Here is a 72,089-nt window from a genome sequence, read left to right on the forward strand (position 1 = left end):
ACCGTTTTCTTAGTCCATGGTTTGGTCATTGTAGCGGTGAAAGAATAAAGTGACATGCACTATCATGTAAGAACCCGAACTATACTAGTTCAAACTTGGGAATAAAGGACAAACAAAGTTCTTGTCTACATATTTAGGTCGCATTAATCTAAAGATAACAAAATGAGTCTGAAATTTGAATTAAATTGAAGTATTTTCTTGGCCTTTCAAATTGAGTATTATTAAAGTAGTAAGGACTATCCACATCCTTGGCTTGCCCCTGATCAATTATTTCCAGAGAAGCATTCAATTCATCAATCAATTACATTGATTTTTGTGGCTGGAACTTCTCCTCAACATCAGTATATTCATTGTGGCGGCAAGAATGAGGTACCGGTGCTCTGGAGCAGTACCAGCTAACTGCTTCTCATGTGAAGGGGTACGGGCGCGGGAGAGGTATTTCTGGTGGGCCAAGGGAGTAAGAAGCGACTGTGGCACTGGTACAGACGCCCGGAATGCCCCATAGTTTGTTTTTGGTTTACAAGAAAATGCACATCCATACCGGCCTGGGGAATATCGGACCGTATTGGATGGAAAACCATGTACGGATGGTTGCGAGCGGTTTGAGGGTTAGCTTTTGTAACGCCCGGTTAGTTATGCTATAGAAATTCCGTGCTAATGATGTCACGTCACCACGATTACTGTTGTTAGCCTCACAATGATTCAATCCCAATCAAATTCAAATTTAAAATAAAGGCAAACATCAAAAGTTTTCAAACAATAAAACTAAAATCTTTGAGAGGTGACTAATAATGCATAAGTAATTATGGTGGAGAAACCACACTTTAATAAAATGATGAAAAAAACAGTGGCTTAAACTATTATTTAAATGCTTTTAAAATAGTAAAAATGTTCTAACTAAATTAATTGGGTACCAAACTTTTGGTGGCAATGGTATATTTAGTAGAACTAATTTAGATGCTAATTATATAATTTACAAAATTAGAGTAAATTGAAAAATAGGATAAAATAGAAAAGGAAAGACAAAACAAATAAAAGCAAAAGGGGGCAACCCCTCACTGGGCCTCGGCCTAGCTAGCCACTGCCTAGCTAGGCCGGCCCCGCCGCCTCCCTTAACCCCCCACTCCCCATCAAACCCTAGCCCAATCGCCCCACTTCCCCCACACCCCCTCGTCAGCCTCCCACCTCTTGGTCCCATCTGGATCGGGGAGGGGATCACCCCCATTGACCTCGTCACCGTCGCCGGATCGCCCGCCGGCATCGCCAGGCCTCCTCCCCGCCGCACGTCTCGGCTCGCCTCCCCTCTCACTCCTCTTCCCCGACCCGATCTGGATCGGGAACAGGCAACGAGCCTGACACCCCCCCTTCACATGCGCCGTCACCGTGCGCCACCACCACCGCCTAAAGACCTCGCCGTCGCCGGACCTTGCGTCGCCTCCTCGTATCCCTCCCGACTCGCGTCCTAAAGCCAGGACGACCCCCTTCTCGGCAACGCTGTGAGCCGCCCCCCATTTCCATCCTCTTTCCACCATGTTCACCGCGACGCCCGCCGTGCCCCTCGTCGCGCGCACGCCCACCACCGCGCCAGCCCCCGCTCCGCGCACGACCCTAGCCGAGCCCGCGCCGTAATCCTCTTGTCCGCCCCGCCTTCGTCCCAAGCTCGCCGCGGTCCCGATGCTCCCCCGCGCCCTCTTTCGGGGGCGCCGGCTGCCCCTGTCCTGCTGCTCGCCGCTGCGCCTCGCCACCGCTCTACTGCTACGTTACTACTGCGCTGCGGGCCCCCGCCGCTTCCCGCTGCTTCGCCAGCACCGAATCTCTTGGTTGGCTCCGCCGCTGCTCATGTTTAACCGCCAGCCTAAACGGCCTAACCCCCCGGCTAATGAACCCCCACTAACCCACTGACACCGGTACCCACATCCCCTAATTAACCATTTTTGGGAATTTTGATAATTTTTGTTAAAGGATGAACATATTTAAAAGCATTAATTTTTTTAAAGCAAGAAGAATCTGAAACACTCTGTATCTTAAAAAATACCCTCGGTGTCTCCCATTAAAAAAAGATTGTTGATGTCCATACCTGGTAGTATAAAGTTGAGAAAGTCATAGGGATATCCTTTGATGGTGCCTCCTTCAACTTAGCACTATCATTGAGTGAAACAGAAATGGTGTAATTGTTTTTAGCAGGATATATAAATGATGGAATTGTTGTATACTATTCGAGAGTTCAGGGGGGAAATATGATAGGCCCCTATCCAATAAACATTCCTCAAGACTCTTGTTCACATGGTCACAACATGTTCTAATATAACCAATTCCAAGACTCCCCATCACGGCTAAATTTCATGTTGATGCACCCTTGTCACATTCTCTCTACTCTTCATCCCTCCCTCTCTCCGCCCTGTCTCACCAACGATGTCGATGGCATCCAGAGTTGAGGAATATCTTAATTGTTAGCAAGTCCAGTTAGCTCCAAATATCTTCTCCCTTAAGAAATATTTATTTGCAATATTTCACTCATTTTTAATTATTGTATCTGATGCTGTATTCATAAGATGTGGTAGGCATGAATATTGAACTATGACAGTAACAATAAACAACGTCAACTAATTAGGGCAACTCCAATGCGCCGACACAAACTGTCTGCGTGTGTCCATTTGGGCCACAAATAAATCACGGCCCAACATGCCGACACAAATGGACGAGCGTTTGTTTTTTGTCCGCTTGCGATCTTTTTCATACCCAAATTTGGGCCGGGTTTGCGTCGGTGCGGACACGAAGCAGACACGCGGGACACCCTCCCTTGTCCTCCCCCTGGCCTGCGAGTAGGTGGCACATTGGCCATTGCCCTTCTCTTCCACTGACAGCCAGCACACCTGGCTACCTCTCCCTCGCTGTTGCTGCCCAGTTCCCATGCCCAGGCCGCCCCTCGCACCCACACACCTCCCCCAGCAGCAAGCCATACCTGACGACTATTCTTGCCGGCGTTGGTGGATAGTTTTCGCCGCCGCTGTAGCACCCCAACGTCCAGGCCACCCCTCGCCTCCGCCGCCAGCAGCAACACTCCAAGCGTGGCTACTATGAGATTTAAATTTTATCTTTCAAATATATTTGTGCTAATCTTAATTTTATTTGATTTGTAAACCATGAGATTTTATTTGGTTGTGAAACTATGAAGTATTTGTATTTGGTTGAACTATGTGAACTTTGGACAATTTTTTTATATATACAAAAATATATAAAAGCTGACTGGATACCAGCCGTGCGGACGAAAATGCGTCAACGCGTTGGGCACACTACCAATCAAAATGTGAATAGGGTGAACAAAGCCAACAACACCGACGCAACGAACAAAAAATGACAAAATCCGTTGTGTTTACGTCGATACCTTGGCGTTGCCCTCATACCAGTGCTCATTTAGAAAAAAATATCAATGCTCATTTAGACAAAAAAAATTGCAATCGGTGCTAGTGCTAGCACCTTCTGGTCGGCGCAGCCATTGAAAAGAACAAATCCACACCAACAAATCCCCACCGAGAAGCTCTCCATTGCATGTACTTTTTATTCTGCATCTCCATTCCTCTAGAGCAGCGGCGCTCTTTTCCTCTTCTATCCATACATCCAGCGAGCCCACGAACCCCATTACTCCATGAGTGCTGCTCTTGTATCTATCTGTGCTCCTGCCACACCACACACGCGCCCGTGTCTTCCACAGCCCACGCCGTGGCGTTCCCCTATCTCTTCTTGTTCGTGGCTTCCAGATCGAGCACGGATGCACGTGGTAAGCTCCTCCCACCCCGCCCCTGATCCCCTCTTTTGGTGTTTGTTTCGAAATTGTCAACACCTCAGATCTTGATAAACAATTGGTGGTAATTAATGACATTGTTCTGCTACAGAAGCATTTGCAATGCCTCACCATGACAGATGGAGTTTTAGATGATCACAACCTTGATCAGGAGAAGTTTCTCTTGACCCCTCGGGTCGCCCCCGTGGGCGACCAGGGGGAAACCCTAGCCGCCGGCGCCCAGACTCCCCCGCATCTCCTCCATCCTCGCCGCCGCCAGTAGCGCCGCCGGGCGAAGCCAGGCCGGCAGGGGCGGCGGCGGGGCTCCCTTCCCCTTCCCCCGAATGGGCTGGCGCGGGACGGCCGTTCCAGAGGAGGCGCCGTACTTTTGCGGGGTGCGGTGGCGCTGCAGATGGATCCTGGCCGTGACGTGCACTGCGCGCCGGTGGTTGGGGTTCGTGCTCGCGGCGTGGTGCGGCCGCTGGATCTGGTGGTCGCGTGCGCCGTCGGTCTTGGGTCCGATCCTTCTGGATCCAGTGCCTGATAGCCGTCGGCCGGCGCAGGATGGTGGTTTTTGTCGCTGACCAGGTCGGGTCTTCCTTGATCCGGCGCCTGGATGGATCTACGCCGGAGGTGTTGAGCCTTATGGTGCTTCCCTCTCTGGAGTTTTCGGGTCTTGGCTGCTGCCAGATCCAAAGCAGATGGAGATTGGTGGTACAGGAAGAGGACCGGAGGAAACTTTGGTCGGCTAGCTCGGCCCGGCATCGGCGACGGCTTTGACGTCGTTACCCATCTTGATGGCGAAGTCGAGGTCCCTCCTATCCACCTCCGTCCCGTTCCTGGACGAAAGTCCAAAATCCGTCTTGGATTGGACGGCGGCGGCGCCCTTTGCGTCGTAACCTCTATGGAGGCGCCGTCTTGGGAGGCTTGGGCATTCGGGGGAGTTGCTATGGGTGAAGGGCTTCGTGTGTCAGTTCCAGCAGCGGCAATGGTGTGAAGGTTGGCAGGAGGAGCGGCGTTCTAACCGCGTCAGATGCGTCTGGTAAGAGATGTCAAGTCATGCCTGGCCGACAGGTGCTACGCTGAGTCATGCCTAGTCGGCAGGTGCTACGCACGACAGATCTTTCAGAGTGTCCACGTCGGGATGGACGAGCGCAGAGCGGTGGAGCTGTCTGGCGTCGTGGTGGCGTCGACGGTAGCTAGACCGTGCAAGGTAGATGCAACAGTACAGCTCTGAAGATGGTTTGGTGGCAGGTGGCTGCGGCGGCCTCATACCCGGCAGGCGTCCTGGTTGGGGAGTGCGCCGGACTGGTAGGTACCCCATACCCGGCAGGCGTCCTGGTTGGGACCTCAGGTCTTAGATGTTTAGGTTTGGTTGCGATGTCTGTTTGGTATTAGGCCCAGACTATCAGCGCCCCTTCATCGACTGGATAGGTGTAGCGACAGTTGTTGCTGAGAAAGTGGCTTTAGTCTTGCTGTTGTATGTCTTTGTAAGGTCTTGTGAGAATAATTAATAAAGTGGCCGTATGCATCACCCAGATGTAGAGGCCGGGGGTCATCCTCCTTTTCTAAAAAAAAGATGACAAATGGTTGGGTGACGAAGTAAGATATTTGCCAAATTATTTTATCAATTTTCTTTTGCACAATACAATTAACTTGAATTTTGTTTTAGTTGGTTGATGCTGTGATTCAGATCATGCGTCATGATCATCCTAAGGACATAAGGGACGGGCAACTGGTTTACATTGAGAGGGTGGCCGGTGTCGCTATGCTCGAAAGAGATGGTAAGGTAGAGAACTACCACGAGGCCGCTTTGGCGGGCAGTCATGGAACAACAAAAGGAGACAACTACCTCAGACATGATCTTGTACCATCTAACCATGACATAAACACATTTATTTTTGTAATCATTATGCATGTTGATGTAATCAACTTTGCTGTCCAGGTTTTTCTACCTACGAACATGGCGAACACCCACTGGTTCCTTGTGGTCGTAAACCCCAGAAGGAGGGAGATTCAGATTCTTGATTCACTTTTCAGCTACGTAGTAACACAAGTGGTTCACGTGGTGAGATTTTAAACGTCTTTCTATATAACACAGCATTTAGCATCATACCTAACCTTGAACCGTGAGCAACTTCTCATACAATGGACTTTGGCAGATACGTAGGGTGGAAGCACATCTGAGAGCATCGCTGCGAATCAATGGACCAGAAAGCCATGCATGGCAAGACATTAACGTGACCCAATGGACAGTAAAGCATGTTCCTGTGCCAAGACAAGATGACAAGTCAGTCAACAATATTAGCTTCTAAATATATTTTTCATTGTTAATACGTGAAATGGTGCTAACATAATTAATTTTTGTAGTTCTTCTTGTGCACTCTACATGCTGAAGAACATGGAATTCTTTACGGGAGAAGATCTTACGCTGCGTTATGACCAAGTACTTAGAGTAACACCTAAAATTATGTCAATTTTGTAAACATATGGAACGATACTAACATGTCCTCCCATAGGGCAGGCATACATTGAAAATTATAGAAGAGAGTTGCCTGTTGTCCTTCTTAATTCGCCCTACAACAAATTGAAGTCCATGAAAAGGCTGAAAACGTACAAGACTAGCCTCTCGGATGCAGCTGCGATTGAAGATCATGAAGATGCAAGCAATTAGTCCAACAGTGGTTGATTCTTAGACCTGGAGTGTACACTTGGTTATGAAGCGGTAGATTAGGGTGTGGTTTGGTTTTAGTCCCTAAGAAGGTTTCCTAGCCATGTTCATAGTCCAGTGCGGATTAATCAAGTTGTAATATTTCACAGTACTGGTTCCAAATACTATTCTTGAAATAAATTTGGTCTGCATGGAAGACGCTGAAACATATATTTGCTTTTTACAACCAGAACTTTTGAAGCTTAGGAAGTTTAACTGAATTCTTAAATTTATATTTAAGTGTCGTCGCAGTCTGGACAAGATTCAGAACAATTGCATCGCTAGTTAAAAGTTTCAAAAAATTTGTAACATCGCTAGTTAGAAGTTTCAGAATTCTTTTAACATTGCTTGTTAGAAGTTTCAAAAAAAAAATGCAGCGAGTGCTGAAATATTTTGGCATCACTAGTTAGAAGTTTCAGAAAAATTTCAGCGAGTGCTGAAATATTTTGCCCGAAATTTAGTGAGGCTGAAATATTTTGGCTGAAAGACAAATATTGCAGTGAGTGCTGAAATGAATGAAGTTCAGTTATTTCATCAAAATCTCACCGAAGTGAAAATCATGGTGTCGTGCCATCTTGAGCAGGACCAGACATGATTCAGTATTATTAACAAAATTTGGTCTCACATATACGAGGAAAAAAGGTATGAGCATGAGCATGCAAGATCGGATGGGCAATAAAATAGCTTCACAAGAGAGTAAAATACTTCACGTGTGAAGACTCAATCTTAGTTAACTTTAGAACCAGTTTTCATCCTAAAAGAGGTCCAGTGAGCTACTTATAAGCAATAATAAAAGCGGTCCAGTTCTTTTGGCTGATTTTCAAAGAAACGGGAACGATATCTTTTTGATGATCGTGATTCTCAGGAGACCTACGTGTTGTTACGCAACTTACCTTGGTTTTTTTAAACCATAACTTACCTTTGCTAAACTCTCCACGCCCCCCTCCCCTAATATTCAACCAGGTGGGTCCCCTCCCTTGATTTCCTCCAACCAAAGAAATCTATACGTAGATATATGCCCGGGTTGTTACGATCCCTATAAATAGGGATCCTTTGAAACCTCGTAGATCATAGTTCGTCTTCTGCGCCGCCCAAAACCAGCAAGATAGAAGGACGGAGCAACCCAGGAATCCAGCAAGACCGAACAACGGAGGCAAACATGAATCCTCTGGTAACTCCCCACGATCTCAGCCGCTGGCTATTTTTCATGCCATGATCTTCCTCCCATGATCTCTTGCTGCGACCCCACTCGTTGTTTGCATATTCATGTAACTCAGCACATTTTTAAACAAATTAAGTTTGGGGCGCTAGGGGAGGGCGCTAGGATTTGTTTCCTACCAGATTGGCAGTTCATTGATTAATTCCAGGCTAAATCTTAGCGTCTGGTCTTGTCGATGCCAATTAGTGCAGCGGGCGCTTGCCTTCTTAATTTCCTTCCGCGCGAGTTATGGAAGGCATCGATGGCCCATGTTTTAATTCCATACTACTGACCATGATTAGCGCCTAGAGTTGAGGAGACCACGGTTGGATAGTTTTTTTTTCCAATCTTTATTTTATTTCAGATAAGTGCCTTGCAATAGAGATTACCTTAGATGACCGTTCAAACATAACCAAGTTGAATCACATGATAGTATTTCCACATACATGGAACGCAGCATGCTTGTACCTCATGCAGTAGCGTAGAGCATAATTTTTATGTTGGTATATATAAGATGTGTTCATCTGTCTGAGTGTTTAAATTATTTACCATACTAAATCTAATCACACTTGCACATCCATTGAACCCAGGATGCTTCTTTGCCGCCATATGAGGAGTTCATAAACGGATTAAACACGTAGCAAAGGATGTACACCCAGTTGATAGGACTGGGTGGACTTCTCAAGACACCTAGCATCAAAATTAGACGTGTACTATGCCTGGCCCTCGCTAATTCATATGGTGCAGAGCAGGATGCCTTTATCATCAATGGGAGACCATGTAGGATCACACTAGAAGATGTAGCGCATATAACAGGCATGCCCTGCCATGGGAAGAAGCGTGTCCCTTCAAATCTTGATGATAATATGGAGTTGTGGAAGAAACTGAAAGACCGTAATGACACCAAAATAACTTTCAAAGGATTGCTAGCCAAGATGAAAGTCGACAGCACACCAAATTTTGTCAGGACATTTGTCTTGTACACCATAAGCAAATATGTAAGCCAAACAAAAGAGGAGTATGTGGATAACAAATATATTGGGATTGTTAGAAACGTTGAGACGATAAATGGCACAAATCTTGGACAGCTAACGCTTGACTATCTTATGTATAGCATGAAGAATTTCGTAGATGGTGAGGCAATTCTGGAGGGGAATCTACCACTTTTGCAGGTAATTCATAGTAGTACAATTATCAGTCACCTAACATACATTAAATAATGTATGGGAATGTTTGTAAACTGCTTTTGTTGTCATGCAGACATGGTACTACGAGAAGTTCAGAGTGCGCCAATTGGACTCTAGCATCTCGTATGAATCAAGGTTAAGGCCGCTGATCCAGAACTGGAGTGAGGAGAAGGAAAAAAAGGTTGACAATATAATCCAGAATAATTACCTGGGAGTTGGTGAGGTAAAATGTCAGCACATTTCCTGGATTATGTAACATATATATTTTCTAAATCATACTAACGACACTAAATTGCAGTATGTTCAGGACCTCATGAGGCCTTTCATTCCAGCACAAGATGGTACGCTGGCCAAACCGAAGACTGGCGCTCAGGAAAATGAGTTACATCAGGCACAAATATATATTGTAACATTCCAACTAGTATGAAGTTATATGATTCTAACTGTTTCAAAGTCTCAGATTAAGGTACTCGTCGGACGTGTATTGACTGATTTGCAAGAAGTTGCCTCCCTCGTGCGGGAGTCCGGTACAGAACAAAACCATAAGATGAGCACCCTTGAAAAGAAAATGGATGAGTGCCTTAGGCGTACCCGTACAAATGGCAAGCTCACGGAGGACCTCATCAAAGAATTGAAGGTAAGCCTAGAATTATGAGATTAGTATATATAATTGGAAATTTACGTGTACAAGTTTTTTTCTAATTTAGTTTACTATCAAAACACCCCAGACTAACATGTATTTTTTAAAGAAAAAACACGATGGAATATTTTCAGGAGTGGAGGACATACATCTATCTGACCTCGGGACACCTTCACACCCAATGGAGGCCTCTGTTGAGAATGCTGAGCAGGCTTCTGACCAGGGGAACAAAAGGATGTCACGGAGGGCGCTGCTTAGCACGGTTGTAAGCAGGGAATAAAAAATGATGACATGGAGCCCCCATGAAGATCCTAGATGAAGATTTTGACGTACGCATGTTAAATTAATTATGAAACTATCATTGTCGTTTCGGAAATAACATTTGATCTTCCACGTACAGGATGAAGCATTCGAAAGAGCTGCTGCAAAAATCCAACAGGATCTCAGTGGTGTTCATAAGCTTTTGAAAGAGGTGGATGATATCCAGGGAGCTCCTAGTTTTGATAAGCAAATGCATTACAAAGCCACCACAAGCCTTGAAGATTTCCAGGTGATGCACATTTTACCTATAATTGAGCAAAAATCTGCTAAAGGCTAACACGCGGTTTATTTCGTCTGACAGAATCCGTTCAACAGACGGAGTAAGCAGCACTCTATGAAGGCTATGGGATCGCGAGATCCTGAAGAGCCCCGTGCCTTCATAGATGATGACAGCCATGATGAATCCTTTCAAAAGCAGCAACAAGTAAGTGTGGTTGAATCGACGCCACCAAATCATGGGGGCGAAGAGAAAAGGGTGGTATTGCAATTTTTTAAGAATGACGAGTATGCTTTGTACGACACTGAGAAGAAAAAAAGGAAAAACAAGGCTCCATCAGAGTGTACAAATGATTTCGAGGACACGAACAGTAAAAAGAGAAAAACCGGCTCTAGCAACTTAAAAAAGAGGTCAGAAGTTCCTGAAACCCAGAGGGACCAGCTAGACGTGGTTCGACAGGATTTTGTGGCGCCACTGATCAACACTACAAATCATGAAAAACAAATGGTCTTAGTTGATGACATTGTCGTGCTATCAAAGCATTTGCAATGCCTCACCCATAAAGATGAATCTGAAGATGACGTATGGTTGGGTGACGTGGTAAGATAGTATTTCACAAATTAGTTTATGAAGTTTCATTTTTCTACAATACAATTAACTTGATTATTGTTGTAGGTGGTTGATGCTACGATCCAGCTCATGCGTCATGATCAACCAATTGACACAAGGAACGGCCAACTGGTTTACATTGAGAGGGTGGCCGGCATCGCTAAGCTCGAAAGAGATGGTAGGATAGAGGAGTGCCACGAGGACGCTTTGGCAGGCATTCCTGGCACAACACAAGGCACCACCTACCTGAAACATGATATGGTATTTTAAGCTGACGTAGAACAGATTTTTTTTTATTACTATGCACGTTGATCTAATTATCTGTACACTCCAGGTTTTCCAACCTACGAATAGTTTAAACACCCACTGGTTCCTTGTGGTCGTAAACCCCAGAAGGAAGGAGATTCAGGTTCTTGATTCACTTTTCCACTGTATGATACCCAGAGAAGTAAATAACATGGTTAGAATTTCAACATATTTAATTATAAGAAAGGATTTAATATCGTATGTAAGTATTAGTCGTAGGCAACTTCTCATCCCATTGGGCTTGCAGGTACGTCGGATGGAATCACATCTGATAGCAGCGATGCGAGTCAATTGGATTGAAACCAATGCATGCGAAGACATTAACGTGACGCAATGGTAAGTACGGAATATTAATGTGCCAAAATCCGGTGAGACGTCAGTCAACAATATTAGCTTTTGTTTTTGTTTTAGATTGTTAATATCTGAAATGCTGATCTAACAACATAAAATGTTGCAGTTCTTGTTGTGCACTGTACATGCTGAAGAACATCGAATTATTTACGGAGTAAAACCGAGGTTGCAATATGACGAAGTACGTCGAGTAACACCTAAAATTCTATCATTTTCTGAAACATATGGAACGATACTAACATATCCTCGCATGGAGGCCTACATCGACAAATTAAGAAGAGAGCTACCTGTTGTGCTTGTCGATTCACCCTATGACAAAATGAAATACATGAGTAGGTTCAAGCAGTACCATGCTAGGCAATCGGATGCAGCTGCGGTTGAAGACGACGAGGATGCAAGCAGTTAGTCCAGCATTGTCGTTCATTCTTACATGTGGAGTGTACACTTGGCCATAAAGCGATAGAGTAGGGTGTGGTTGGGTTTTAGTCCCGAAGAAGGTTTCCTAGCCGTGTTCTTAGTCCATTGCACATGAGTCAAGTTGTAAAACTTCAATAATATTGGTTACTATATTTTGCTTGAAATAAATTTGGTCTCTACGGGATCTCTTAGAAATCTATATTTGCTTTTTACTACCATGTGACAGTAATGGTGCCTGGGGAAACCCTAGAAGAATAATGGATTATGATATGCCTATTTTCATACGAGAGAAAAATTTATTAAAGCATGAGCATAGCCTCATAACAGAAGTCAAAAATACTGCCTGATTCAACACACAATCCCAGCTATGTCTTGTAGGCAGGCCGCAAAGCCAAACAAATAGAGCATAGGATAACAAGAGTAAAAGCATGTAGCATAGGGGGCCTCTGCAGGTGCTACAAACGCTGAATTGAAGCAATCACCTTCAGGAGCACAGTGGTGTGGCCATGGTACATCCATCCTGCCTTAGGGAATCACATAGCATGTTATGTCATAGCCCTGCAAAACAGAGGAAAAATTACAACTTGTACTAACCTTGTCAAGTCTGTGCATGTAACAAATGTTGGACATAACTAAACACGGAAGAATGAAATGCAACATATGGAAGAATCGAATGCTCATTCCTTTTTCTCTGCTTTTTGCGAGGACCATTACTCTCCCTTTAACAAGGCTAAAACATCATAATAAGACTTAACAGCAACCTTGAAAAGGTGGATATCCCATGTGAATCTAATTTTTCATATAAAGCACATGCCAAGTCTGTTGATCCCAGTCCAGCAATTGCACAAGAAGAAGCGAGCATCATAAATATTGAGCAACATAAGCTATGAATTGTTTATAGTACATTCCAAAATTAATAGCTTATCATCTCTATTGATCTCCAAATCTCACCTATCAGCCAAATTGAAAGAATACATGTTGAATGCAACGATTGAACGTTCGTTGATTGAGCAGTCGGGGCTGGACGAATGGGGCTGGCGATCGAGGCCGGCGGCCAGCTTCATCTAGACCCGTAGAACATGATCCATACGCAACCACCTTGCCATCAGACGAGATGCATGGCCAGATCAAAGTTGCAGCCATGGCTGAGAAATGATATGCAGAGGATGCAAACAACCAATTGGGGTGTGGGAAAGAGGTTGCCTATACCCTTGTGGCTATAGGCACCCGGATGGAGGACTGGGAGGTGGGATGGCACCGACTCTTCGCCGGCGGCCGCCGCGGGGAGGGCAGTGGGCCTCCTCTCGTGTTCGTTGAAAAGGTGGTGCGAGATCGCGAGGGAATTGAGGTGGAGGAAGGGAGGGGCCGCGACGTGCGGCTAGATACTGCCGGCGAGGATTAAAACCGTAACGGCGGCGAGGAATAAATCCGAGCGAACGGGATAAATATCGAACCGAAAATAGCCCTAAAATTCGTACCGAGAATACCCTCGAAATATTTGGAAGGGAAAATTAGATCAGTTCGAAATATTTTTTCTCCCAAAAATGACCCTAAGGGTCTGATATAATACATGTGACATCAGCGTCTTACATCGGATCTGGACCGTCGAATTCGCTCCGACGGACGGTCCATATCGTCCGGATGCACTATAAAATGACTCAAACGATTTACACATGATAGAACTACTCTTTTCTTGTTAAGGAATGAATGGAGGATTTTGTCCATCTGGATCAAAATCGTGTATTCATTCAGTGAGACGCTGTTCTGGATTCCAACGCTCTCAGAAAGTTGTCGTGGAATTTCTTCTCGGAAATATGTGTACGTATTCTAATAGCATCATTAGAGGAACTTCAACGGGGCAACCCAAACGGATGCACGTTTTGTCCGTTTTTTCTCCGTTTGGGTCGGCCGGACGGTCGTGCGCGTCCGCATTCTCAAATGGGTCGGCTTGACCGCCCAACAGGAGGCGGACCCAAATGTGTCGGGGTGGAAAAGAAAAAACAGCTCGCAGAAAATAAACATAATTAAACATAAGTGGCCGGTCAACCGCCGACCAAAGTCCACTTAAACCTAATTAAACATTAATTAAAACATAAAAATGTCTGCGCTCGCACGTTGCCGCCCCGCACTCTGCCCTAGACGTTGTCGGCCTTGCCCTTGCCCTTGACGTTGACGTCGCCATCGCCGGTGAGATCGACGAAGAAGGGAGCAGGGCCAGCCCACCCAAACTTCGCCTGGTACGCTGCCAGGGCAGCCTCCTCCGGCGTTTGCTGGGGCGACGGCATTGCGGCTAGCCGCGCGCGCTCCTCCTCTTCTTCAAGCTGGAGCGCCTCCGTGTCGCGTGGCTGCATCTGCTCGTAGTGCATCTGTCACGCGCTGTCGGCCTCCTCCTGGCGGAGCCAGTGCGCCTTCCAGCGCTCAAGGTGGGCCGCCTCCTGCGCCGACGTCACGGCATAGTGGACAGGAGGCGCGTTGACCCACTCTCGGTACTGTCCTGTGCACGTGTAGGCCTCCTCCTACCAAGTGGTTGGAGGCGGGGAGCGCTTCCGCGTCGGCTCCAGGTTGGGCTCCACTGGCGGCGGCGGTGGCGGAGGCGGGACGAAGAGCGGGGTGTGGACGGAGTCCCCCGCTGCCGACAGGGCAAGGGCTTGCTTCAGCCCATCCCGGTGCGCGTCTTCCTCAAACCGGCCCGCCTCCCGCGCGTGCTGCAGGGCCTCCTCGAGGGCGGCTTGGTATTCCGCCTTTGCCTCCATTTCCTCAGGCTCTACCCGCGGTGGCGGCGTTGGAAATGGTGGCGGGACGGCGTCGACGGCTGCACACCGTTACTCCCCGTGTTCGAGAGCAAACCAAGCCTCCCAGTTGGGAGAATCGGCGGTGTACTCGGGCATCCACCGCTGCTCCAGCGTGAGCTGCGCGTGGTGCCTGCGCACCTCCTCATCGTGCGCCCTCTGGCTTCGCGGAACCTTCGGTATCGGGATCCGCTGCGGATCCAGCTGCCAGTGGTGCCGCAGCGTGGCGTCGGGGTCAGGCAGCGGCTGCATGTACTCCGAGTGCCGCCGCGCTTGGTGCACCAGGATGTGCAGGCGCCGGCGAATTGGGCGAAAACGTGTTGGCGCGGGAGGAGGAGGGGAAGGAGGGGCATGGGACGACCAGGCGCCGGGGGTGCCCTTGCCCTTGCCATTGCCACTGCTGCTGCGGAAGAGGCCCATCGTTTGCTAGGCTAGGGTTTGCTGCCGTCGGCGAGGAAGCAAAGGGAGTGGTGGGGGCCAGATGTGGACGGAAGTGAATGAGGCCGGCCCCCACCGCACGTGTGGTAAAAAAAGGACGCTTCCACTGACTGACTAATGGGCCGGTTGTCGGTGGTCGTCATAAATAAGACAACGGGCGGTAGTTGGGTGGCCTACAGATGGCCGCGACGGCCGCCGAGGAGACGCGTGGTGCGTCCGTGGCGACGCATTTCCGGCGTAACTTTGGACCGGAAATGAGTCGACGCGAACACCAGGCGGACGAGATTTGAATCTGGGTCGGCGCGTTGGGCCACCACTTTTATCCGCGCCGACCCAAACAAACGCAGACGAACAAAATAGGCCGCCTCGTTGGAGTTGCTCTCAAGCCCGACCCTGAGGAGGGCGAGCGGGGTGGCCGCCCCGGGCCCCAAGGTGCCAAGGGGCCCCCAATTGATGTTAATAGGTCTAGAGCCTTGGCCCAGAATCCCGATTTATTTCCATACTCAAAATCGTGAAAATGGGAGTCCTACAACGTTTTCCCTGATTTCTGGGCCTCCTTCCTCCGTGCTAGTACTCCCTCTGTTTCTTTTTAGTCCGCATATAAGGTTTGGTCAAAATCAAGCATTGTAAAGTTTGACTAATTTTATATTAAAAAATATAAATATTCACAATATGAAATCAATATTATCAGATGCACCATGTAACGTATTTTCATACTATATAGTTTTAGTATTGTACATGTTCATATTTTTTATATAAATTTGGTCAAATTTTGTGTAGTTTGACTTTGACCAAATCTTATATGCGGAGTAAAAAGAAACAGAGGGAGTACTATTGAGGGTCCTCGTGATTGATTAATACGAGTTATTGCATGCAATTAATTAGATGTAGTTATGAAAAAAATCGCTCTTAATTTCCTTTCTTAAACCACAAGACAAAAATTATACACCCAATTGGTTAGAAAAACAGGAGACAATAATGACTATACTACACGCGTGCACAAATAGAGCAAAGATGGTGATGCTTGATACCCATCTACTGTGCACGTGTGGTGGCGCGTCGAGTCAGAGGAGGGCTGCACTGCCGGAGATATCGAGTCGCTGCCTCCCATGAGACCACACGGATCGTACTCTTTGGGCACAATTACTATCCCATAGTAAGATTCACGTCTAAACCTGGAGCTTCTCAGCGATTTTGGCTTCTGGGCCGTTGGATCTGCGTCTTGATGCGTTTTGGACCATTGGATCTACCCCTGGGATGACCTGAGCCGTTGGATAAAATATGCAACCAGAGCAGCGGACAGTTCCTTTTTCCTCTTACCCCGGAATATTGGTTCTCTCTCCCTGACTCGTGGGGCGCGCGGCTGGTGGGCCACCGTTGTCTGCGACTATGGGTGCACAAAGGTCCGGTGTGGTTGGCCCGCGGTCAAAATTGCATGCCACCGCCTGTAATTACTTGATCCCACAGAGGGCATTAGTGGGATTTCGCGTCCTTACCCCTGTGTGGCGATCTGTGGGTGGGTCATGTCTATGTAAAGGAGAGGAGGGCATCGATTGGGTGATAACCCTAGCCTCGATCCCCACCGCGCCCCTTCCTTTCGCTCTTGCAGCCACCGCCGCGCTCCCGTTCGGTCTCCTCTCCTGTCGACGAGCTGGCCTCCGCCGCTGCTCTCCCCGTCCCTGTCGCGCGGCCACCCCCTCCTCCTCCCTAGACACGGCGATAGTGAGCAGCAGCATAGGAGCAAGGTTGGTGACTGGGCAATACCGTACAAGGGTCGTGTCAAGCACGCCTCCGCGGCCTCTGGTTCGTCTTCTCGGCCTGTAGCCACCTCTGCGCGTGGGACGACACCTGCGTGTCGCCGCGTCACCAACGAGGCAGGGCCAAAGGTGACAGCGGCGCCTCGCCATCACGGGAGGAGCATCAGTCACCGAGACGGCCGTCCATGTCGCCATTGTCGTTGTCCTTCAGGTGCTCTTCCTCCCGCTCTTATACGGTCCCCTCCTAGCCATCTGTTGTGTAGATGTTCTTGATTCATTCGTCGTCTTGCAGCTGGATCGGCGGGTGGTGACACTCACGTCGTGCGCATCACTTGCTGTCAACTTGGCCACCTGACGGAGATGGAAGAGGTTCTTTCTTGCTCCCTTGATTGGCCCTATATACTCGCTTTGTTCCGTCCCGCTGCTTATCTAGGTCTATTTATCGTGATTCGCAGGGATGTGGTTAGGGTTTGTTAACTTTAACTAGGTGCTTTGTAGCTGATTGATGGCCAGTGCTGCTCTTCTGTTTGGGACAGACACTATCTGTAATTGCTGCTCCTGCAGGTTGGGGCCGTTGCTACTGCTTTCGCTATAGCTCTATGCAGGTACTTATCTTTTCCAAATTCTACTATTTGGCATTACATGTTCATGCTTTTACTTCAAGGATATGCCCCCATCAGATGTTGATTTGTAGCAAGAAAAGTAGTCAATGGAGCCTGGGACGATGAGTTTGGAGGATCTGTAGTCAAGCCTTGCTGCCCCTTTGTCTCTTATTTATCTGGTTTCATTTGGGAATAGAATCATCAATGACATGCCTATTAGAATTATTTTTTTGTTTCATAGTTGTGTTGTAGCCCCGTAGCAAATATTTGAGCGATAGGATTGTTGTGCGGACTAGAATGTGAAAGTTGGGTGCTCCCTTAAGCAAATATGTATTGTGTGCAGTGGATTAGGATCAAGATTTTGGTTCTGAAAGAAAGACAGAGACAGCGGATCATGTTCTTGCTTGGCTCCAATACTAAGAGTTGGGAATGTTGATGAGAAATAAAAAACGCGTGTCATTAACCGGTTTTCTCTGCATCATGAATCATATTTGAGTTGGTAACGTATGATATTTTGTCTTTCAGGTTTCTAGGTATCTGCTGCAAGGCTTGGATTGACAGATGTTGGGCTGATCTCAGATGGATAGATGGTAGATCAAGGGCCTTTAATCACTGAAGTAGTATCCATACGTATGATTAGTGATGCAGATAATGAATATGGAAATTTTATGAATGTCAAGTGGAGAGTTAAATGATTTATCAATGATGATTTTACTGGAAAATTATTCTTGGAGAGTTAAATGATTTACAAGAACCTAAATGTCATTTTACACACAGTTTACTTTGTATATAGTTCTTTTAAACAAACACCCAGATTTAATAAATTTGCTTGCTTTAACATGTTACTTCTTTAAATAGGATCTAAGATGTGATTTCAGGAAATGGTTGCTTTCCGGTCCTTTTGTTTTTGTTCTGAAACTATGAAAGCTAGAGAGTGACAATCATATCTTTTTGTGGAGCCCCCCTCATCGCTCCCCCTTCTCCACCATTTCATGTCCATCACTGGTAGGAGCATTGGCTGCCGCTGGCCCAGCGGCTTTTCCTGGAGGCATAGCCATTGACTGGAGGTGAGGTGGTGAGCGCCCAATTTTGTTGTTTTCCATTATTAGTTTCTATGAACCTATTCTTGCCTATGCCTGAATGGTTGCTCCAGTTGTTTGTAGATTACTATCGGTCCAGCAAGTAGTTGCACTGTCTATGAAGATGCAGACCTGCTGGTGCTGGTAGCTTCACTAGCTGATTAAGTATAGTTTCATGTTCACTTTGGGAGTTGAAGTGATTACAGTTTTGGTAATGAATCAAGTGCTACCTTGACAGATTTCACCCCTGATTTTGGCTTAGCTTTGAATGAAGTGGATGCCAGTAAAAACTCAATTCATGCTACAGAGATGTTGCAGATGCAAGTGAAGGGTGAGTTTATAATTTAGTTATGATTATGATTCCATTATCAACAATCTGGTTACTTACTTTTGCTAGATGCTTGATGTTTCTTTTCAATCGGAAACTTGATTTCTTAGTTTGCTTCTTAGTCGGTCAGGCATGGTAATTGGTAATATGTATGTTGTTTGTCTGTGATCTTGGCCGTTGGATCTCGAGCTCTGCAAAAGATGGAATTGTGGGTTCCTGGAGAAACATCAGTTGGATCTGGTTAGAACATCTTTTATGTTCCTTTGCCCTTTGTATAGTATCGAGTACTGAGTAGTTTACTCGATTGAGCAGTTCACTCAATCGAGGATCAAGTTTTAGGTTATCCTTGCATATGTTTTAGTTCCTACAATACACATTGCTTGGTTCAAATAGAGGCGTGCAGTAAAATTTCTATACTAAGTAGCAGAAATGTTCCAAGGGAAGAATAGAAATTACTAATTACTAAGTAAACAATCCATAGGATGTGCATCATGCAATGAATGTAAAGCTCTGTATTTGCCATATTGGGGAACAGGGGAACATAAGCTTAAGTTAGTTTTATTACTTTCATATAGATCTTCTGCATCTCATATTTTCATGCTTAACATGAATTTCCTAGAGATTCAAAAGTTAAATTAAAATGACGGAGATCAGGGTCAGAGGTAGAGTAGAATTATAATAATGAATGTGATCAAGCGGTTTACATCACCACATTGTTGGGACTAATTATCAGTATTCTCTGGCATCTATTGGACCACCTGCTCTCTACCAAAAGAAATGATAAATAAAGGTGGACAATAATAGGTTATATCATGATAGTGATCACGGGGGAGAGAAATACTTTTTCAAGTCATGCATGGATTTTTTATCAGGAAAATTTATTTTCTTCATGCTCATTCTTTTGGGCCTAGAGCCAGTAGAATAATTAGAATATCCTGTTTGTGCCATCTGCATACACTTCAGGTAAAAATAATAATGTGCTTCCTGTTACTTGCTCTGTTTTGGTAATGTACATACATCACATGTGATATATAATTGGTAGTAGATAAACTATATTTGTTATCCAGTGAATGATTTTAGATTCTTTCATGAAAGCATCTTCCCCCTTTTGTGATTTCCATTACATGAAATGAGTTACAATGACTGTCATGATATATTTCTTCTCTGAATATTTATTACCATGGAACTCAACTATCCAGTGTGTATAGTTGTATACCTGATTTGAAGAAAAGAAAAACTCTCGAGTATCCGTTATACCTGAATCATAAATTACTACTGCACACTGATCAGAGTGTGTAGCATCAGATCTACACCTTACAGAAAACAGAAAACTACTCAAGTAGTGATGCTAAAATATTTTGCTTTGAGCTGGAGGCTTGGTTACAGCAGAAATTTCTCATGGAAAATACTTAAATCCATGGAAAATAATAAATCGAGGTCTTTTGTTATTGTTTTGCAGTTTATGAACATGATCTTATTATGCTGCACTTGAGTCATAACTAAACGTCACAGTAGTAGCTCATATGCACTCCTGCTTTGTTGTACGACCAGTTATTGCTTTTTTTTGCTTTGTATTGCCAACATGCTCTTAAATGTTGCTCTAAAATGTTTGGAACCATGCTTTTGCAGACTGCCTTTTTTGGTGAGAGGTCTAATTGTCAAATGCAAAAGGAACATATGCTTCCCTCCTGATGTTCGCATATACTGTTGATGTTGAATTAATTACTGAAGACTGAACTATAGTTTTATGGGGAGAGGTTTAATTTTTTTCTTCAGATTGTTGTTTTATCCAGGAAAGTAATTTTTTCTTCACTTGGGTCAGCATTACTAAACTTTTCCTACGACGAGGAACTTAAGCCATTCTTGATGAAGGAAATCCGAAGACTCCGGCTGATAACATATTTGTTGGCATTGACTTTTGTCATTCTTGCAACTATTTTAGGCTGCTACCTGATTGTCACTAGCCATTTTTGTATAAATGCCTTGCTTTTTGTTAGGAAATATGCAACTTGTATTCCGATGGGGCCATAGGCCAGTATATATACATGTACAGGTGCAGGTAATATACAGAAAACCCCTTATACAATGGGGTAAAGACAAAAGGCTACATGACTATATATATATATATATATATATATATATATATATATATATATATATATATATATATATACATACATATAACTCTAACACCCCCCTTCAAACTCATGGTGGATAAACAACACTAAGTTTGGAGAGATAGAAGCCATGTTGTGCTCTAGTTTGGGCCTTCGTAAAGAAATCCGCCAACTGTAACTCGGAAGCCACATACTGAAGAGCATTAACCCGATCCTGCACACCAGCGCGCACATAAAAAGTATCAACACCAATATGCTTGGTGAGCTCATGCTTCACAGGGTCGCGCGCAATGCTAATAGCACCTATACTGTCAGACAGTAGAAGAGTAGGTGTAGTGACAGAAACACCAAATCCTGAAGCAACCACCGTAACCAAGTCACCTCCGCCGTCCGAAGAGCCATAGCTCACAACTCAGCCTCTGCACTCGAACGGGAAACTGCAGTCTGTTTCTTCGTCTTCTAGTCAATGAGAGAACCACCAAGAAAAACACAGTAAGCAGAAACTGAACGGCGATCAAAGGGATCACTAGCCCATGTAGCATCCGAATAGGCCTGAAGCTGTAATGAACCGGAGCGAGGAAAGAACAGACGGTGAGAGATCGTGCCTCGAAGATATCGGAGAACACGAAGGAGATGACTGTAGTGAACTGAAGTGGGAGCAGAGACAAACTGACTCAGAATATGGACCGGATAAGATATATCTGGTCGAGTGACAGCTAGATAGACAAGACTCCCAACAAGATGACGATAACGCGTCGGATCAGACAAGGGGTCACCATCAGTATCACGGAGGTGAACATTGAGCTCCATGGGAGTCTCAACAGTGCGCTCATCAGTGAGAGCAGCACGAGCAAGAAGATCCTGGATATACTTTTCCTAGGAAATAAAAAAGCCATCAGAGGTAGAAGAGACTTCGATCCCAAGAAAGTAGCGCAGTGGGCCAAGATCAGACATCAGAAACTGCTCACTAAGACGAGCCTTCACAAAGGCAATATACTCAAGGTCGTCGCCAGTGATGATCATGTCATCAACATAGAGAAGAAGAAGAGTCCGACCACGAGCGGAAATGTGGACAAACAACGCTGGATCATGGTCACTCGCTGAAAAACCAGCGGCAGTCACCACAGAGGCAAAACGCTCAAACCAGGCATGAGGGGCTTGCTTAAGGCCATAGAGAGAGCGACGAAGACGACAGACCATGCCATCAGGAACAGAATACCCAGGTGGGGGCTGCATGTATACCTCCTCAGGCAGCTCACCATTAAGAAAGGCATTCTTAACATCAAGCTAAGAAACAGACCAATGGCGAATAGAGGCCACAGCGAGAAGTGTGCGAATACTGGTCATATGGGCCACATGAGAAAATGTCTCGTCGTAATCACGACCATGCTCCGGCTGAAAACCACGAGCCACGAGACGAGCTTTGTAACGCTCAAGAGAACCATCAGAGCGAGTCTTAACCTTGTAGATCCACTTACAAGTGATGGGACGAACACCGGGAGGAAGAGAAACAAGATCCCACGTGCCAATGCGCTCAAGAGCAGCAAGCTCCTCTGCCATCGCAAACTGCCATCCAGGATGAACAACAACATCGCGATAAGACGTAGGCTCAAGTACAGCCGAAAGAGCATATCGACTAGGAGAATAGCGGTCGGGGGGAGGGCGAGGCCGAGCCCGAAGACCATAAGTCGACTGGGATGAGGAGGACGACGCACCAGAAGTAGATGGCATGTCAGTGGATTTATCCAGAACACGTGGACGGCGAGTATAATGAAAAGGAAAGGAGGGAAGAGGTGGAATCACCGGAGGTGGAGACGGGGAATGTAGCGATGATGAAGGTGGAGAAGGGGAAGGTATTGGTGAAGAAGGTGGAGATGGGAAATGTGTCGGTGATGAAGGTGAAGAGTCATACGATGAGGGAGGAGAAGAACTGTAGGAGAGGATGGCGTCGGATCTGCAACAGCGGGACGAGGAATAGGAATACTCGGCACAGAGGGAGGTGTGTCAGGAAAAGTGAGGAAAGAGATATCCTCCACTGAAAAGGTCGAGGAAGATGGACGCGGGTAGAAAGGATGAGACTCATCAAAAGTTACATCCCAAGAAATACGCATCCGACGACCGATAGGATCCCAACAACGGTAGCCCTTATGCTCATCACTATAGCCTAAGAAGACACACTCAACAGACTGAGCGGACAGTTTGGTGCGTTCACGAGGGGCTAGAAGAACATAGCAAACACAACCGAACAAACGAAGCGTCGAATAATCAGGAGAACGATCAAAGAGACGCTCGAAAGGAACGCCACCCTGCAAAGCAGTGGACGGCTGAAGGTTGATGAGATAGGTGGAAGTGGAAACAGCCTTAGCCCAAAAGTGAGGTGGAAGAGAGGCGGCGATCATCAACGCACGAGCCGTCTCAAGAAGGTGACGATGCTTGCGCTCAGCTACGCCATTCTGAGCATGAGCACCAGGACAAGAGAACTGAGCAAGAGTACCTTGCTCGGCAAGAACTCCACGCAACATCTTGGAAATATACTCTCCAGCAGAGTCAGCACGGAACACACGGATAGGCGTAGAGAACTGAGTGTGAACCATGGCAGCAAAATGCTTATAGATAGATAAGACCTCACTACGAGAAGACATAAAATATATTCATGTGTGCCGAGAGAAATCATCGATGAAGATAATATAGTAGCGATGACCTCCCTTCGAGGCAAAGGGAGCTGGACCCCAAAACATCAGAGTGAACAAGGTCGAAAGGACGTTGAGACACGGTCTCGCTATGAGGATAAGGTAACTGGATCTGTTTACCAAGACGGCAACCCTGACAGTCTAAAGACACACCGCCGGAGACGGATCCAAGAAGGCCACGTCGAACTAAAGAGGAGAGACGAGAGCCACACAAATGACCAAGGCGATGATGCCACTGCTAAAAAGAGCTGGTAGACAAGGCAACAGAGGTGGAGAGACTTGCGGCGGTAGCAGCGGAGGGAAGGTGAAGCCAGTCAAGCTCCCAGAGACCCTGAGAGTCACGACGTCGGGGGCCAGCACCAAGGAGAGCACCAGTGTGACGGTCCAGAACAGAACAAGAGTCAAAGTCTAGAATCACCCGACAACCGGAGTCAACAATCTGACCACCAGAAAGGAGCTGCATGGTAAGTCGAGGAACATGAGCAACATCAGGAACATGAAAAGATGAGGTGCTAAGAATGCCTCAACCATTAACTGGGAGGGAGGTACCATCAGCAGTAAGAACATGAATAGGAGACTCAAGAGCACGAATAGAAGACAAGGTGGATGAATCATGAGTCATATGAAAAGATGCTCTAGTATCAAGAATCCATGGAGATGTACCTGACTGTGTTGAAGGTGGTCTCACGATGCCAGAGGAGTCAGTAGCAGAACCAGCAGAACCCGTCGGTGAAGAACCAGAGCATGCAGCGAGCAAGCATCGAAGGCGCGTAATCTCCTGCTCGGTCAGGAGCTCAACTGAAGAGGTCGACGTAGATGCACCCGGCAATGAAGAGCCGGAGGCGGTCAGCAGACCACGAAGTCCCACAATCTCCTGCTCGATGAAGTACAAAGCTGAAGTAGACGACACAGTAGCACTGGGAGAGGAGCGGCCACCAGGCCCACCACCACCTGTGGAAGCCGCCAGAGGAGGCGACATAGCATAACCAACATCATCCGTAGAGGCCGGTGAAGGGGACGAAGGCACATGCAGACAAGCCCCAAGCGCCAAAGGAAGACGCGGGTCAATAGAGTCATATGCATCAACACAGCCGATGGGAGCCGCGAGAGGAGCCGGTGTAGAACGATAATCACCGATGAAAGTCGCAAGAGGAGTCGATGTAGAGCGACAATCACCACGTGCGAGAGACGCCACAGGGGAAGATAGCACAGACGGACGAGCACCAAGCAGCGAGGAAAGGCACATGTATGAGATGGGTCAGTATAGCAAACACCGTCAGGAATCACCGCAGAGCAGGCGGGAGACACCATGTTCTTTTTTTTTACAGATCAACAAGCCGCGGCTAGAAAAGAATCCTGATGTAGCCCGTGGAGCGAATCAGGCGGCAGAATTCGGTAGCTGACGGGAGTGCTCGAAACAGGAAACTCGTGGCAGGAGCAGCACGGCTCCGGACGAGCTATTGACGCAACCAGCAGGGCTGGCGGGCGGCAGCGGATGACTGGATCCAACGCGGGCGGGAAGTGGCGCCTGGATCTGATAGGCAGCAGCAGCGACGAGAAGAAGAAGCGGCCAAAGGGGACGAGGCAATCCCGACTCAGATCACCGGGCAGTCGTGGACGGCTGGCAGCAGACTACCACGTCCTGGGGATATGTGGCGGCAGATGAGGTGGAGCAGCAGCGGATGGAGTGGAGCAGCAGCAGCAGGCCACGTGCCTAGTGTATGCAGCAGCCTAGCACGTTGGAAAGAGGAGCAGCAGCTTCGCAAGAGGCACGTGGGTGGGAAAGACAGCGACGGCCGGCCGGTGAGAGAAGGCAGTGGCGTGCGAGATGAGATTGGATCGGAAAGCACCAGTTGCGCGTGCCAAAAAAACCTAAGGCTCTAATACCATGTTAGGAAATATGCAACTTGTATTCTCATGAGGTCATAGGCCAGTATATATACATGTACAGGTGCAGGTAATATGCAGAAAACCCCTTATACAATGCAGGTAATATATATAACTCTAACACTTTTAATATTTTCTACTGTTTTGCTGCCGCTTAATGCGCTACTCAGATATTGTTTTTTTATATATAAATGACCTGCTCTAATTATTATGAACGGTCTTTCGACCTGCAGACTGTATTCTTTTCTATATAAATGATCTAATCCTTATCTATCAAATTCTATAGAAGGTTATCTAAACTTCATACCATGTACAGGCACTTACACAATTGAGTGGCTGGTGGTACAGATACTGCGGCAAAACTTTTGTCATGTTGCTTAATTATAGTAGAACTGTGCACGTGCTTAGCCACAAGTGCTGTGACCCGGCAACGCGCGCCAAGGCGCGCTGCTTGTCTAGTTACATAGGAGTAGAAGAGAAGGCATGTCTCTACTCTTTCTTTTGAGTCTAATCTCTATTATATAGGTAGTCTACATGGACTATGAAAATTTACAATCATGGTTGATTAAAATTTGTAAATGATCACCAACATGGCCTCTGTGTTGTTTGCAACTGGGCACTAATAATCGATTTATGAGTATTGGTAATGGATAGATATTATTGACGTTATCAAATTTCTGTTTGGTGACTTGCCGGTAATTGTTATGGAGGAATGAACTAATACTAATCCATAAGGTAGGGGCTATACGTAATACAATGCTAACATCTAAATGGACGACATGACTGATCATGGGCATTTAAATCATTTGTTAGTCTTGACAAGGTACCGGATTTTACTATAGTTTTGATTGGGATCAAAGAATTTGCGATAAACTTACTAATAAAGCTACCGGACATATTAGTAAATAAAAGACATAAGTAAAGATATAGTATTTCCTTTAACTATCGAAACATACTTTCTGCAATAATTATTTATCTTTATGTGAAGGGCCTCAAGGTTTAGTCTTGCCCCGGGCCCTGAAAATCTCAGGACGGGCCATGGTTGCTCTTAGGAAACCAAGGCAGTATATACAGTAGCACAAATAATGTGTGATTGATTTGTTCAGGCGAATCAGGTCCGTGAGTGTCTGGCTGCCAAAGTCAAGAACGTTTCTACCTTTGGCGCAGACAGGAGATTCTGCAGTGTAAAGGCAAAGCTAAAAGCTCACTTGTCCTGTGTGTTTCTCTCCACCGCTCGATCCTTCCAACCAAACACGCCATTACATTCCATGGCTCTTTCTTCCTGATGTGTGAGAAATAAGTTTTTTGAGTTATTTGGTGCAGTGCACGACCTGACCTAAATATATTTTTGTTGTCTTCTAGGTCGCACTAAATATGCGACCTAATCAGTTTATGCACGCTGCAAAAATGTCGGTGTATATGCATCTGCATGCTACCATGGTGTGTCTTATTTCTTCCACATATTAACTTTAACCTAGTCATACTTTATAAAATTTGACCAAGTTTATCGAAAGCAAACTAAACTTTCACAATAAAAAATAGGGAAATTAATGATAAAATATATACAGTATGATAAAATATTGAATGATGATTCTCATTAGAAATCCAAGTTGAATTTCTTCCGCATATATACCAAGTTGAATTTAATGAAATAGTAGTAAGCAGTTTGAATAATTAAACTTAGTAGTGATAACGTACCAAAAATACGCTTAAGCAGTTCTCATCCAATCAATTTGAACATTAACAAATACATCCTAATTTAAACTTTATATTAAACAAGAAAACACCAGGGTCCCTCGCCAGAGCCATATGAGAGCGCACCATGTCGACCGCATGGTCCTCCTTCTCGCCGGAGTAGGGGGCCTCCGCATCGTGTGAGGCACGGCCCCGCTTCGCCTGTAGAGCTACCATCTCCTTGTGGGACTCCATCAACATGACGAACTAGTCGAGCTCCACTGTTGAGACTTTGTGATGAACAACCAAAAAATCTAATATGGATGTAACACAAAATGTCCTCTGTGCATTCCTCCGCGGTTCTTTCCGCCTCCGGAAGCTGAGTACACCGCCGAAAACTAGGGAAACCAGCGGAAACCATGAACCTGACCGACGACAGCTAAGTCTTTTTTTTCCCGTGTAGTAGATGTAAAATGCTCATTGAAGCATGGTCTTAGTACATTGGAAATGCACCTTTTTTTACATGGGAAATGCACCGTTATAGTAGAAAGAAATGCTTTTCTTGAGCAGGTTGAGTTAAATTTTTTCTTGTGCGAATCAGGTTAAGTTTAGTTGTTTGTTAAAAGGCGAAGTATCAGATGAAAACGGTAATTCAGTGAAAATCTGGAAACTTACCACCAGAACCACCGGATGATATATGGACGGACTAGATAGAAGGTGGGAAGCCCCGTAGCCAACATATTTACAGAAAACACCTTTGCGCACCCTTCGCCCTTTCCTCTTCCTCTCCCTGTGCTCATTCTTCCCCGATAATGGCAGCTGGTGAATCAGCGAACCATGAGGCGAAGCAGGGGAAGAACTATAATTTCTTATCTGGCTTCGCCGAGGTAGTTCCGGCACCGGGGAAGATGACCTAGGACGCGAGCGCGAAGCGAGGTTGTGCGCGTCCGGCGAGTCAGCGATAATGACTGCCAGGCGAATCCGACGGAAGGTAGAGCTCAGATCCCCTCCTGTTCGTATGTGTGCAGCTGCGCATCCGTTTACAGCCGCCCCTCACAATCGTTTCTTCTCGAGAACCTTACATCTCAGCACTTGCATCGGAACGAGCTTGCCGCCTCGCCGGAGTAAGGAACTACAGCCGCTCGCCGGCCAACCACATCTAATAGTAATTGCAAAAACTGAATGTACGCGCAAGCATGCAGGCATCAATCGGCCGCGCCACACACGTAGGGTCCTAAGCTATGATAACACATCCATGCCCACGAGTTCATCTAATGGGAATTCTAGATCCCGGCTAGCCAGTGTTCAGATGTACTATATTGCATGTGTGTTTCTTGTATAACAAGTCTATCTCCTTCCTTGTATAGTTGAGGTCTAGACTTCCCTTGTATCTATATATATACGTGCATACAAACCCGATGAATATATCGTGCGTTGCACCAATTGTCTACATGGTATCAGCCTAACTTGTCCCTCCCTCGCGCGCCCTAGCCTGCCGCTGTGCCTTCTCTCGCACGCCGCAACCCTAGCCTGCAGCTGCGCCATCTCCCGCCGCCCTAGCTGCCGCCGCGCGACTCCCTCCTGCACCGCCGCCCTAGTCGCTGCCGCACCTCACGTCCCAACCCGCGCCACCTCTCCTGCTTCCGGCTTCACATGCCAGCCGCGTCGCCCCTGTTCCCAAAACCCTCGCAACGCCACACTGCTTCTTCCCCAAAAGAAAACCCTAGCCCACACCCAATCCTCTCCTACACCACAGCCATGTCTCACTCAAGCCTCTCCCATCGCAGCAACCCGCTCGCCTCTTCCTCTGAGGCCGGTTCCCTCCCTAACCCGGCATACATCCGCGACGTCCCGATCTTCGATCGCGTCCCGATCAAGCTCTCTCACACGGAGGCTAACTTCTATGCCTGGAAAACCTACTTTAACCTCCTTTTCCGCGAGTACAATGTCCGCAATCACATCGACGACACCACCGACTTCCTCGCCATGCGTCGCGATGAGGATTGGATGGCGGTTGACGCCACCATCATCCGGTGGCTCTTTCACACCGTGTCCAAGGACATCTTCCACACCGTTGTTCGCGACGATGACGATGCTTACATGGTGTGGACGAAGATCATCGGCCTCTTCACCGACAACAAGCTCCAATGGATCGTCTTTCTGCAGCAGGAGTTTTTTAGTTGTCACCAAAACGACTCCTCCATTGACGCCTGCTGCATGCGCCTCAAGACCCTCTCCGACGAGCTCAACGACGTCGGCTTCAAGGTTGGGGACGAGCTGCTCCTCTCCACCCTCACAGCCGGCCTCACCGAAGATCTCGATAATGCCGCATCCAATCTTACTCTTATGGCTAACCCTACTTATGAGCGGGTGGTGGCCTATATTCGTCTCGAGGAGCGTCGCCTGAAGAATCTGCGGGCTCGTGCAGTTCACACCGCCTTCGCCGCTGGCTTCTCCCATGGCGGGTCTTCATCAACACATCCCGCCGGGGGCCACGGCGCTCCGCTGCCACCGCAGCCCCGTCCGCCCCTGCCTACAGCACCCGCTGGTGCGGGCGGGTACGGCGCCTTCCCGCCCCGGCCTCCAGCGCCCGTCCCACCGCCTCCACAACAACAGCCCAACCAGGGCAATCGCCGCGGCCGTGGTGGGCGCCATTGTCATGGAAACCGCTCCAACAACGGCGGCGGTCAGCCACGCAATGGTGGTCAGCAGCAGCAGCAGCTCCCTTCACCGCCTTGGGGTACCAGCCACAACCCCTAGACTAGGGTGGTTCCTGCTTACACGATGCCGGTTCCCCGCGCTCCACTCCCGGGTCTTCTCGGGCCTCGACCGGCGACGCACTAGGCCTTCTACGCCGCTCCTCAGCTCGGCGCCGCTGCACCACCGCCTCCCCCCTACCCTGCACCGTTCGGCTATGGCACACCGAACCCTAGTGGGGGGTGATGGGGTTCCCTGGCTACCCCACTCCACCGGTCTCATATGACCCGGCCTTGCTCTCGGCGCTGCAGTACACGCCTCAGCCCGGTTCCTACACCGACGGTGGTGACTGGTTCATGGACACTGGTGCATCATCTCATGGAGCCTACCCGGGTAACCTTTCCTCCGCATATCCCGTTCACACTTCTTCCCGTATCATCGTCGGTAACGACGCTGGTCTCCCCATTACACATGTTGGTTATAGTCCTTTTCCTTCTCTGTCTAGCCCATTTTCTCTTAATAATGTGCTAGTGTCTCTTCAACTTATTCAGAATTTAGTCTCTGTTCGTACTCTTCCCATGATAATTCTGTAACTGTCGAATTTGACGAAGTTGGTTTCTCTGTTAAGGACGCCTGTACTCGGATGATTCTTCACCGATGTGACATTCCCGGCGACATGTACCCCGTCCAGCCTTCATCATCTTCATGTGCTGCACCTCTCGCTCTTTCCGCTGGCGTTGATCTTTGGCACGCCCGTCTCGGCCATTCTAGCTCCACCGTACTTCATCAAATAGTCAAGGATTTTTCTTTTTCATGCAATAAAGTGGATGCTCATTCTTGTCAAGCATGCCACATGGGCAAACATGTTAGACTCCCGTTTAGTTCTTCTTCGACAGTTGCATCTTATCCTTTTGAATTTAGTCATAGCGATGTATGGACGTCACCTATCACAAGTAATTCTGGTTTTCTATATTACCTTGTTATTCTTGATGATTACTCTCACTTTGTGTGGACTTTTCCGCTTCATAGGAAATCCGACGTTCCCGCAACTCTCCTCGCGTTTTATTCCTATGTGTCTACACAATTTGGCCGTCCGATACATGCTCTTCAAACTGGCAACGGGAAGGAATTCGACAACATTACAATCCGCACCCTTCTCTCCAACCACGGCACTATTTTCCGGTTAACATGTCCATACACTTCCCAACAAAATGGCCGGGCAGAACCGGTTCTTCGCACTCTTAACGATTGTGTCCGCACTCTTTTATTCCACGCTTACATGCCACCCCGGTTGTGGCCGGATGCCCTTGCCACCGCCACACTTCTTGTTAACCTTCGCCCTTGTCGTGTCCGTTGGAGTTATACACCTCATCATCTCCTCTTCGGTTCCCCTCCCTCCTATGATGGTCTCCGAATTTTTGGTTGCCTCTGTTATCCTAGTGTCGCCGCCACCGCCCCTCATAAACTTGCTCCTCTCTCCGTGCCTTGTGTCTTTCTTGGTTACCTGGCTAATACTAAGAGCATCTCCAATAGATGGTCCAAATGTAAAAATAACTAACTTTTGGACCATCTGGGGCAAAAAACGCTGCTCCAATAGACGGTCCATATGCAAAAAGATTTGGACCGCGGCCTCCTCGTGATGTAAAATGCAACACCTCACGATGCAAATATACATCACGAGATGCATCTAGTCCAAAACCAGCCGCCGTCGGCGAACGCCCAACCGCCACTTCATTTCCGTTCCCGCCCGCCCGTCCGTCGCCGTCCCGCCGCCTCCGCACCCCGCCACCGCCCCGCCGCACGCCGCCCGCATCAAATCCGGCGCCGCCCCGCCCCCCGCCGATGTTTCCATGCCGCCCCGCCGCCCGCCCGCCGCGGATCCGGCCCCGCCGCCCGCTGCTGTTTCCACGCCGCGTCGTCGCCCGCCCGCCCCGCAGCTCTGCCACCGCCCCGCCCGCCACCACCGCCCCGCAGCTCCGCCACCGCCGCCTCGAAGCACCGCCCCGCCCGGCTCCGTCCTCCACCGCCCCGGCCGCATGCCGCTCCCGATGGCGCCGAAGAAGACGCCGAAGGGAAAGTCGGGCTTCTTCCGCGTGAGGCAGAAGCCCTCCGGCAACTGGGGTGTGGAGTTTTCCGACGCCGGAAGGCGTTGGTGGATCGGTACGTACCCCTCCGCCCACGAGGCCGCGCGTGCCTACGACATGGCGGTGTGGCGTACCGAGAGGCCTCGGTCGCACCTCAACTTTCCAGAGATCGAGAGTCGGGCAGAAGCGGAGATGCTTGTGCCGCAGGGCATCAACATGAAGGAGATCATGACGAAGAAGAAGAAGAAGACGAAGAAGAAGCCGTCGGTTGTCGTCAGTGCTGGCGAGACCGATGAGGAGGCGATGGCGAGGTTTTCTCGGGAGCATTCGGAGTATGTCCAGGCCGAGATGGAGTACTACTGGAAGCATGAGGCGGAGCAGAAGAAGAAGGGGCCGAAGAAGGAGGCTGAGTCCGGTCCCTCGACGGTGATCCCCATCGAGTCTTCTTCCGAGGAGGACTGCCTAGACTTTGAGGAGGAGGGGGGGGTGCGATGAAACGACGAAGGAGGAGTTCTTGGAGCAGTTCTGTAGCTCCGATGAGGAGTAGTTTGAATAAGTAGTAGTTGAAGTTGATGTATGAAACTATGTTGAATTTGATGTTTGAACTCTGTTGAATGCACTAGTAGTATGTCGTTTTACATCTTCATTTTGGACCATCTATTGGAGTTGCTATTTTGGACCATCAATTAGGACCATCTGTTGGAGTTGAGCTTTTTTCGAAGCTCCAAAACGCACTTTTTGACGGTCCAAATTTTACATCTCCGATTTTGGGCCGCCAAATTTTGGACCATGTATTGGAGATGCTCTAAAGTCTACTGATGTTATGATCCGGTGTCTCACCGTGTCATCACTTCTCGGCATGTTTACTTCGACGAGCATTGTTTTCCTTTTGCACAGGAACAGTTGATGGCACTACCTACGGGAGATGATGTCGCCTTGCCTGGCTCCTCTTGCCGGCATGCTGCCCTGGCCCCTGTCCCGCCAGCCTTGCCAGCCCCCTCGCTGGGCTCGACAGGCACGGTGGCCTCTGCGCTGGACGCATCGGGCTCGCCGGCTATGCCGGCCTCTTCGGCAGGCTTGCCAGCCACACCGGCCTCTTCGCTGGGCTCGCCGGCCACGCCGGCTTCTTCGTCTGCCACGCCGGGCTCGCCGGCCACGCCGGCTTCTTCGTCTGCCACGCCGGGCTCCCCGGCCACGCCAGCTTCTTCGTCTGCCACGCCGGGCTCCCCGGCCACGCCGGGCTCTCCGGGCACGCCGGCTTCGCAGGCTGCTTCGCCGGGCTTGCCGCCTTCGTCTTCACCAGCACTTTCACCGAGTCAGACGCCCAGCCCGTCATCTTCTGGCGCAACGCCTGGGGCGCCCTCGGTTCTAGCTGCTCTGGCCGCTGTGACACAGCCCGCCGCCCCTCTTACCCGTGCACGCATGGGAGTTCATCGGCCGAGTCTCCGCTACTCGGTCGTGTCTCTGTCGCCTCTTCCGACCTCCGCTAGTATGGCTCTTCGTGATCCACTTTAGTACGCAGCGATGAAGGAGGAATTTGAGGCCTTACAGCACAACGACACTTGGCAGCTCGTTCCCCGTCCTCGGCACGCTAACGTCATTACCAGGAAGTGGGTGTTCAAGCATAAGTTTCACCCCGACGGCACACTCGACCGCTATAAGGCCCGTTCGGTGGTTTGGGGTTTCCGACAACGTGCTGGCATTGACTTCACGGATACATTCGACCCGGTTGTCAAGCCCGGGACGATTCACACTGTCCTTCAGCTCGCAATATCTCATGCTTGGCCGGTGCATCAGATGGACGTCTCCAACGCATTTCTCCATGGTCATCTCGAGGAGCAGGTGTATTGTCAACAGCCGACTGGGTTCGTCGATGACACTCATCCGGAGCATGTTTGTCCGCTTTCCCGCTCCTTGTACGGGCTCAAGAAGGCTCCCCGCGTTTGGTACCAGCGCATCGTAGAGTTCCTTTATTAGCTCGCTTCCGCTCCACACGCTCAGATGCTTCGCTGTTCATATACCGACACGGTGATGCTACCGCCTACCTGTTGCTCTATGTTGATGACATCATCATGACAGCTTGCCCTAGTGCTCTCCTTCGACAGCTTACTAATCGTCTTCGCGCTGAGTTTGCCATTAAGGACTCGGGTCCTCTGCACTACTTCCTCGGCATCGAGGTTGTTCACCGTGCGGATGGCTTCTTTCTCCATCAGCGGAAGTATGCTCAAGAGCTTCTTGATCGCGTTGGGATGCTTAATTGCAAACCCGCATCTACGCCTATCGACACGAAGGCCAAGCTCTCTGCCACTAACGGCTCCCCTGCTCCGGATGCTTCGTTTTATCGGTCTATTATGGGCGCTCTTTAGTATCTCACACTGACACGACCGGAGCTTCAGTATGCTGTCTAGCAGGTCTGCTTACACATGCATGCCCCTCGTGATGCTCACTGGACCACGGTCAAACGTGTTCTCCGTTACATCCGCGGCACCATGTATCTCAGATTGACTCTTCATGCCTCTACTGCTATGGACATCACCGCCTACTCTGATGCTGATTGGGCCGGCTGCCCCGACACGCGACGTTTCACCTCGGGGTACTGTGTTTATTTTGGACCGTCCTTGATCTCTTGGTCGTCTAAACGGCAGCCCACTATTTGTCGCTCCAGCGCTGAGGCGGAGTATCGAGCGGTGGCTAATGTTTTTGTAGAGTGCTCCTGGCTTCGTCAACTTCTTCATGAGCTCTCTTGTCCTGTCGACATGGCCACGATTGTCTACTGTGACAACGTCTCCGCGGTTTACCTCTCCGCCAACCCGGTTCATCATCGTCGCACCAAGCATATTGAGCTGGATATTCATTTTGTTCGGGAACAGGTAGCTCTTGGTCATGTTCGTGTTCTCCACGTCCCTACTTCCCAACAGTTTGCAGACATCATGACCAAGGGGTTGCCTACGGCCCCTTTCGAGGAGTTTCGATCCAGCCTTTGCGTCGGCCGTAGCGACGCTTCGACTGCGGGGGGGGGGGGGGGGGGGGGGTGGTGTTGAGATGTATATTCCATGTGTGTTTCTAATACAACAAGTCTACCTCCTTCCTTGTATAGTTGAGGTCTAGACTCCCCTTGTACCTATATATATATATACGTGCATACTCACCCGATGAATATATCGTGAGTTGCACCAATTGTCTACAGCCAGCCAGCCATACAGTATGAGACTATAATCAAACCAATTAGAAGGGGGCTAGAAGCTGCCATGAATAAATTACGGTCACCACCAAGAATTTGGATGCCCGTCCCCGACGGGGGCGTTCACGGGGGAAGAGGAACCGCCTGAGGGTGCGGTCAACGCACCGGCTGGGCCGGCGGGCGGTGGGCAGGCAGGGTTCCAAAGGAGGCGTTGCTATCGCTAGGTGCATGAGCTACTCAACCATGTCAGGCTCGTGCTCCGTTAAGCATCCATCGCCGCCGCGGCCGCTGCTCCGGCATTCGTCGTGGTCTTCACCAGATTTGCCGGATCCACCAGCAAGACCACGTGCACGACGTTGAATTCATGCTAGCGCAGTCGCTGGCAAGTACCTCAACCCTTCCACACTCTGGTTCCCCGGATTCGCCGGCAGTCAACATCAGGGAAGAACAAGCACATGAGGAGGGAGAGGAAAAGACGAAGGGTGTTGCAGCTGTGGTGTATAGCAAGGTGTTTCGTGTAAATACGTTTAAGTGGCTATCGGGCATCCCACCTCCTATCTAATCCGTCCATGTATCATCCGGTGGCTCTGGTGGTAAGTTTTCAGATTTTCACTGAATTACCGTTTCACCTGAATTAGTATATATATATATATATATATATATATATATATATATATATATATATATATATATATATATATATATATATACATACTAATTGGATGCAACTTTCGAGCATCTACGCTAATCCACGTCATTAAGATTAATATAGCCGTTCGATATTAAATTTAATGGTTAAGATATGCTAGAAGACTATGCCTTATTATAGAAGAAAACAACATGTACGTAGGGATGAAATCCACGCGTAAAAAAACTCACGTAAAGAAAAATCAATTCTCGCCACATACGTGAAACTCATTGAACTTGCACATGCAAAAAAAAAGTCCTAAGCTCCCACGTCCATGAAAGATTAGACATGCACAAAAAAAAAGAGTCCTAAATGCTCACGCCCAGGTTCCAGAAAAAATACGTGCCTACTCCTTGCATAAGAGCATGGCTAATAGAAGAGCCCGTTGCCGCGGAGCGCACTTTCAGTGCACGGCGGCATTGGCGCACTTTATCCTCATCGTGCACTGCATGCATCGTGATGCGAGGAACCAGCGACAGCCTGTAATGTAGGAACAATACGTGGGACATATACTACATGTCGATGGTACTATATACTCAGGTTGTGGTCCAGTATGGTGTGTCCGGCACCCGGTTTGCATTATCACTTGTACCGAGCATGATGGCATCCTATGCGAGAATCGGCTCAGGTATGCTTGCATGTGGTAGATGATATGACCCCATAAGTACCTGGCCAACATTTTACGTGTGTGTTGTTTTAGCCCGGGCCCATGCATTTCGCACCACTTAATATAGCCAGCCCAGGTGTGGCACATAAAAGCAAAAACGTAAACCGAAAGCTCTTGGTGTTTCGGTTGGATCTATTGCATGATCGACAGAAATATGGAGTTCGTCGACATGGAGGGGCAACTAAGGTATCAATTTTGAAGCTATGTTCTTGCAATATGGAATTCTTCTAATTGAGCTTGATTTCCTTTTTTTCCCATCATAGATCAACAGCTAGTTTCTTGAGAACTTGGAAGTGTTTCTTGAGAACTTGACAGTGTGGTGGTGTAAACAAGATGTTGGGTGGTGTTTGTTTAGGGGGCGGGGATATTTTGTGTGCTGGCGCTTGCATGTGATACGGTTTGTGACATGTTGGTACTATATGCAAAATGAGGGCATGGAGTTAAGAAGAATGGCTGGGGCCGATCAAGATGGCGGGCTGGTAAATGTGCATGCGTGCATGCAGCTCATGGCCTGACTTTATCTTATATAGTATATATATTTTGCGAGACATGTGGTGCATGCATACTGTTTCGGGCGAGTATTCGAGTGTGCGGGCGGATTGGGCTGCGTTACTGCTGACTCTGTGTGTGCATCTGTTTTGGCTTATATAGGTCCGAAGACAGGCCGAAGGACGGCCGTGACAACGATGCCATAAATATGCTACCACCAGCCGTTCGAGTGAGGAGACACGTCTTGCATAAACAGTTCCAAACAATCCCCTTTGGTGCAAAAGCTTTGAAACCCTAGATCATGTGCATGTCAAACTCATCGTACACAAGATTGATGGCTGGTTCAGCTCACCAGCAGAGCCACGAAGAGGGGGGGGGGGGGGGGGGGTGGAAGCATCCGAGCTATTGAGAAAGTGGCCGCAAAGTGTTGATTGTGTGCCAGCGGCGGTGGCGGTGGGATCCCTGGAGATTTTGATCTTGAGCGCCGCCGTGAGCGTTTCCGATAGGTGAGAGGTGGGGAGGGGGGAGAAGAACAGTAAATGATTTGAGAGCGCGTGGTGGTGAGATGATAAGGATTGTCTGATCAAATAAAAAAAGGTTACAGTGCTGCATATATAATGAGCGAGCGTCGAGGCAATTTGCGGCACGAGAAGTTAAAAATGACATGATTAGCACTTAAATGCAAATGCATGCTTCAATTAGTCGATTAGCAATGGATGCATGTAATTGGGGTGCATATAAACTGTACGCAGTTGTCCGATTAGTACACCATGGTTAGGTAAATTGACAAACTAATTATCCACTAGTGATTGCATGACAACTAAAAAAACTATTGAACTGGCAAGTTAATTGCTCAGGTGCATTAATTGCTCCTCAAGATAAATGTGTGACAGAGGCCAGCCTAATGTAGCCTAATGTGTCGATCTTGTACCTGTGCATCGAGTTGGTACAAAATGTAACCAGTTCCAGATTCTGACCTAATAAGGAGCTGGCTCGTGGGACATATGCTACGTGAGGTGGATGAATCCAGGACCAAGGTGCTGCATTACGCGATGAATACTGCCAGATGAAAATCAGCTGCAGCTTCCTTATACATTGATCATTAAATACTAGATGATGATCCACATGCAAACCAATGACGCTGATAAGCATACTAGTGGACGCCGTGCACCAAAGGAGCTTTTCGCCGTTGCCGGCTCTATAGTAGTGCCATATCACTCAAAGCCTTCACAAAAGTAGACTCATACAAGAAGTTGTTGGGGAATGTAGTAATTTCAAAAAATTTCCTACGCACACGCAAGATCATGGTGATGCATAGCAACGAGAGGGGAGAGTGTGATCTACGTACCCTTGTAGATCGACAACGGAAGCGTTTGGTTGATGTAGTCGTACGTCTCCACGGCCCGACCGATCAAGCACCGAAACTACGGCACCTCCGAGTTTTAGCACACGTTCAGCTCGATGACGATCCCCGGACTCCGATCCAGCAAAGTGTCGGGGAAGAGTTCCGTCAGCACGACGGCGTGGTGATGATCTTGATGTACTACTGTCGCAGGGCTTCGCCTAAGCACCGCTACAATATTATCGAGGATTATGGTGGCAGGGGGCGCCGCACACGGCTAAGAATATGATCACGTGGATCAACTTGTGTGTTTCTGGGGTGCCCCTGCCTCCGTATATAAAGGTTCAAGAGAGGAGGAGGCCGGCCGGCCCCTATGGCGCGCCAAGGAGGAGTCCTCCTCCTAGTAGGAGTAGGACTCCTACTAGGAGGGGGAAAGAAGTGGGGAGGGAGAAGGAAAGGGGGGCGCCGCCCCCCCCCTCTCCTAGTCCAATTCGGACCAGGGGGGAGGAGGCGCGCGGCCCACCTTTGGCTGCCCCTCTCTCTCTCCACTAAGGCCCGTATGGCCCATTACTTCTCCCGGGGGGGTTCCGGTAACCCTCCGGCTTTCCGGTTTTCTCCGAAATCATCCGGAACACTTCCGGTGCCCGAATATAGCCGTCCAATATATAAATCTTTATGTCTCGACCATTTCGAGACTCCTCGTCATGTCCGTGATCACATCTGGGACTCCGAACAACCTTCGGTATATCAAAACATATAAACTCATAATATAACTGTCATTGAAACCTTAAGCGTGCGGACCCTACGGGTTCGAGAACAATGTAGACATGACCGAGACATGTCTCCGGTCAATAACGAATAGCGGGACCTGGATGCCCATATTGGCTCCTACATATTCTACGAAGATCTTTATCGGTCAGACCGCATAACAACATACGTTGTTCCCTTTGTCATCGGTATGTTACTTGCCCGAGATTCGATCGTCGGTATCCAATACCTAGTTCAATCTCGTGACCGGCAAGTCTCTTTACTCGTTCTGTAATACATCATCTCGCAACTAACTCATTAGTTGCATTGCTTGCAAGGCTTAAGTGATGTGCATTACCGAGAGGGCCCAGAGTTACCTCTCCGACGATCGGAGTGACAAATCCTAATCTCGAAATATGTCAACCCAACATGTACCTTTGGAGACACCTCTAGAGTACCTTTATAATCATCCAGTTACGTTGTGACGTTTGGTAGCACACAAAGTGTTCCTCCGGCACACGGGAGTTACATAATCTCATAGTCATAGGAACATGTATAAGTCATGAAGAAAGCAATAGCAACATACTAAACGATCGGATGCTAAGCTAATGGAATGGGTCATGTCAATCAGATCATTCAACTAATGATGTGATCCCGTTAATCAAATGACAACTCTTTGTCAATGGTTAGGAAACATAACCATCTTTGATTAACGAGCTAGTCAAGTAGAGGCATACTAGTGACACTCTGTTTGTCTATGTATTCACACATGTATTATGTTTCCGGTTAATACAATTCTAGCATGAATAATAAACTTCTATCATGATATAAGAAAATAAATAATAACTTTATTATTGCCTCTTGGGCATATTTCCTTCAGTCTCCCACTTGCACAAGAGTCAATAATCTAGATTACACAGTAATGATTCTAACACCCATGGAGCTTTGGTGCTGATCATGTTTTGCTCGTGGAAGAGGCTTAGTCAACGGGTCTGCTACATTCAGCTCCGTATGTATCTTGCAAATCTCTATGTCTCCCACCTGGACTAGATCCCGGATGGAATCGAAGCGTCTCTTAATGTGCTTGGTTCTCTTGTGAAATCTGGATTCCTTTGCCAAGGCAATTGCACCAGTGTTATCACAAAAGATTTTCATTGGACCCGATGCACTAGGTATGACACCTAGATCGGATATGAACTCCTTCATCCAGACTCCTTCGTTTGCTGCTTCCGAAGCAGCTATGTACTCTGCTTCACATGTAGATCCCGCCACGACGCTTTGTTTTGAAATGCACCAACTGACAGCTCCATCATTTAATGTAAACACGTATCCGGTTTGCGATTTAGAATCGTCCGGATCAGTGTCAAAGCTTGCATCAACGTAACCGTTTACAATGAGCTCTTTGTCACCTCCATATACGAGAAACATATCCTTAGTCCTTTTCAGGTATTTCAGGATGTTCTTGACCGCTGTCCAGTGATCCACTCCTGGATTACTTTGGTACCTCCCTGCTAAACTTATAGCAAGGCACACATCAAGTCTGGTACACAGCATTGCATACATGATAGAGCCTATGGCTGAAGCATAGGGAACATCTTTCATTTTCTCTCTATCTTCTGCAGTGGTCGGGCATTGAGTCTGACTCAACTTCACACCTTGTAACACAGGCAAGAACCCTTTCTTTGCTTGATCCATTTTGAACTTCTTCAAAATCTTGTCAAGGTATGTGCTTTGTGAAAGTCCAATTAAGCGTCTTGATCTATCTCTATAGATCTTTATGCCTAATATGTAAGCAGCTTCACCGAGGTCTTTCATTGAAAAACTCTTATTTAAGTATCCCTTTATGCTATCCAAAAATTCTATATCATTTCCAATCAGTAATATGTCATCTACATATAATATCAGAAATGCTACAGAGCTCCCACTCACTTTCTTGTAAATACAGGCTTCTCCGAAATTCTGTATAAAACCAAATGCTTTGATTACACTATCAAAGCGTTTATTCCAACTCCGAGAGGCTTGCACCAGTCCATAAATGGATCGCTGGAGCTTGCACACTTTGTTAGCTCCCTTTGGATCGACAAAACCTTCCGGTTGCATCATATACAACTCTTCTTCCAGAAATCCATTCAGGAATGCAGTTTTGACATCCATCTGCCAAATTTCATAATCATAAAATGCGGCAATTGCTAACATGATTCGGACAGACTTAAGCATCGCTACGGGTGAGAAGGTCTCATCGTAGTCAACCCCTTGAACTTGTCGAAAACCTTTTGCGATAAGTCGAGCTTTGTAGACAGTAATATTACCGTCAGCGTCAGTCTTCTTCTTGAAAATCCATTTATTGTCAATTGCTTGCCGATCATCGAGCAAGTCAACAAAAGTACATACTTTGTTCTCATACATGGATCCCATCTCAGATTTCATGGCTTCAAGCCATTTTGCGGAATCTGGGCTCACCATCGCTTCTTCATAGTTCGTAGGTTCATCATGATCTAGCAGCATGATTTCCAGAACAGGATTACCGTACCATTCTGGCGCGGATCTTACTCTGGTTGATCTACGAGGTTCAGTAGTATCTTGTCCTGAAGTTTCATGATCATTATCATTAGCTTCCTCACTAATTGGTGTAGGTGTCGCAGAAACAGTTTTCTGTGATGTACTACTTTCCAATAAGGGAGCAGGTACAGTTACCTCATCAAGTTCTACTTTCCTCCCACTCACATCTTTCGAGAGAAACTCCTTCTCCAGAAAGTTTCCGAATTTAGCAACAAAAGTCTTGCCTTCGGATCTGTGATAGAAGGTGTATCCAATAGTTTCCTTTGGATATCCTATGAAGACACATTTCTCCGATTTGGGTTTGAGCTTATCAGGTTGAAGCTTTTTCACATAAGCATCGCAGCCCCAAACTTTCAGAAACGACAACTTTGGTTTCTTGCCAAACCATAGTTCATAAGGTGTCGTCTCAACGGATTTCGATGGTGCCCTATTTAACGTGAATGCGGCCGTCTCTAAAGCATAACCCCAAAACGATAGCGGTAAATCAGTAAGAGACATCATAAATCACACCATATCTAGTAAAGTACGATTACGACGTTCGGACACACCATTACGCTGTGGTGTTCTGGGTGGCGTGAGTTGCGAAACTATTCCGCATTGCTTCAAATGTACACCAAACTCGTAACTCAAATATTCTCCTCCACGATCAGATCGTAGAAACTTTATTTTCTTGTTACAATGATTTTCAACTTCACTCTGAAATTCTTTGAAATTTTCAAATGTTTCAGACTTATGTTTCATTAAGTAGATATACCCATATCTGCTTAAGTCATCTGTGAAGGTGAGAAAATAACGATATCCGCCACGAGTCTCAATATTCATTGGACCACATACATCTGTATGTATGATTTCCAACAAATCTGTTGCTCTCTCCATTGTACCGGAGAACGGTGTTTTAGTCATCTTGCCCATGAGGCACGGTTCGCAAGTACCAAGTGATTCATAATCAAGTGGCTCCAAAAGTCCATCAGTATGGAGTTTCTTCATGCGCTTTACACCGATATGTCCTAAACGGCAGTGCCACAAATAAGTTGCACTATCATTATCAACTCTGCATCTTTTGGCTTCAACATTATGAATATGTGTATCACTACTATCGAGATTCAATAAGAATAGACCACTCTTCAAGGGTGCATGACCATAAAAGATATTACTCATATAAATAGAACTACCATTATTCTCTGATTTAAATGAATAACCGTCTCGCATTAAAGAAGATCCAGATATAATGTTCATGCTCAACGCTGGCACCAAATAACAATTATTTAGGTCTAATACTAATCCCGAAGGTAGATGTAGAGGTAGCGTGCCGACCGCGATCACATCGACTTTGGAACCGTTTCCCACGCGCATCGTCACCTCGTCCTTAGCCAATCTTCGCTTAATCCGTAGTCCCTGTTTCGAGTTGCAAATATTAGCAACAGAACCAGTATCAAATACCCAGGTGTTACTGTGAGCATTAGTAAGGTACACATCAATAACATGTATATCACATATACCTTTGTTCCCCTTGCCATCCTTCTTATCCACCAAATACTTGGGGCAGTTCCGCTTCCAGTGACCAGTCTGCTTGCAGTAGAAGCACTCAGTTTCAGGCTTAGGTCCAGACTTGGGTTTCTTCTCTTGAGCAGCAACTTGCTTGCCGTTTTTCTTGAAGTTCCCCTTCTTCTTCCCTTTGCCCTTTTTCTTGAAACTAGTGGTCTTGTTGACCATCAACACTTTATGCTCCTTTTTGATTTCTACCTCCGCAGCTTCTAGCATTGCGAAGAGTTCGGGAATAGTCTTGTTCATCCCTTGCATATTATAGTTCATCACGAAGCTCTTGTAGCTTGGTGGCAGTGATTGGATAATTCTGTCAATGATGCAATCATCTGGAAGATTAACTCCCATCTGAATGAAGTGATTATTATACCCAGACATTTTGAGTATATGCTCACTGACAGAACTGTTCTCCTCTATCTTGCAGCTATAGAACTTATTGGAGATTTCATATCTCTCAATTCGGGCATTTGCTTGAAATAATAACTTCAACTCCTGGAACATCTCATATGCTCCATGACGTTCAAAACGTCGTTGAAGTCCCGATTCTAAGCCGTAAAGCATGCCACACTGAACTATCGAGTAGTCATCAGCTTTGCTCTGCCAGACGTTCATAACATCTCGTGTTGCTCCAGCAGCAGGCCTGGCACCCAGTGGTGCTTACAGGACGTAATTCTTCTGTGCAGCAATGAGGATAATCCTCAAGTTACGGACCCAGTCCGTGTAATTGCTACCATCATCTTTCAACTTTGCTTTCTCAAGGAACGCATTAAAATTCAACGGAACAACAACACGGGCCATCTATCTACAATCAAACATACATAAGCAAGATACTATCAGGTACTAAGTTCATGATAAATTTAAGTTCAATTAATCAAATTACTTAAAGAACTCCCACTTAGATAGACATCCCTCTAATCCTCTAAGTGATCATGTGATCCAAATCAACTAAACCATGTCCGATCATCACGTGAGATGGAGTAGTTTCATTGGTGAACATCACTATGTTGATAATATCTACTATATGATTCACGCTCGACCTTTCGGTCTCCGTGTTCCGAGGCCATATCTGTATATGCTTGGCTCGTCAAGTATAACCTGAGTATTCCGCGTGTGCAACTGTTTTGCACCCGTTGTATTTGAACGTAGAGCCTATCACACCCGATCATCACGTGGTGTCTCAGCACGAAGAACTTTCGCAACGGTGCATACTCAGGGAGAACACTTCTTGAAAATTTTAGTGAGAGATCATCTTATAATGCTACCGTCAATCAAAGCAAGATAAGATGCATAAAAGATAAACATCACATGCAATCAATATAAGTGATATGATATGGCCATCATCATCTTGTGCCTGTGATCTCCATCTCCGAAGCACCGTCATGATCACCATCGTCACCGGCACGACACCTTGATCTCCATCGTAGCATCGTTGTCGTCTCGCCAATCTTATGCTTCCACGACTATCGCTACCGTTTAGTGATAAAGTAAAGTATTACTGCGCGATTGCATTGCTGTCAGGACCCCGATTCCAAGTCACATCGATCTAGCCGGTAACACCTCATATCACTTTGCGGCCTCACGCACGGTATTCCCACGGGTGTCACCTTACCATGGCCCGGGACCGTTTGCACCTTTTGGCTCACGTATATGATAGTGTCGCTAGCATCCATATGACAGAGAACCCGGGCCGACATGGCTAGTCGTGAACTCAAAGCGGCACTAACCCATGGGGACAGGCATACATGAATCAACTTCGAACGTGTCGGTCAGCAGCGTGTGAATCCGGGCTGTAGCACTGGGCTAACAGGACTCCGGGAACCCGGGCTATAGCAGGCTAGGCAGGACTCCGGATGTCACCGCGTGACATTTCCCCGAAGGGACAGACACAGGAACAAAGTGAAACACATGCCGGCCAGTCAAGTGTCCTGAGCAGTAGTGCTAGGCTAGCAGGACTCCGGTGAACCGGGCTGTAGCGGACTACTATGGCTCAAGGAGGCACTAGACTACATTTCCCCATAAGAGAGGCTGCCAAGGATAAACAACTAGATTGTCGGATCCCACACATAGCAAGCATTTCAATCATACACACAATATGCTTGATATGTGTAAATACAACATGGCATCACCACATAACTCTACGACTCCAGTATTTATTCATTAGGCTCCGAGGAGCGAGATATTACAAACATGGGTCTCATGACCCAACATTCAGAGCATACAAATCAAAGCACATGCGGAAGCTTAACATGTCTGAGAACAGACATCTACAAATGAAAGAGGCTAAGAAGCCTGACTATCTACCAGATCCTGCCGAGGGCACAAGATCGTAGCTGAGGTATCAAGCTAAACATCGAAGTCCACGCGGAACTACTAGCAAGACTGAAATCTCTCTCTGCAAAACATAAATTAAGGAAACGTGAGTACAAAGGTACTCAGCAAGACTTACATCAGTCCTAAACTACATATGCATCGGTATCAACAAGGGGGGGGGGTGGAGTTTAACTGCAGCAAGCCAGCTTTGACTCAGTGGCTAACCTGAACTACGACTGCAAGCAACTCTTTTGAGGTGGCGCACACGAGTCCACATATTCACCAATCAATACACCACTATGGATCCACTCCCGTCTAACTACGAGAAGGCCATCCATAGCACTCACACTTATCTTGCGAGTTTTAGAGTATCCACTTTCACTTGTCTATGAACTGTTATAGGCAACCCAGAAGTCCATTACCGCGGACATGGCTATTCGAATAGATGATGTTAACCCTGCAGGGGTGTACTTCTTCACACACGCTCTCACCACTTACCGCCGTTTACACGACATGTACTCGGCAACCTTCAAGCAGAAGCCCAACGAGGGTGTCGGCCACGGCCTACCTAAACACTCAAGTCTCCAGTCCAGGTTTATCGCCTATCCAGGTTCCATCCGCAGGGAGTCCGGCCGAGGTTTCCACATACGGCCCCGAACGATGTGAACAGGGTTCCCGAGACACCAAATGAGCGCCCGGTACACCATGCCACGGTGTATCTACCGCATCACAGCCCACCCCTAGGGTCAGCGCTACGCACGGCCGCCAACACATATCCTATAAACACCAGAAACTAGTTGCTACTCCTGGACAGAGGACAAGGGTGATCAAGAAGCCGAGAGGGTCCATTGGTTTCGGGCCCAATGCGTGGTAGTAACTGTTTCATGGATCACAAACACAGAACTCAGTTCCTAAGGACGGTTTCAATGAGACAACCCACCATGTACTCCTACATGGCCTCTCACCGCTACCTTTACCAAATCTTGTTCACACACTTAACTCACACACAGTAGGACATGTTTACACACCTCCGATCCATCCCCGATGAATCAGACCTGACTCAACTCTAAGCAGTAGCAGGCATGACAAACAAGCATGAATGAGTCGGCACATCAGGGCTCAAACAACTCCTACTTATGCTAGTGGGTTTCATCTATTTACTGTGGCAATGACAGGTCATGCAGAGGATAAGGGGTTCAACTACCGCAACAAGTAACAGATGAATCGTTGTTGTCCTAATGCAGTAAAAGAGAGCAAGAGCGAGAGAGTGGGCTTGTATCGGAATGAACAAGGGGGTTGTGCTTGCCTGGCACTTCTGAAGATAGTATAGTTCTTCATCGATATCATCGATCTCATCGTTGAAACCACGTCTATCGAGAGGGGAAAAATACCGGCAACAGAGAAAGAATCACAATCAATGCAATGCACAATATGATGCATGATCATGTCATGGCAATATGCCGTTTTTTTGAGCTAATGCATCTAGTTATGATTTAAATGAAGTTGGTTTGAATACAAGATTCAAATTCCAACTCCATATATGTTTATTTAAATGCCCTGTATTTGTTTTGTCCAAAACAGAGGACAAACATTGTTCAAACATGCATGAAAAGGGTACAGATGGATTCCTTGAATTTTTCTGATAATTTTACATATATAATTTATTTTATTTGGAGTTACGGTTGAATTTCTATGATTTTTAGAAGTTTAGACAATTTTCTGGAATTTTCTGAATAAAATTAAGTCCAGAAAAAGAGTTATTGCATCAGCATGACATCACCCTGATGTCAGCAGGTCAATTGGGCGCCTCTTGGTCAAACCTGACCAGTGGGGTCCACTGGTCAGTGACACAATGCTGGCATGAGTCACTGACGTGTGGGGCCGGTCAAAGGCCACGTCAGCAAGGTCAAAGCTGACGCGTGGGTCCCGCGGGGTTATGACTAATCTAAGCAGAAATAAAGCTGGGGTTAATTAGGGCATGGGGCCCATTTGTCAGTGAGCAAGGGGGGTTAATTAGGGCGTGATTAGCCCCTAATGACGGCGCCACGTCGGCCACCGACGTTTAACCGCCGGCGACGACAGGCCGCGGTGGTGCCCGCTTCGGGTTTGCTCTATGGGCCACCGTTCTATACGCGGAAGGGCGCGTTTGAAAGAGGGGAGAGAGACACATCCGTGGGTGGCCGTGGTTCGAGCGGGGATGGACGGAGTCAACGACGGCGACCAAAACGGCGGCGACCGGAGCACGGTGGGTTGCGGGTTTGGGGTTGCGGTGCACGAGAGGGGGAGATGTTGGTGGCTACGGTCTTGTGGGGTCATTCTGAGAACGGTAGTGTACTCAGGTGGAAGCTCCAGTGGCTATAGCCACGACGGCCACATGGCGCGGCGGCGGCGAGCTTCGGCTCCGGTGAGAACGAGGGGTACAAGGTGCAATCGAGGCGGGGAAGAGAGGGGTTCGAAGCGGTAGCTCACAACGGTTGTAGGGGGCGTCGAAATGGACTCGGGGAAGCACAGACGGCGTCATGGCATTGCCGGCGATCTCGGTGGCCTGAGGTAGAAGACAACGATGTCGAAGGCGTTGCGGTGCTTCCCAGCTCACGTGACTCGGTGGGTTATACAAGGACGGCGTGGCGGAGCTCCCGAGCACGTTGGATGGGCGAGGGAGGGCCAGTGGCCGTGGCAACAGCGAGCGGCGGCGACGGCATCCTCAGCCATGGGGGGGATCAGAGAAGCGAGGGGAAGGGAGGTCCAGAGAGCGAGGGATAAGTGAGAGGGGGTTGGGGAGGAGGCGTGGCACTCGTGGGGCATCCAGGCCCTCGACGGCGAGCAGGAGCTGGCGCGGCGCGTGCCAGCGCGCTGCGGCCACGCGCTCATCCTCCTGGCAAAGGAGGAAGGCGACAGGGGAGGTGGAGGTGGGCTGGGCTGGCTTTGCCCGGCTGGGCTGCTACAGTGCCAGGCCGGCCAGGTAAGGCCCAGTGAGGTTTCTGTCTTTCTATTCTCTTACTGTTTTCTATTTTTTTTGAAGTTTGTTTTGATTTTGGTTTTTAAACAAACCAATTTTTATGCTTCTGAAAATTATTATGTGGACTTAGGAAACTAGTTCAGAGCCACATGCAAATTTTCAAAATTATTGGGCTTATATCTATTTTATAGTAAATATAAACCCAATTCAAATAGCTAGTGATTTAATTCAAAGGCCCAAGAATAATTATTTCTGTAATTCCAAAAATATTGGTTTGAGTTATAGCTCTTGCCAATATTTTCAGAGGTTGGCAGGAACATTTTGTTGGGCTCATTTGAAATATTTTAATGTTGATCATTTTTAAAATATTTCTGAGGCTTGAGAATTCCCTCAATTCAATTTCCTTGAATTTAAGATGATGCATGGATGCAGATGCAATGACAAGCAAAGGCCAAAGCTAGGGCTGTGACAACTCACCCCCACTAACAAGGATCTCGTCCCGAGATTCAGGACGTGAGGTAAGAAGACAGAGGGGACACAAAGCTAACACGATCTTCACGATCCAGATGTCTTTCTCGAGGATGTTGATTCATTGCATCACCTTGATCTCGATGTCTTGCTTTGAGAACTACAACTAACATGACAATGAGAGGAAAGGGAAAACTCTAGAAGGATTGATCTTATCGAAGATCGAACAACTCAGGATCAACTCGCGGAGCGAGACGCTGAAACAACTCTCGAGATGAGACACGAAGCATACATCGAGAGGAATGGAGTGAAACACATGACAAAGGTTCACTAGGTAGGCAACAATTCCACACCTAAAAGGGTGGTGGTCGGTTGCCAACATAGCGAGGAATTGAGTTGCCATGCCACCAAAACGAGACATCTTGGAGGAGGGTGACCCGTAGAATCATCCCTTAAGTGGCAAAAAGAATTACTTTTGATCCAGAGATCAATAAAATTATCTATACCAGCCTAGGGAAAACTCGAGCAATCATTTGGCGGAGTAAGTAGGGATGGCATACCGAGACTAGAATGGATGATGTGGACTACCTTGTTGAAGACAACGCAATGGATGATTTTTGCTTATCACCGGAGATGGAAGGAACCCATGGTAAGTCCACTTTTGAAGATGATCCTGAACAACAACTACTGACGTGCAAGCTGGGAACAAAATGCAAATGTTGGGAATGATTCTGGTAACTGGGGAAGAGCTCAACAGTCGAGAGTGAGTTCACTGTTTGAAAAGGTTATAACATAACCGAGGAAACTGGAAGCAAATCCCAGTTAACGCCAATGGTAAAACCTGGTGCTTGCGCGTGCTCTCAAGAACTTGAGCATCTCCATATTCATCAAGGTTTTACCAATATCCGTGTCAAGGATCCTGGTAACACAACATACCACCATGATGAATGGTGATGGATAATGCAGATGCAAAGGAAGATAACACTTTCTCAGATTTCACCTTAGTGAGGCCAAGGGAACAAAATCTAGATGATCGACCGAGAGACATATAGCACTCTACTTCTAATGTTCTCCTTGATGTGCTAGGATAACCCATTTATTGATACGGTTTGGTATCTAGGACATCAAGTAAGAGGTCGGACTTCGGGAGCACAAGAATCCATAAGTATTAACTACGGAGGTAAATCCTACGAATTCCTCATGGGGAGGTGGCCAACTTTCTTCAATCGAGATACTACAATAATAGGTCTTCCGGCTGGATGTGTTGGCCACGACATCCACTTTACCGGTTATCGAGGGACCAATATTATAGTTCTTGGAAAATGCTCCAACCATCATATCTGCCTGAGATTCAGACCTGGTTGGTGTCAGGATATTCCAGACTCATCGAGTCTAGAAAGGAAAATGAAAGTTTGCAACACAAATCGACGAGACGACGTTGCGAGATTCTCGGGGAATGAACTGCGATAGCAAGCTCCAAAACATGAGCTGGTTCTGCTACAACATGTGAACATGTTGTCCCAGACAAGTATGACCACATAGTAGTATTATAATAAAACACTACCGAGTTCTGGTGGGGAACCATCATTGAGGATGTCGAAATCTTGTGCATGACCTAGGATAGCACAACAACTCCTTTTCCTTGAACAATTCAGTCAGTGGCTTGGTGTGCTAGGAACACATATGGAGTGGAGGTAATTAATCTACCAAACCATAGAATACTTCGCACATATGCATGACTGATTTGTGATGATTCCAAGGAAACAAAACAAACCTTTCTCAAATTCATGGCAGCAACTTACACCTAGTGCACGTGAACTTAGAGAAAGTCACTTCTTTCATCCAAACATATACTTCATGAATGGGGCGTGAAGAAAATGCTTACACAAGTTTCCAACACTAGCTGGATGTTCAACATAATCATGGAGGAGACAAAATGCCGCTGATGGGCTCAACAGCAACTCATCGGAATTTCCATATCACTGGACTTCCACCACTGTGTGAACAATGTGATAGTATTGGTCAGACCAAAGATATAATGGTGTATGCTCGAGGGACAACCGCAAGTAAGACAACATTACGAACATCGTTGGTTCTGATTTGATTTGATGATAGCCCACACTCAAATCAAGGTTTGGACAAGATAATAGATTCAACAGTTGATCACGGGGATCAGTCGATGAAGATATCATCTTTCTTCAACACACACACACACAGTAAAAACATATCCCTTAACATGAACTAAGTCAGACAAGCTTTTATCTTCCAACTCTCCAAGTTGTTGTTTTAGCTTAACCAATTGGTCCAGGGTTATCCAACATAGGTTCTTGGGGAAAAGTGGTTTATCGGAAAACCAACTTGATCATGAACTCAACATAATGGTCATGTGACAACCTGGTAACACTTCTGGGAAGATATCCGGAAAATCACGAACCACCGATATGTTACTAAGCTCGAGAACAATCTTGCTTTTCAGAGCAAGACGATATGATTAAGAGAGTGAGGGACTGACCGAATCCTAACTCATTGATCGAAGAGTGCACCAGAGAAAATGGACTAGGTAGCACGATCAATCTTAGGATGATGATTCAATAACCAACACGCTAAGAAAGAAATTATTTTCCATTAGCTACCTAGCAACTAGTTGCTAGGAGTATTGATTTCACACATCATGGTTCACTTGCCGGCATTCCGGTTGCGACAACACGAGACCGAGGAATGAAAAATGATGGTAATAAGTATCACTGCGTCAAGAATTCATGAGAGAGGGTGCAATTCTCATGACAATCCTGACATAAAGGGGGTAATACTCCAGGGTAGAACAGAGCAAAAGCTGGATTGGCATTTTGATCTGCGGAATACAACTGCTTTGATCCAATTCTAGACATGGATGAGGTACTGGAGTTTGTTTCTCCTAGTCATTCTGAAATAGAACGGCTTGACGAACCACAAGAACACTAGGCATCGATGAACACAAATGCATACATACTCCTCACTTTCAATTGATAGACGGAGATCGGAATATAACGGAAGGGGGACAACTCAAAGGTACATATAACTTTCTGAGTTGTGGATGCATAGATTAGTATGTCGAACGAGTTCAACATATTTCTTCCGGATAACCCATGCAGAAAGGTAGGGTTGGCAGAGTCACAACATAGAATGGAGAACTCATCAGGAGCACTCTGTCGTGACCTTTTGGTTCAAAAGAACTCCTGCCATAGGTGGTTCTTAGTATTTGGAAGAAGGAAATACCACAGACCTCGAGGACTATCGCAAAGGTTACTAATATCATAAAGGAACTAGCAACACTATCAACATGAGGTAAGTAGGGTGAATCTCGGGTTCAAGAACCCATGAATAGAATACCTACCACTACATGGCATCACGGGATGCTTTTGAGAATAATGGCCAGAGTCACACACTGGGGATACAAAACATGGCTAGATCACTAGGTGACTCCCTAAAACACCTAGGGTCATAATAATAGCTCCAACATATATCTCGAGGCAATAGAGTACCTCAACTCACCGATTAGTGTGATTAATCTGGCCCAATTGGACAACAGGAACAGGAGGAAGGGGTTTGCAAATGCATCAGACTACTTGGAAACCTGGGATGACTCGGACAGCATAACGGCTGTGAATGCTCGAAATTATTTGAGACATCTTGCAAAAATGGTGGCATAACCACTCAACAACAAAATGTCAAGGTTCTGAGATCAACTGTCAACATACGGATGTAGTAGGAACGGAACAGAGGCTTGAAACTATCAATTCTATAAGTCTATGGATTAGTAGCACGTCATCCTGATAGATAGATGAGAAAGCCTAATTCTTAATCCCCGTAGAAAAGAAGAGGTTGACTCAGATCAGAAGGGCATAGGGTAAAGGAGTAAAAAGAGCCTTACGTTCCCATCCACAATCAATTCCCTTATATAACTAAAGCAGTTCTAGACTCAACTTCGACCAGTTTGGCTTGGTAATCCTACAGGCAGTCAGGCTCTGATACCAACGCTGTCAGGACCCTGATTCCAAGTCACATCGATCTAGCCGGTAACACCTCATATCACTTTGCGGCCTCACGCACGGTATTCCCACGGGTGTCGCCTTACCATGGCCCGGGACCGTTTGCGCCTTTTGGCTCACGTATATGATAGTGTCGCTAGCATCCATATGACAGAGAACCCGGGCCGACATGGCTAGTCGTGAACTCAAAGCGGCACTAACCCATGGGGACAGGCATACATGAATCAACTTCGAACATGTCGGTCAGCAGCGTGTGAATCCGGGCTGTAGCACTGGGCTAACAGGACTCCGGGAACCCGGGCTGTAGCAGGCTAGGCAGGACTCCGGATGTCACCGCATGACATTTCCCCGAAGGGACAGACACAGGAACGAAGTGAAACACATGCCGGCCAGTCAAGTGTCCTGAGCAGTAGTGCTGGGCTAGCAGGACTCCGGTGAACCGGGCTGTAGCGGACTACTATGGCTCAAGGAGGCACTAGACTACATTTCCCCATAAGGGAGGCTGCCAAGGATAAACAACTAGATTGTCGGATCCCACACATAGCAAGCATTTCAATCATACACACAATATGCTTGATATGTGTAAATACAACATGGCATCACAACATAACTCTACGACTCCAGTATTTATTCATTAGGCTCCGAGGAGCGAGATATTACAAACATGGGTCTCATGACCCAACATTCAGAGCATACAAATCAAAGCACATGCGGAAGCTTAACATGTCTGAGAACAGACATCTACAAATGAAAGAGGCTAAGAAGCCTGACTATCTACCAGATCCTGTCGAGGGCACAAGATCGTAGCTGAGGTATCAAGCTAAACGTCGAAGTCCACGCGGAACTACTAGCAAGACTGAAATCTCTCTCTGCAAAACATAAATTAAGGAAACGTGAGTACAGAGGTACTCAGCAAGACTTACATCAGTCCTAAACTACATATGCATCGGTATCAACAAGGGGGGGGGGTGGAGTTTAACTGCAGCAAGCCAGCTTTGACTCGGTGGCTAACCTGAACTACGACTGCAAGCAACTTTTTTGAGGTGGCGCACACGAGTCCATATATTCACCAATCAATACACCACTATGGATCCACTCCCGTCTCCCTACGAGAAGGCCATCCATAGCACTCACACTTATCTTGCGAGTTTTAGAGTATCCACTTTCACTTGTCTATGAACTGTTATAGGCAACCCAGAAGTCCATTACCGCGGACACGGCTATTCGAATAGATGATGTTAACCATGTAGGGGTGTACTTCTTCACACACGCTCTCACCACTTACCGCCGTTTACACGACATGTACTCGGCAACCTTCAAGCGGAAGCTCAACGAGGGTGTCGGCCACGGCCTACCTAAACACTCAAGTCTCTAGTCCAGATTTATCGCCTATCCAGGTTCCATCCGCAGGGAGTCCGGCCGAGGTTTCCACATACGGCCCCGAACGATGTGAACAGGGTTCCCGAGACACCAAACGGGCGCCCGGTACACCGTGCCACGGTGTATCTACCGCATCATAGCCCACCCCTAGGGTCAGCGCTACGCACGGCCGCCAACACATATCCTATAAACACTAGAAACTAGTTGCAACTCCTGGACAGAGGACAAGGGTGATCAAGAAGCCGAGAGGGTCCATTGTTTTCGGGCCCAATGAGTGGTAGTAACTGTTTCATGGATCACAAACACAGAACTCAGTTCCTAAGGACGGTTTCAATGAGACAACCCACCATGTACTCCTACATGGCCTCTCACCGCTACCTTTACCAAATCGTGTTCACACACTTAACTCACACACAGTAGGACATGTTTACACACCTCCGATACATCCCCGATGAATCAGACCTGACTCAACTCTAAGCAGTAGCAGGCATGACAAACAAGCATGAATGAGTAGGCACATCAGGGCTCAAACAACTCCTTCTCATGCTAGTGGGTTTCATCTATTTACTGTGGCAATGACAGGTCATGCAGAGGATAAGGGGTTCAACTACCGCAACAAGTAACAGATGAATCGTTGTTGTCCTAATGCAGTAAAAGAGAGCAAGAGCGAGAGAGTGGGCTTGTATCGGAATGAACAAGGGGGTTGTGCTTGCCTGGCACTTCTGAAGATAGTATAGTTCTTCATCGGTGTCATCGATCTCATCGTTGAAACCACGTCTATCGAGAGGGGACAAATACCGGCAACAGAGAAAGAATCACAATCAATGCAATGCACAATATGATGCATGATCATGTCATGGCAATATGCCGTTGTTTTGAGCTAATGCATCTAGTTATGATTTAAATGAAGTTGGTTTGAATACAAGATTCAAATTCCAACTCCATATATGTTTATTTAAATGCCCTGTATTTGTTTTGTCCAAAACAGAGGACAAACATTGTTCAAACATGCATGAAAAGGGTACAGATGGATTCCTTGAATTTTTCTGATAATTTTACATATATAATTTATTTTATTTGGAGTTACGGTTGAATTTCTATGATTTTTATAAGTTTAGGCAATTTTCTGGAATTTTCTGAATAAACTTAAATCCAGAAAAAAAGAGTTATTGCGTCAGCATGACATCACCCTGATGTCAGCAGGTCAACTGGGCGCCTCCAGGTCAAACCTGACCAGTAGGGTCCACTGGTCAGTGACACAATGCTGGCATGAGTCACTGACATGTGGGGCCGGTCAAAGGCCACGTCAGCAAGGTCAAAGCTGACGCGTGGGTCCCGCGGGGTTATGACTAATCTAAGCAGAAATAAAGCTGGGGTTAATTAGGGCGTGGGGCCCGTTTTTCAGTGAGCAAGGGGGTTTAATTAGGGCGTGATTAGCCCCTAATGACGGCGCCACGTCGGCCACCGGCGTTTAACCGCCGGCGACGACAGGCCGTGGCGGTGCCCGCTTCGGGTTTGCTCTACGGGCCACCGTTCGACGCGCGGAAGGGCGCGTTTGAAAGAGGGGAGAGAGACGCATCCGTGGGTGGCCGTGGTTCGAGCGGGGATGGACGGAGTCAACGACGGCGACCAAAACAGCGGCGGCCGGAGCACGGTGGGTTGCGGGTTTGGGGTTGCGGTGCACGAGCGGGGGAGATGTTGGTGGCTACGGTCTCGTGGGGTCATTCTGAGAACGGTAGTGTACTCAGGTGGAAGCTCCAGTGGCTATAGCCACGACGGCCACATGGCGCGGCGGCGGCGAGCTTCGGCTCCGGTGAGAACGAGGGGTACAAGGTGCAATCGAGGCGGGGAAGAGAGGGGTTCAAAGCGGTAGCTCACAGCGGTTGTAGGGGCGTCGAAATGGACTCGGGGAAGCACAGACGGCATCGTGGCATTGCCGGCGATCTCGGTGGCCCGAGGTAGAAGACGACGATGTCGAAGGCGTTGCGGTGCTTCCCAGATCACGTGACTCGGTGGGGTATACAAGGACGGCGTGGCGGAGCTCCCGAGCACGTTGGATGGGCGAGGGAGGGCCAGTGGCCGTGGCAACAGCAAGTGGCGGCGACGGCATGCTCAGCCATGGGGGGGGAATCAGAGAAGCGAGGGGGAGGGAGGTCCAGAGAGCGAGGGATAAGTGAGAGGGGGTCGGGGAGGTGGCGTGGCACTCGTGGGGCGTCCAGGCCCTCGACGGCGAGCAGGAGCTGGCGAGGCGCGTGCCAGCGCGCCGCGGCCACGCGCTCATCCTGCTGGCAAAGGAGGAAGACAACAGGGGAGGTGGAGGTGGGCTGGGCTGGCTTTGCCCGGCTGGGCTGCTACAGTGCCAGGCCGGCCAGGTAAGGCCCAGGTGAGGTTTCTGTCTTTCTATTCTCTTACTGTTTTCTATTTTTTTGAAGTTTGTTTTGAGTTTGGTTTTTAAACAAACCAATTTTTATGCTTCTGAAAATTATTATGTGGACTTAGGAAACTAGTTCGGAGCCACATGCAAATTTTCAAAATTATTGGGCTTATATCTATTTTATAGTAAATATAAACCCAATTCAAATAGCTAGTGATTTAATTCAAAGGCCCAAGAATAATTATTTCTGTAATTCCAAAAATATTGGTTTGAGTTATAGCTCTTGCCAATATTTTCAGAGGTTGGCAGGAACATTTTGTTGGGCTCATTTGAAATATTTTAAGATGAGAATTCCCTCAATTCAATTTCCTTGAATTTAAGATGATGCATGGATGCATATGCAATGACAAGCAAAGGCCAAAGCTAGGGCTGTGACAATTGCATACAATAAAGCGACAACCATATGGCTCCTGCCAGTTGCTGATAACTCGGTTACAAAACATGATCATCTCATACAATAAAATCAGCATCATGTCTTGACCATATCACATCACAACATGCCCTGCAAAAACAAGTTAGACGTCCTCTACTTTGTTGTTGAGAGTTTTACGTGGCTGCTACGGGCTTAAGCAAGAACCAATCTTACCTACGCATCAAAACCACAACGATAGTTTGTCAAGTTGGTGCTGTTTTAACCTTCGCAAGGACCGGGCGTAGCCACACTCGGTTCAACTAAAGTTGGAGAAACTGTCACCCGCAAGCCACCTATGTGCAAAGCACGTCGGGAGAATCGGTCTCGCGTAAGCGTACGCGTAATGTCGGTCCGGGGCGCTTCATCCAACAATACCGCCGAACCAAAGTATGACATGCTGGTAAGCAGTATGACTTATATCGCCCACAACTCACTTGTGTTCTACTCGTGCATACAACATCAACACATAAAACCTAGGCTTGGATGCCACTGTTGGGGAACGTAGTAATTTCAAAAAAATTCCTACGCACACGCAAGATCATGGTGATGCATAGCAACGAGAGGGGAGAGTGTGATCTATGTACCCTTGTAGATCGACAACGGAAGCGTTTGGTTGATGTAGTCGTACGTCTCCACGGCCCGACCGATCAAGCACCGAAACTACGGCACCTCTGAGTTTTAGCACACGTTCAGCTCGATGACGATCCCCGGACTCCGATCCAGCAAAGTGTCGGGGAAGAGTTCCGTCAGCACGACGGCGTGGTGACGATCTTGTTGTACTACTGTCGCAAGGCTTCGCCTAAGCACCGCTACAATATTATCGAGGATTATGGTGGCAGGGGGCGCCGCACACGGCTAAGAATATGATCACGTGGATCAACTTGTGTGTTTCTGGGGTGCCCCTGCCTCCGTATATAAAGGTTCAAGAGAGGAGGAAGCCGGCCGGCCCCTATGGCGCGCCAAGGAGGAGTCCTCCTCCTAGTAGGAGTAGGACTCCTACTAGGAGGGGGAAAGAAGTGGGGAGGGAGAAGGAAAGGGGGGCGCCGCCCCCCCCCCCCTCTCCTAGTCCAATTCGGACCAGGGGGGAGGAGGCACGCGGCCCACCTTTGGCTTCCCCTCTCTCTCTCCACTAAGGCCCGTATGGCCCATTACTTCTCCCGGGGGGGTTCCGGTAACCCTCCGGCTTTCCGGTTTTCTCCGAAATCACCCGGAACACTTCCGGTGTCCGAATATAGCCGTCCAATATATCAATCTTTATGTCTCGACCATTTCGAGACTCCTCGTCATGTCCGTGATCACATTCGGGACTCCTAACAACCTTCGGTACATCAAAACGTATAAAATCATAATATAACTGTCATCGAAACCTTAAGCATGCGGACCCTACGGGTTCGAGAACAATGTAGACATGACCGAGACATGTCTTCGGTCAATAACCAATAGCGGGACCTGGATGCCTATATTGGCTCCTACATATTCTACGAAGATCTTTATCGGTCAGACCGCATAACAACATACGTTTTTCCCTTTGTCATCGGTATGTTACTTGCCCGAGATTCGATCGTCGGTATCCAATACCTAGTTCAATCTCGTTACCGGCAAGTCTCTTTACTCATTCTGTAATACATCATCTCGCAACTAACTCATTAGTTGCATTGCTTGCAAGGCTTAAGTGATGTGCATTACCGAGAGGGCCCAGAGATACCTCTCCGACGATCAGAGTGACAAATCCTAATCTCAAAATATGTCAACCCAACATGTACCTTTGGAGACACCTGTAGAGTACATTTATAATCACCCAGTTACATTCTGACGTTTGGTAGCACACAAAGTGTTCCTCCGGCACACGGGAGTTACATACTCTCATAGTCATAGGAACATGTATAAGTCATGAAGAAAGCAATAGCAACATCCTAAACGATTGGATGCTAAGCTAATGGAATGGGTCATGTCAATCAGATCATTCAACTAATGATGTGATCCCGTTAATCAAATGACAACTCTTTGTCAATGGTTAGGAAACATAACCATCTTTGATTAACGAGCTAGTCAAGTAGAGGCATACTAGTGAAACTCTGTTTGTCTATGTATTCACACATGTATTATGTTTCCGGTTAATACAATTCTAGCATGAATAATAAACTTTTATCGTGATATAAGGAAATAAATAATAACTTTATTATTGCCTCTAGGGCATATTTCCTTCAGAAGTTGGCTGTAGATTAATTACAAGATTGACTATAGCATTAACTGCTTGCAAGTGGAGAAGGTAGAAAGAGCTAACGTGATTGGATGGGAAAAAGAAACGCCGGCTTAAGGGCCAGTTCTTTTGGGCGATTCTACCAGAATCGTCCCCCTCCCCAGCTTCTCCCAGAATCGCCACTCAATATGTTTTTTACAATCCTAGCTAATTAGACCTTAACTAGATAGGATTGTAAAAAAATATGAAGTGGCGATTCTGGGAGAAGCTGGGGAGGAGGGTGATTCTGGTAGAATCGCCGAAAAGTACTGGCCCCTAGCTATCACACGGGCTGCATGCAGGCTCTGACTTCTTTTTTATTGTGTTGCAGCCGGGCCGTAGATGTGTTGACACACGAACACGTCACGTGTACCCTCGACGCCGGGGGTGATGCACCGTAGCTCATGTCGAAGGAGACCCGACCGACAGCGCGATACGCAAGACAGTCGACGGGCGCTTTTGCAGAGCCGAAAACCCCACACCCCCAGGAGGGACCCCGTCAGGGAGTGCAGCAGCTATGGGCTGCCCTAGGTCGATTAGCTCGCCCCTAGAGCCTCAGGATTCGCAGCTCTCAAACACGAAGAACATCGAAAAACGAGATAGAAAAACGGTGGAGAGATAAAATGCAGATGAAAAAGTAGTATATTGATTTGTTCGATTGTGTGTTGTTCAATCGGCCGTCACCCCCAACATATATAAGAGGCGGCTGGACTTCCCGTACAAGTAAAGGATTCATCTAGGGCTTTCCTTACAAGAAAAATTACATCAATTCACGTCCTAGAGTCCTAATTCTATTCCAACTCGGATTCAGTCTGAATCTGGCCCAAACTCTATCTTCCTTCTTGCGCGGGCCGCCGGGCTTGCATATGATGTTCGATCGAGACGGCCTAAATATCAAACTTGTGCGCCTCGACGATACGAACAACTCTCATGTTGATCACTTTTTCAAATAAGGCCATCTTGAATACTTTTCGAGGTCATCTTTATCTTCCAGTCGGACTCGGTCTTGCAGTAGACAGGATTATCCGAGTCTCGTAGTGAATTTGTAGGCTATATATTATCTCTGATGATGATGACTCCAAAATCAAAGTTTACCGTCTTGATGATACGCACAACTTCTGTATTGAACACTTCTTCATCCAAGGTCATTTTGATAAACTTTCGAGCACATGTTCAATTTCACTCGGACTTGAGCTCATCCACTCGGATATTAGATACTTTCACTCGGATCATTCGATTGGAATTTTTCACTCGGAAGACAATTTTTCACTCGGATGACTATATTTCCACTCGGAAGGCACTATCTTATTCAATCGGCAAGTTTTCGTCCCGATGGTAATTTTTTCACTCGGAATATTTTCACCTGGACGACAATTTCACTCGGATGATCATATTTCCACTCGGACGACTATATTTCCAGTTGGATAATAATAAGTTCATCCGGTCAGCAAACTTTCACTCGACCGGTAAATTTTCACTCGACCGTAAACTTTCACTTGGATGGTAAACTTTTCACTCGGATTTCCGACTGAAAACATAGCCCGATCTTGATTTGTCTCTCTAGGCCTCATACGACCTCGGATTGAGACAAATTATATACGAAAATCGATCGGCTCGACCAGACGAAACTTTTCCGTGTTGAAGGTTTTTCGATTCAAGGCAGTCTTGATGGTCGAATTACTCGCGCAACCTATCAGACAAGTGTCTGGCACCTCGCGCCATATTTCCGTTGAGGTTCGGTCTGCAGTGTATTGCCTTTAACTTTTACATATGAACCCGGATTGAGATGATTTATATATCAAAATCGATTGCCTCGACGAGACGAAGACAATTCCTTAAGAGTGCTCCTTCATCCGAGGCCAAAAACCACTCGGAACATTGAATTATGCCACTCGGAGTATAGTTTCGGTCCGTAAGATAAAGTCAGATGTCAATGACTTAAACATCAAAGTTATTCCATTCGACGACGCAAAAATTTTCATGCTAAAAAACTCTTTCACTCTGTATCTTGCCAAAATCAGGTGTCAACACATGCCCCCCTATTTTTCGGCAAAGCTTGCATGCCGAAAAATAGTATGCGTAGTGTTCGTTCTAAGGACGATGTCAACACTCCATCGGCCATTTATTTTTCTCAGGGCGATAATTATGTATCGGCCATGTTTGTGCTAAGGGCGATAATAGTATATCGTCCATTGCCTACTTAGGCTTCCTGCCAGACACTCGGGTGGCATTTCTTCAAATATTTGCCATTGAGAGCTCGAGGTAACAATGCCCCTTCTATTGATTCCACCAAATATGAGTTTCCGGGAACAACTCTTGTAATTATAAAAGGACCTTCCCAACTTGGAGACCACTTCCTGAATTTTCTATCTTTCGAACCAATCGGCAGAATCACTTTCCAAACGAGATTACCAACTTGAAAATTCTTCAACTTGACTTTCTTATTGTAAGCCCTTGCCACCCTCAACTTATCTCTCTCTATGGCATTCAAAGCAGTCAAACGTTTATCAGCAACCTCATAAATGTTGTCCATCATCAAGTTATAGAAGTCTATTGCCGATAAATCATTTTGTTTGGCTATTCTCAAAGCATTCAAATTTACTTCCACCGGTAAAACAGCCTCCTGACCATATACTAGCTCATATGGAGTCACTTTCGTAGCACCATGCCTTGAGATTCTATGTGCCCATAATGCCTCAGACAACAAGTCATGCCATCTCCTTGGATTATCCTCAATCTTCTTCTTGATGAGCTTGATTAAAATTTTATTGCTAGACTCAGCTTGTCCATTAGCTTGGGCATAATATGGAGAGGAATTGAGCAACTTTATATTATAAGATTCGGCAAACTCTCTGACTTGGTGTGACATGAAAGATGAACCTTGATCTGTAGTTAACGTTTGAGGAATACCGAATCTATGAACAATGTGCTCAGGTATGAATTGAATTACCTTTGTATGCGTCATGTTCTTGAGAGGTACTGCTTCAGACCATTTAGTGAAATAATCAGTTGCCACCAATACGAACCAATGCCTTTTGAGGAAGACGGATGGATTTGTCCAATGAAATCTAAACCCCAACCTCTGAAAGGCCACGGTTTGATAATAGGATGTAACATAGCAGCAGGAGCCAATTGAATATCACCAAACTTTTGACAAGCTTCACACCCCTTATAATATCTGAAGCAATCATTAATCATAGTCGGCCAATAAAACCCAGCACGTCGCAATAACCATTTCATCTTGGGAGCCGACTAGTGAGTGCCACAAATACCTTCATGTACTTCTCCCATAGAAATTCTTGCCTGGTCCTCGTCCAAACACTTTAGAAGAACATCATCGACTGTTCGGAGATAAAGACCATCATCTCTCATTGTATACTTGAAAGCCATACGCCGAATAGCCATGTCCACCCTTTCACTCGGATTGCACGAGTAATCAACAATGGGCTTCCTCCAGTCGGGATTGTCACCTGCACTAGATTTTTTGTTAATGACCGAATCAGCGGGTTCTGGTTCGGCCTCTTCTATACTAGTAAGACAAGACATCGGACTTTGAGAAATATGAAACATGCCATGATCAACATGGTATCCGGATGCTTGCTGTGCCAACTCATTTCCTCTCCAGTTGTCATGTCTAGATATATGTGCAATGCTAAAACAATCCAAAGTAGAGATTATATCTAGACATTTATCAAGATAAACATTAAGTGATTCGTCCAAACACTGAAAGACTTTGGATATTTGCTGCACCACTAGTAACGAATCACCATAAGCCTCAATATGTGTAACACCTATAGCAAGTAACATCTCTAGGCCGAATAACAATGCTTCATATTCGGCTTGATTATTTGTGCAAAAATATTCTAAGCGGCATGAGGCTTCAAAAACAGCACCATGAGGAGATATATAAACAATACCAACACCTTGGCCATTGCTACAAACTGAACCATCAAAGTATAATCTCCATGGTACTAATGAAACAAGGTTCATATCAACATCATGCTTGTTATTAATCCGATGTTCAACAATGAAATTAGCAACAATTTGGACTTTCATGGATTTTAGAGATTCATAAGCCAAATCATATTCAATCAAAGCATAAGCCCACTTGCCAATTCTACCAATGACATCGGTTTGACAAGCTACTACACAAACACTCGGCACTAAATAATGTCTCAGTTTTGTGCAAGCATAATATAAGCATAGACATAATTTCTCAATAAATGTATACCTTGTCTCTGTGTCCAATAAGCGGCGGCTCAAATAAGTGATGGCATGCTCTTTTCCTTCGGTCTGTTGAGTTAGAACAGCACCAATAACTCCTTCCTCTTCTGCAATGTAAAGTCTGAAGGGTTCCCTATGCTTGGGTGCTCTCATCACCGGAGGAGTGCACAAATAATTCTTGATCATATCGAATGCTTCTTGCTGTTTTGCCCCCCAAGTGAAATCAGTATCATTCTTTAACCGAAGGATAGGAGTAAATGCATCAACTTTCCCTGATAGATTAGCTATGAACCTTCTCAAATAATTGACCTTGCCAAGGAACTTTTGCATATCTCTCTTGCATGTTGGAGCCTCCACTTTCTGTATAGCCTCTATCTTTTTGGGATCAATCTCTATACCATCTTCATGAATAATGAAACCCAAAAACTTGCCAGCTGACACGCCGAAAGCACACTTCAAAGGATTCATTTTCAGTCCATACTTTTTCATTCTTTCAAAAGCTAAATGCAAATCGGCCAAGTGAGATTCAAAAGCATCCGATTTGACAACAATATCATCAATATAAACTTCAAGTATGGCACCGAGTAAATCATGAAAAATCAAATTCATAGCCCTTTGATATGTGGCGCCAGCATTTTTTAATCCGAATGTCATCACTGTCCACTCGAATAAACCAAGGAAACCAGGGCATCGAAAAGCTGTCTTGTACATGTCCTCTTCGGCCATAAAAATTTGGTTGTATCCGGCATTACCATCTAGAAAGCTAATAACCTTATGTCCAGAAGCATCATTAATAAGCATATCGGCTATTGGCATAGGATACTCATCTTTGGGTGTAGCCCTATTCAAATCTCTGAAGTCAATGCACACCCTCAACTTACCGGACCCTTTCTTCTCCACTTGGACAATGTTAGAAATCCACTCGGCATACCTGCAAGGTCGAATGAAATTAGCTTCAAGCAGTTGACCGATCTCTTCCTTGTTCCGGTCATATGTTTTCAGATTAAATTTTCTGGCCGATTGTTTATAAGATCTAAAACCGGCCTTTATAGGCAACCGATGCTCCACTAGCTCTCGGCTTAACCCTGGCATCTCATGATATTCCCATGCAAAGCAACAAACATATTCTTTCAATAGCTCGATTAACTTAGCCTTACAATCGGCTTTCAAATTTTTGTTTATAAATGTCGGTCGAGTGACTGAACCATCTCCAATATCTACCTCTTGTAACGGATCGGCTGATATAAAACCTTGTCCAAGTTTATCCATGTCATCCAACTCCTCTATAGACTCATACATATCGTTCTCATTGGACCGATACATTACAAGACATTTTTGTAACCACTCGGAATTAGGATCCATCTAAACATATCATACCTTGGAGCCGATTGCATTCACTCGGCTTTAAAGAGACGGGCACAAAACCATTCTTGGTCGCGCTGAGAAAATCAAATTCTGATAAGTCATGTCCCATCAAGCAAGTAGCATTGGGATGTTGCCAATCCACTGATGCATCGGCCAAAGCAACACAGGCTGAGTTATCCGCATGAATAACTTCCACTTCATCATCAACCCACTGAATCAAAAACTGGTGCATAGTGGATGGCACGCACTGGTTTGCATGAACCCAATCGCGGCTTAGTATGATATTGTAGTTACCTTGCACCTCAGCGACAAAGAATGCAGTAGCCAAAGTTTTGCTTCCGACTGTAAGCTCCACATACATCACACCTTTGGCTTCAGTTTTCTCTTTGCCTTCAAACCCGTTGAGCACCATATTGGTCTTGATCAATTCTTCATCAGGCAAACCCAATTTCTTGAAGACCGAATAGGGCATAAGATTTACCACAGCACCACCATCAACAAGCATCCGAGTGAGCGGCGACCCATTGATATGACCTCTGAGATATAATGGTTTCAGATGCGTTACTGGTTCTTTTGGCTTCTCGAATATCGCGTTTTTAGGGCCAAAATCCAGCTGAGCCACCTCCCCTTCCTCATCTACAGCACAAACTCAGCAGGTAAGTAATACACCATATTGATATCCATACCTTCATGAACCGGTGTAGACTCATAGTCCAACATATCAGCCTCCTCCTCAAGTTCATCCACCGATTCAGAAATTTGTCCGAGTGAAGAGGAAGCAATAGGTAACGTAGACGATGCAATGATTGCATCGTCCTCTTTTGGTAGTGTAGGTGCTGCTGTGATAGGTGTAGAACCCACAGCATCTTGTATTTGTTTGGGCCTCCACACTTGTTTTGTAGGTACCATAGGCCGAGTGTCATTGAACAACTTATCCCTTTACTTCTCGGCCTCTTGTTCTGCCATCTCTTGACTCCTTAACCTCTGTAGTTTCCTCTTTTGTGTCTTTGTTAGCCCTGGAGGACACCACTTTGGCTGAGTGTATTTAGGATCTCTCGTTTTTACTCGGCTGGTGCTTGCTTCATGGTCATTAGCCGAGTGCTTTGGCGCGATAGAAAGTATCGGCTCAGTCAGATTGCTATGCACAATCGGCTACTGTATGGCGAATGTTTCGGTGCCCAAGATAAGTGAGTCGGCATCCATTTTCTCCTTGCCTTTTCCCGACTCAACTGCTGCAACACTTGGAGATTTAACACGCCATTCTTTTCGACTTTCCAGATGTATGAAATTTCCACTCAGGCACACCTTTTTACTCTGATGGAATCCACCCGAATGGATGTCACTCGGATGGAATCCACTCAGATCGAATTCAGTCGGATGGAATCTACTTGACCACATTTTTTCACTCGGATAACTTCCACCTGGGTGCATTCTTACACTCGGATAATTTCCATCCGGTCGCATGTTTTGACCAGCCGACTGATAGCCACCAATGTTTAGTCGGCCTCTATATGAATAGCCAAGTCGATCCCAAACAGATTGCGTATGCTCTTCTGGAAACGGCACCCTTGGTCCACTCGGTTTCATATACTGACTGAACATATCAGCTGATGGTGACCTTGGTCGCTTCAGATGAGTCGGCCGATTAAAGCTAGAACCAGCCGACTGGTTGGTGTACTTGGACAGCAACATATCAAAAGTTGGCTTGATCCGCTTGCACTATACTTTAACTTCATTCCTTTTCCACTTGCCAACTTCTGGACTCTTGGGTTTGACAAATTTAACTCGAGTATTTTCTTGCACTTGCGGTTGCCCCCCAAGTGTAGGATTCTTGATGGTGATTTTGATTACTTCCTTGCCATCGGGCTGCTTATCAAGAACAACATGTCTCCCCAAGACCATGCTATCTTCCTTGTCTTTCCTGGGCTCACCAATAATGATATTAGCTTTATTAGCAGATTCAGCTACCTCAGGCCGAATGAGTAGCTTCTTCCCCTCCAAATCCATGGTATTCATTGGAAAAAGGTTGTTTATCAACTTGCATCTCAGAAAAGTTCAATCGTCCGTCATTAATGGCCGATTGTATCTGTCGTCGAAAAACATTGCAATCGTTAGTAGCATGAGAAAAAGTATTATGATACATGCAATAAGCACGCCATTTTAGCTCTCCAAACGGCGGTAAAGTATGAGATATTCTAATAATCTTAGCCTGCAACAAAGCATCAAATATTCTATCACACTTAGCAATGTTAAAAGTAAACTTCATCTCTTCATCACGATTCTTATGAATCGGTTTCAGATCATTGCAAGTAAAGGGTTTGGCCTTAGATGGCCAAACAAATTCAGTAGCAAAAACATCACCCTCATCATCCGAGTGATCACTATCATATTCCATCATATTCATCTTTGGACGATCGGCTTTGTATCTATGCACTTCTTTGAGATATTTACTTCGGCTTTCCTGAGCCAAAGCCCTTTGTAAGACTTGGTTGATATTTAAGAACTCATAACCTTCTAGATTTTCTCTAATGGGAGTTCTCAAACCACCCAGCACTAGGTCTGCCAAGTCTCTCTCGGTTATCACCAAACTAGAACACCGGTTTTTTGTTTCTCTGAATCTCTTGACATAATCAGAGACCGATTCATCATGCTTCTGTTTAACCGATGTTAGATGTGATAACTTGAGTTCATTGTCACCGCTATAAAAGTGATCATGAAATTTCTGCTCTAGCTGTGACCAAACCCGAATGGAACCATGTGGTAAAGAAGAAAACCATGAAAATGCAATACCGGTTAAAGATAAAGGAAACAAACACACTTTCATCTCATTTAGTGATCCTGCTTCACCTAGTTGTGCTAAGTATTGACTAACATGCTCCCATGTGGTTCTTGTGCCCTCTCCATTGAACTTAACAAAATCTGGAATCTTATATCCCGGAGAGCACTGGATGGCATCAAAGTACTCGGGGTACGGCTTTTGGTAAATCCGATTCCGAGGTAACTCAACTCCAAAATTCTCTCTAAGCATCTTAGCCATCTCCTTTCTAAGATTAGATAGACCATCATCCGTAGTGGACGATGAAGCTTGTGGCAGTGACATAGGAAGAGTATGGTTACTAGCTGTAGGTAGGAATTGTGGCATGTATGTCGACCCATAATTTGGTAGTGGTCGAGTGGTTGTAGCTGTAGGTAGAGTTTGGTTCGGCGTTGCCACCGAACCTGTCATGCTCATAATAGGATTAATGGGTGTAGCCACAATATGATTTGTTTGGGTAGGATAATAAGTCATCGGCACGGGAGGCACCGATGCAATAGGTAAAGCCAGATTAGGGTTTGGCACACTAGCATCTACACCATTATTACCGCTAGACGATTAAGATATATTCTTCTGAGCATTTGTATTTTCTATAAAAGTTTGATAGACTAGATTGTTACCATCAGCAATACGACTTTCAATCTCAGCCCACTGCTCAGGAGAAAAGGCAGTACTTACAGAGGGTTTAACCTGTTCAGTTTGAAGAGGAGGGAACTTGATTTCTCCAATCGGAGTGATGTTGCCTTGGCGATCTTTCTTGAATTTTGCAAGGAACTCCTGCAGGTCCTTCTCCTCGCGCGCCTTCTTGTACACCTCATAGACTTGGCGATGATCGGCCGATATCTCATCAAGACTAGGCTTAATGATGTTATCAGCGTCTACCTCAGATGGCTTGGGAAGATCGTACATGGTGGATCATGACGATTGATCTTCGATCCCCAGCGGAGTCGCCAAAAAGTGTGTTGACACACGAACACGTCACGTGTACCCTCGACACCGGGGGTGATGCACCGCAGCTCACGTCGAAGGAGACCCGTCCGACAGCGCGATACGCAAGACAGTCGACGGGCGCTTTTGCAGACCCGAAAACCCCACACCCCCGGGAGGGACCCCGTCAGGGAGTGCAGCGGCTATGGGCTGCCCTAGGTCGATTCGCTCGCCCCTAGAGCCTCGGGATTCGCAGCTCTCAAACACGAAGAACGGCGAAGAACGAGATAGAAAAACGGTGGAGAGATAAAACACAGATGAAAAAGTAGTATATTGATTTGTTCGATTGTGTGTTGTTCAATCAGCCGTCACCCCCAACATATATAAGGGGCGGCTGGACTTCCCGTACAAGTAAAGGATTCATCTAGGCTTTCCTTACAAGAAAAATTACATCAATTCACGTCCTAGAGTCCTAATTCTATTCCAACTCGGATTCAGTCTGAATCTGGCCCAAACTCTGTCTTCCTTCTTGCGCGGGCCGCCGGGCTTGCATATGATGTCCGATCGAGACGGCCCAAATATCAAACTTGTGCGCCTCGACGATACGAACAACTCTCATGTTGATCACTTTTTCAAATAAGGCCATCTTGAATACTTTTCGAGGTCATCTTTGTCTTCCAGTCGGACTCGGTCTTGCAGTAGACTGGATTATCCGAGTCTCGTAGTGAATTTGTAGGCTATATATTATCTCTGATGATGATGACTCCAAAATCAAAGTTTACCTTCTTGATGATACGCACAACTTCTGTATTGAACACTTCTCCATCCAAGGTCATTTTGATAAACTTTCGAGCACATGTTCAATTTCACTCGGACTTGAGCTCATCCACTCGGATATTAGATACTTTCACTCGGATCGTTCGATTGGACTTTTTCACTCGAAAGACAATTTTTCACTTGGATGACTATATTTCCACTCGGATGACTATATTTCCACTCGGAAGGCACTATCTTATTCAATCGGCAAGTTTTCGTCCCGATGGTAATTTTTTCACTCGGAATATTTTCACCTGGACGACAATTTCACTCGAATGATCATATTTCCACTCGGATGACTATATTTCCACTTGGATAATAATAAGTTCATCCGGTCAACGAACTTACACTCGACCGGTAAATTTTCACTCGACCGTAAACTTTCACTCGGATGGTAAACTTTTCACTCGGATTTCTGACTGAAAACATAGCCCGATCTTGATTTGTCTCTCCAGGCCTCATACAACCTCGGATTGAGATGAATTATATATGAAAATCGATCGGCTCGACCAGAAGAAACTTTTCCGTGTTGAAGGTTTTTCGATTCAAGGCCGTCTTGATGATCGAATTACTCGTGCAACCTATCAGACAAGTGTCTGGCACCTCGCGCCATATTTCCGTTGAGGTTCGGTCTGCAGTGTATTGTCTTTAACTTTTGAATATGAACTCGCATTGAGATGATTTATATATCAAAATCGATTGCCTCGACGAGACGAAGACAATTCCTTAAGAGTGCTCCTTCATCCGAGGTCATCTTGAAGACGTGATTGGCCAAAAACCACTCGGAACATTGAATTATGCCACTCGAAGTATAGTTTCGGTCCGTAAGATAAAGTCGGATGTCAATGACTTAAACATCAAAGTTATTCCATTCGACGACGCGAAATTTTTCATGCTAAAAAACTCTTTCACTCTCTATCTTGCCAAAATCAGGTGTCAACAGATGAAGCGCCCGCTCCCTTCTCTCTCCACCCTTCTCTTCCCTCCAGCTCAGATTTCAATGACATGGAATGGCTTACAGCCAGCTGACTAGGACCTATTGTACTTGCTCTAAAGATGACGTGTGGCTACAAAACAAAAAATATATGCACGGCCCAAGCTACAAAAAGATCAAACATCAATTCCTAGGGAAATATAAAAACTACTTACCTGTCTGCTTAGTAGACAAAGAAAAACTACACGTACATCCACTAAAAAAACTACGTGTACAAATTATGCGTCCTCAAGCGCCAGCTAACAAAAACTGCGCTGACAAAAAACAAAATGAATCTATGCCTGATTAAAAAATAAATCTCAATGTACAAAAAGAAGACCTTGCCGAGTAAAATAAATTAGGCAACTTACAAAATTCTCGCCCCAATAGCTTCTTGATACACCACTACCAATGTCATATACTTTGATATTTGAAATCTTCTAATTATCACATGAGTAGACAAATATACATAAATTGTTATGCATAAAAAATATGAATATAATCATCTTAATAAATATCAATTGAAAGAATATCATTCTGCAAAGGCAGATTCTTGAATAGGATTGTTTCACAACCGCATCCATTAATTTAAAAGTTTACTATCTAATATGATGCTAGATAGATAAAGCCTCAATTAAGTATAACATTGTGTTTGTTGGTTAAGTTAGGAGCACTTACTAAGGTACTAAAAGAGAAATATATATTATATATGGTTTGAGTAGCATTGTAGTAGTGGTGCATATACATATGCGCACAACAACAAAGTAATATATAGGTATGCAAAATTATGCCTGAGCGTAAAATGGTTTATCGTGCGCGCTGACCCATGTTGCAAGTTCCACCGCGTTCTGCCTGGCTAAACCGACCCTACCGTGGTGCGTGCAGGTTCCATCCCACGCTGCATTACCAAATCAACCGTAATTTCCCATCCCTCTGTAGTAATCTTAACCATATGTGTTACGATTCTCAAGTCCATACTAGTTGAAACTAGAAGAAACTATCTCTGTGTGGTAATAGCATGCATTATATAGTAATAACATGCACTCTTTGTAGTAAAAGCATTTACTAGCAATCCCACGTGCATTTGGCAATCAACAGTGATTTGGCATCCATCAATAGTAATCGAGCCATATGGTTTACGATTCCTATATACAGTACCAGTAATCGAGCCATACTAGTTAATTGTAAAAAATTGTCTTTGTGAGGTAAGAGCATGCATGTGTGTGGTAATAGCATGCACTCTTTGTAGTAAAAGCATCACTAGCCATCCCAGGTCGCTTCAGATGAAATGTAATTCGACATCCATCAGTAGTAATCTAGTTGTATGGTTTACGATTGCTAGCTCCATGCTAGTTGGTAGTAATCTCATCCATTTGTGTAGTAACATCATGCACTCTATATAGTAAAGGCATTATTTCAACTTGTGTAGTAAAGCATTTACTAGAAGCAACGATCTAATGATCTTTTTCATGGAAGCATTACTATGTGCACAACTTCATTTACGAGGGATCATATATATAAAAGGAAAGTAGGTTGGCTGTTTTGCATGGAGTGCTCCATGGCAACCGTAACTCATTTAATTTTGTTACGGTGCTTGCCAGAAATTTGACCGTGGTTAGCATGTTGGCCGATTTGCGGGGCTTGC

The 72,089-nt window shown here is 46.4% G+C and overlaps 3 pseudogenes; 2 read left to right on the forward strand and 1 right to left on the reverse strand.

Annotated features, from left to right (window-relative positions):
* LOC125517518 (alpha/beta-gliadin-like) overlaps positions 1 to 128 on the forward strand; it is a 1,118-nt pseudogene extending 990 nt beyond the window's left edge.
* Positions 129 to 23,775: 23,647 nt separating this feature from the next.
* LOC147963597 (uncharacterized) lies at positions 23,776 to 24,783 on the reverse strand (annotated as a pseudogene).
* Positions 24,784 to 31,843: 7,060 nt separating this feature from the next.
* LOC125527315 (uncharacterized) lies at positions 31,844 to 32,426 on the forward strand (annotated as a pseudogene).
* The last annotated feature ends 39,663 nt before the right edge of the window (positions 32,427 to 72,089 follow it).

This window comes from Triticum urartu, chromosome 6A (genome assembly GCF_056163025.1).
Source record: "Triticum urartu cultivar PI428250 chromosome 6A, HENAU_Tu73, whole genome shotgun sequence".
Classification (NCBI taxonomy): Eukaryota; Viridiplantae; Streptophyta; class Magnoliopsida; order Poales; family Poaceae; genus Triticum; species Triticum urartu.